This window comes from Natator depressus, chromosome 3, assembly GCF_965152275.1.
Source record: "Natator depressus isolate rNatDep1 chromosome 3, rNatDep2.hap1, whole genome shotgun sequence".
NCBI classification, from domain to species: Eukaryota; Metazoa; Chordata; order Testudines; family Cheloniidae; genus Natator; species Natator depressus.
This window is the reverse complement of record NC_134236.1, coordinates 13,451,030-13,523,118: the sequence shown is the minus strand read 5'-3', so window position 1 is coordinate 13,523,118 and position 72,089 is coordinate 13,451,030. Positions and strand designations below refer to the sequence as shown.

The window sequence follows — 72,089 nt, the reverse complement described above, 5'->3', positions numbered from 1 at the left end:
ATTATGCAGTAGGGTTCACAGTTGAGGTACACTTCTGGGCCCAGTTAAGACAACTGGTTGACCTTGCCAAAGGTACCTTGTGGTCAAAGTATATTGCCTTGTGTTCACAGTGTTTTTCCTTGGGATAGCTCACATGCATTAATTACCCCAAGCTAAAAAAAAAAACAGCTTTTTTAGCAATCAACATGAACCCCTCGGAAAGACATCAGTCACCTGATTTCCAGCTAACACAACCAGGGCCTGAAATTTCTCCTGAGTCCTCACACCATGGACAAGCCCCTGACTCCCACCTCCTAGCTATCAAACCCTCCCTAACCCTAAGAAAGGACTCAAACACTTCCCACTGCCCAACCCCTCTTATCCCCCCCAACCATGCCCTCCTAATGTCCAGTTCGATGTGGGGGTTGAGAAGTTCTGTACATCTGTGGAAGGGAGAGATTAAGGTCTCCTTATTAAGGGAGGGGGAATCTAGATACATTTCTCAAATGCTTTTTACTTAGCCCCTGGCTGTCAGTCCTGTGTGCTAACCACAAGACCGAGGTGGCTAAGGAAAGCTGGTCCTCCATCTTGAATAACAGCCTTGCACTAGGAACCAGCACAGCTCAGCCTGCTGGACTTCAGTGACAGTGCAACAAAGAGAATCATGGAGAGCCATAGCGTCTGCCTAGTTAAGTCTGGGATGAGATTTTCCACATAGAGCCTACCCTGCTAAACTTCTTGTAAATGATCTAACGGCAGTGGTTAATTTTTGACCACTGTTGGGGCAGGATCGGGTAAGGCATTTAAGATTTGAGACTGAACCAGCGCAGACATTTCTCTTTTGTAAACTTATTCTAACCTCTTTGTGTGGAATATCATGGTCCCAATTCTGACCTCTCTTATGCCAGTTTTGCACCAGTACACCTACGATGCAAGCATAATGGGAAGCAGAATTCATAGATTCATGAATTCTAAGGCCAGAAAGGTCCATTGTGATAATCTAGTCTGACTTCCTGTACGATCAGAGCCGTAACTAGGCATTTAGCACCCAGGGGGTGACCAAGCATATTTGCTCCCCTGCCAAACCAGTTCTTTTCATCATTTTTCCGCCCCTGCGGCTTTGAGCCGTGGGCAGCTGCCCCACATACCCTGCCCTGGTTATGGCTCTGAGTATAATGCAGGCCATAGAATTTCCCCCAAAAATTCCTAGAGCTGATCATTTAGAAACCATCCTATCTAGATTTAAAAATTGCCCGTGATGGAGAATCTGCCACGACCCTGGGTAAATTGTTCCAGTGGTTAATTACTCTCAACTTTAAAAACTTTATTTCCAATTTAAATTTGTCTAATTCCAACTTCCTACCATTGGATTCTGTTATAGCTTTGTCTGCGAGATTGAAGATCCAATTATTTGTTCCCCATGTAGGTACTTAGCTATTGTAATCAAGTTACCACTTTGCCCCTTAACTTTAAGGCCTCAGCCCTTAAAGCAACCTGGCCTGATTTCGTTTGTTCTCTTCTGTGTGGACTTGTTTGAGGGAATGTCTCAGTCTCCTTGAGGTCCGACCTGCACAGTGAAATGTTTGGAGGATTTGTGCTGTTATTTTCCTGCAAGAGAACCTGCTGCCCATGGCCATGTCTGGAAGCTCTGCCACAAGTGAAGGGGAACTGGTGATGGGAAGATTTCGGAGCACAGGGAGGGTTGAGGTGCCGAGGTGGACATACACCACACAATCAAACTGTAACTGGACCCAACTCCTCTAACAACAACATAAACCAAATGGATTTGTGAAAGGTGTACGGAATAGGTAAAGATTACCCATGTGAGTTGACTGAAACATAAAAATATGTATGTTCCCCAGTCTCAGAACACCCCTGGTGGATTTAAGATACAATAGTGACCCTTTATTTTATTTATTTCTAATTTCAAGAGGAAAAAAAATAAATGGATTTTTATGGAAAAGAAATAGCTAAAGAGCCCCTGCACACCACTCAGGTTTCAGCAGTACACAGCCACAACAACAAGTTACTTTTATTAAAAGGAGAATAACAAGTCATTATGGGTAATACTAGGGCTCCCTTGTGGGTTTTCTCCAGGTCACAAGATTCTTTACAGCCCAGATGAAAAGGCTCCAATGATTTCAGAAGCAAGGCGTCCTCTGCCAGATTCCCAGAGATCCTGCATTCACAATCTCTGGAGCCATCAATTAATCTTATTGCTGCAAAAATGAAAGAAATTCTTAGATTCTGTGTTTATAGCCATTAAAAAAGGAAAATGTGACATTTACTTTCAAATCAAAGGCACAGCAGGACTGTGTCCATCACTGAATGGTGAGTACAGATATTCCTGGCTAACACAAGAACAGGTGTTTTCTGTATTTTACATTCTGCTACAGAGTTTTAACGAGGATAGTCAGATATATCTAAACATGTGAACTGACTGCCTCTCTGACCTACCTGGTAAATAAACAAGATTTCTGAACATGGATCTCCCCTCCCTTTACCCCTTACTCTCTAGTAAAGAAGGCAGATTCTCAATTTTATTTAAAAAATCCTGACTATTAACACTCTACACAGTCAAAGCAACAACCAGAAAAAATAAATTCATCTGGGACATTTAAAAAACCCATCAAATTAAATATTGGAACAGCTGCAAAGATTTTTTCATTGAATTTTTTATCAAAATTAAAAAGACAAATTTTGTTATATATAGAAAAATAAAACAAAAATACATAAAGTCTCACATCCATGTACAGTATTTCTGACAAATACGCCTTTGTCTATAGCAACATTTAAAGAACAAATACTTATTTACATGATCAATGCTATTCTTCAGAGTGCATAGAAATTCCAGTTCTGCCTCCCAACTCATGTAAGCCTAAAACCTGACCATGCTGGTGGCCGTTCCACGCTGGCAGCTCGGTATAGTGATAGCATGGAGCTCTGAGAATGCTCAGCGAATGAGCCAGGAGAGCAGCACTGCAGTTGCTCACATGTAGCTCCCAGCAAGTTGACTCCCTTGTGTTTTTGTGGCTGGGAAGATCTCACCCCCCACTCTACTGCTTCTGTGGGTCCTGTCCTTCCTGCAACATTAATTTGAGCATGCTGACCTCCTATATAACACAGGCCTTACCGTTTTTCCCAAAATAATATCTAGAGCAGATTTTTTTAGAAAAACATCCAGTCTTGATTTAAACACTGTCAGTGATGGAGAATCCTGCACTATACTTGGTAAATTTTTCCAGAGGTTAATTACCATCACCAACAATGTCCACTTTATTTCCAGTCTGAGTTTCCTAGATTCAACTTCCAGCCTTTGGATTATCTTATACTGTTGTCTACTAGATTGAATAGCCCATTATTAAATACTTCTCCTCATGTAGATACTTATAGACTGTAATCAAGTTACCCCTTAATCTTCTCTTTGATAAGATAAATAGATTGATCTCGTGGAGTCTGTCACTATAAGCTATGCTTCCTAATTTTTAAATCGTTCTTGTGGCTCTTCTCTGAACCCATCATCCTTCTTGAATTTTGGGCACAAGAGGCAGACACAGGACTCCAGCAACAGGCACATCAGTGCCAAATACAGAGGTAAAATAGCCTCTCTACTCCTACTTGAGATTCTCATGTTTATTCATCCAATGATCACATTAGCTCTTTTGGCCACAGCATCACAGTGGAAGCTCATGTTAGGCTGTTTATCCACATGACCCCTAAATCTTTTTCCAAGTCACTGTGTCCCAGAATAGAATACCCCATCCTATAAGTATGGCCTACATTCCTAGATGTATACATTTATATGTAGCTGTATTAAAGCCCATATTATGTCCTTCAGCCCAGCTTACCTGGTGACCCGGATTGCTCTGTATCAGCACTCCTGCTCTTTCCCTCACTCCTACTTACCGGAGAGACTCACAACAAGTCCTACCATTCCCCTCAGACTGAGAAAAACAGGCCTTCTAGAATGCTTTGTTAGGAGCCTACAATTCCCATGATTGCTTGACTACAAGTCAAAGAATCCCTCTGTTTTTGGCAGAGGCCACGTCCCAGGAATGAATAGAACTTGTGTCAAACACATTCAGCACCAGAAATGCCTGAATGAACTGTGCTCAAACACTCAAAAAAAGAGATCCCATTGTTGTTTGTAGGACATTCATTGGTGTTCCCCTAAGAAAGAGGCTGTTCCAGAAATGGACAAGTGAGAGGATGGAGTTATTATAGAAAGATTGGAAACTGCCTTTGTTGTGAGGGCTTACCAATGCTCTGGATACACATGGGGCTCTAAAAGGGTTTGAAGGAGAGTTGCCCCAATGCATGACCAACATGCAGCAGGCATAACTGGCCCTCTGCTGCCCGACTTGCAAGCACTGTCTTAGGGTTAGTGCTGGAGATGGTGCTGGATGTTATCTGATCTCAGCAGAGCAATCTCTACAGCACTGAGCATTACAGATGCTCCAGGCTGTGGACCAGCCATGGCCAGCAGAGTAAGGCAGCTGTAAGTAAGAGAAGTCAACAAGGGTCAAAGAAGCACCCAGACAGTCCAGAATCAGGGTAGTACAGGACCTTCCATTGCCCTCTGCCCCTGGGCTGCGCCTTGTGTGTGAAGCCTGCAAGAGCATTAAACAATAGCTTGGATACATAAAAAAGAGAGACAAATAGTTCTGTTCACAGTGCAATATCTCCCTTGTGAAAATCCTGAACTTACCACCTACAGCAATGCCAGAACAGACCACAGCGTCCAATACGCACTGTATTGAGAGGACAATGGAAAAGGAAGCAGGCACCCTTCTTACTTAGGCATATGGCAGTGCCAATGATTCCACGGTTAGAAACTGCATACACACACAAAAAAAAGAATCATGATTTTCATTCACACAGCAGAGAAACAAGAGCTGTGGCTGTAGCATGATGGGCTTTTCTCCTTTAATGAATTTCCCATTCACTGAGACCTGGATAAAACAACCCAATTATCTTCCTGTGCCCCATTTTACTTGATATTTCATAATACTTAAATGGCTGTAGTTCTCTGCCCATTCAATGGCTGCCCCTAGGAAGAGAACAGAGCAAGTTAATTAAGCAGAAGCACGGGCTCCCTGGCTGCACACTTCAGAACCACAGCACTGAGCATGGATGTCCTTCACAGCCCCACACCTTGCAGGCACAGGAAACAGGTAGCTGCCTGAATCGCCAACTTCCCTTAGTGGCTGCTGCTGCGGTTCTGACTCTTTCTTATTTGTAACAGTGATGTTCCAGGCAATATCACAAATGCTGGTTGGCTGAGCAGGGTTGAACCGGCTCAGCACTGGGATGGATGGTTGCAACATTTAGGAACAGAAGGGTTTGACCGAGTCCCTTCACGTCTGAATGCCTTACGGTCTGGGAGACTCTGCACAAACATTCTGTGACAACTCAGGAATAGTTTCTTCCTGCCCAGTTGCCAGGTATAGTCATATCAGAGAGGCTGGACTTTTGGAAAATGTAGCCCAAATGGCCATCACCTCACCCTTTGGGATATTTAGATTAGACTATTTTAAACTGGATTTTAGCTGTGCTTTCATTAAAGTATCCAATCCCCACAGGCATAAACTCAAGACCTAAAAAGTAATGTCTCATTGCTTCCTTGAGCTCCCCCTATTTGTATGTAATTTCTCTCATCTTATACATGTTTGGTGTAGGGAATATGTCTTAGCTGTACTTTGTACAGCACCTGACACAATGGGGTCCAAATCCATGACCAGGGGCTCCTAGGTGCTAATTCATTAATAACATAATAATAATGTATACGGATGCAATGTCATTTCTTGAGAAACTGCTACAACTCAACACAATGGCATTTGCAGTAATCTAGCCCAGAACACAGATATAGTAGATTATTTCTGGGAGACAGTGTTGCTAAGATACTGAGAAAATGATTTGCCACATTAAAGATTGGGGTTTTAGTCCCAGATTGTGTATTCTCTCCTGGGGGTGAGACAACACTTAATAATAAGGACATCAAAGCCCTGAATAATTAACACTTGTGAGCAGAAGTTAGACTCGAATTCATGTTCTCCTGGTTCCCAACTTAGTTCACCCTCCACTAGAACAAACTGTATTTTCATGGGATCAGGCCAAAGGAAGAGGATATATCTTGTGTCCACACAGATATTCAGGTCAGTCTTTCCTCAGGGCTATCTGGGGTAGGGAAGAATGACAGAGGCAGTTTGCGGAGGTCCCCCAAAATGATGGAGGGGCAGCTGGGCCAAATTTGATTGACAAGCATTCTGCCCAATGTATCCTTTAAACCATGCACGGGTGCAACGGTCTTGATTTGTGGACACCAGAGCAAGACCCAGTTTTCCAGCAGCAATCGCTCCTGTGCCAAATTCAGAGGTAAAATAACCTCTCTAGTCCTACTCGAGATTCCCCTGTTTATGCAACCAAAGACTGAACTGGCCCTTTTGGCCACAGCTTCACACTGGGAGCTCGTATTCAACTGATTATCCTCCACTTACTCCCAAATCTTTTTCAGAGTCACTGCTTCCCAGGACAGAGTGGCCCCTTCTGTAACTATGTCTACATTCTTTTTTCTTAGACGTATGCATTTATATTTAGCCTTATTTTAATGTGTATTGTTTGCTTGCCCCCTGCTTACCATGCGATCCACATCACTCTGTATCAGAGTTGTGTCCTCTTCAATTTTTACCACTCCCCAAATTTCTTTTCATCTGCAAACTTTATCAGTGAGTTTATATTTTCTTCCAGGTCACTGATAAAAAAATTGAATAGGACAGGACCAAGAACCAATCCTAGAAGCACCCCACTAGATAGAATTTAGCTAAAGTTTTTACAGGTTATAGTTCACCCACATCTGTACAGATTTTCATAGGCATATCAAAGGGACCTTCCTGACCCCAGGATTATTCCCCAGCTAAATTTCAAGTATCTGCTACAAACCCTGTAAGTACTAGAGCTCTTTAGAAGAAGAGTTGGAAAAAACTATGATACAAAGATTTAGGCAACCTCAGTACAGGCTCACACATGTCCTATATTCTCCCTTCATTTCATGAAAATCTTACCTTCAGTGCTTTGCGCCACCAGGAAGAAGACAGCAAAAAGAAGGTAAAGAATCTTCATGGCTAACGTTTGGCCAGGAACTCAATGTCACTGAGGAGAAGAAACTGCAAGTTAGACAGGAGACTGGGAGTTTCTCTATTTATAGGGCACTGGAGATTGTGACATGCTGATCTGTGGAAATCTTGTTTTGATACAAGTGACATTTATTAAGTGTGTGCTGCAACCTCTTAATTATAATGATTATCTGTACAGCAGCATAAAAATTCCCAAGGCACAACAAGGAAATATAATTGACAGATCCCTGCCTTCATGCAGTTAAAGGGACAGGTCCCTCCCAATGCCTCATTTCCCTGTTTTCCCTGCCCATGCAGTTGCAATATGAATATTTACACCTAGCAAACATCTATTGCCTGGTCCAAAGCCCTTTGAAGTCAATGGAAATCCTCCCATTGACTTCAGATGAGGGCCCTACTGTAGAGGGGAATTCTAGAACACACCCAAGAAGCGATGGACAGAAGGATGTGTGTGTTTGTATATTTTTGTACATTTCCCCCCCAGTATTTTATATATATTTCAGGAATTTTCCAAACTTCATGCATTAAAACCCATTACAAAGTGGTTAAAAATCCTTTTGAAAGTAAGAAATAAAGTGACTCACATTGAAAATACTGTGCCAGGAATGTATTGTTATGTTTTTGGTTTGTTTCCCTGTGAATCTAAACTAAGGAATTGTACAGGTATTGATGGGAGAAAACCATGACTTTACCTTATTTCCCCCACCTAACAAACATCAGCCTTAATGAGAACAATCTAAAGTAGAGACATAAAATGTTGATGAATCAAACATGTGGAAGCCAAAGGCAGTCGCAGGTGCTAAGCTCCTTTTAAGATTTGTCTCTTTCTCTCAGGGAGGAGAGAACAAGAAGTGATTGGGCTGAAATTGTGGCCAGGAAAATTTCTAAGGGTTCTATAGAGGAGTTTGACACCTCAGTGTTCCCTGGGGAATTCATTGTTACCAAGCCTCAGAGCTGACAAACAATGAATCACCACAAAGTTTAACAACCTGCTTTGGAATTTCTTTCCCAGTCGTCACCTTCTGTTTTCCTCCATTTCCACCCTTTTGTAGGCAGAAAATACGAAAACAAAAACAAAAATCGAGGGGAGAGGGGAGAGGACTAAGTATCAGAATCCACTAGTCCTACAGCCACACAGAGTGGGACAAAAACAGGGAAATGAGGCATTGGGAGGGACCTGTCCCTTTAATCCCCTCATCTTTGCCCTGTATTTCAAATGTCTCTGTGTAAATGTAGGGTGCTGGTCTTCTCACCTGTCACTTTCTCCACAGAGACAGAACAGGGACCCTAAATGCTACCCAGAGGGGATGCAAAAAGTGGGCATGTCACTCTGTCTGGTCACCTCATTCTTCTTTCCCTGTTACTTTCACACCGTACCCACAGAGAATTTAGATAAAAACAAAAACACTCTTCCTGAAAGCAGGTTTCGGAGTCGTAGCCATGTTAGTCTGTATCGGCAAAAACAACAAGGTGTCCTTGTGGCACCTTAGAGACTAATACATTTATTTGGGCATAAGCTTTTGTGGGCTAAAACCCACTTCATCAGATGCATGGAGAGGAACATAAGGTAGGGAGGTATAAATACACAGCATATGAAAAGATGGGAGTTGCCTTACCAAGTGGGGGGGTCAGTGCTAACGAGGCAATTCAATGAAAGTGGAAGTGGGCTATTCTCAACAGTTGACAAGAAGGGGTTGAAATCACTTTTGTAGTGCTAATGAGGCCAATGTAAAACAAGGTGGCCCATTTCAAACAGTTGACAAGAAGGTGTGAGTATCAGCAGGGGGAAATTAGTTTTTGTAGTGACCCATCCCTCCCAGTCTTAATACTAATTCCAGTTCTGCTGTTTCTCATTGGAGTCTGTTTTTGAAGTTTTTTTGTTGTTGAAGAATTGCCACTTTTAAGTCTGTTATTGAGTGTCCACGGAGATTGAAGTGTTCTCCTACTAGTTTTTGAATGTAATAATTCCTGATGTCAGATTTGTGTCCATTTATTCTTTTGCATAGAGACTGTCTGGTTTGGCCAATGTACATGGCAGAGGAGCATTGCTGGCACATGATGGCATATATCACATTGGTAGATGTGCAGGTGAACGAGCCTCTGATAGTGTGGCTGATGTGATTAGGTCCTATGATGGTTCCCTTGAATAGATATGTGGACAGAGTTGGCACCAGGGTTTGTTGCAGGGTTTGGTTCCTGGGTTAGTGTTTTTGTTGTGTGGTGTGTAGTTACTGGTGAGTATTTGCTTCAGGTTGGGGGGCTGTCTGTAAACGAGGACTGGCCTGTCTCCCAAGATCTGTTAGAGTGAGGGATTGTCCTTCAGGATAGTTTGTAGATCCTTGATGATGCGGTGGAGAGGTTTTAGTTGGGGGCTGAAGGTGATGGCTAGTGGCATTCTGTTACTTTCCTTGTTGGGCCTGTCCTGAAGTAGGTGACTTCTGGGTACCCTTCTGGCTCTGTCAATCTGTTTCTTCACTTCACCAGGTGAGTATTGTAGTTTTAAGAACGCTTGATGGAGATCCTGTAGGTGTTTGTCTCTGAGGGATTGGAGCAAATGCAGTTGTATCTTAGAGCTTGGCTGTAGACCGGGGTGGTGAACCTGAGCCAGAGAAGGAGCCAGAATTTACCAATGTACATTGCCAAAAAGCCACAGTAGTACGTCAGCAGCCCCACATCAGCTCCCAGCACCTCCAACCCACCAGCAGCCCCACCCATCAGCACCTCCGCCTCTCTTCCCGCACATCCCGATCTGCTGTTTCATGGTGTGCAGGAGGCTCTGGGTGGGGAGGGAGAGGAGCGAGGGCAGGGCAGGCTCAGGGGAGGGGGCAGGAATGGGTGAAGTGGAAGCAGGGCTTGTGGCAGAGCCAGGGGTGGAGCAGTGAGCACACCCCAGCCCATTGAAAAGTTGGGACCTGTAGCTCCAGCCCTGGAGTCTGTTCCTATACAAGGAGCCGCATATTAACTTCTGAAGAGCCACATGTGGCTCCCGAGCCATAGGTTGGCCAACTCTGCTGTAGACAATGGATCGTGTGGTGTGGTGTGGTCTGAATGAAAGCTGGAGGCATGTAGGTAAGTATTGCGGTCAGTTGGTTTCCGGTATAGGGTGGTTTTTATGTGACCATTGCTTATTAGCACCGTGGTGTCTAGGAAGTGGATCTCTTGTGTTGACTGGTCCAGGCTGAGGTTGATGGTGGGGTGGAAATTGTTGAAATCCTGCTAGAATTCCTCAAGGGCCTCCTTCCCATGGGTTCAGATGATGAAGATGTCATCAGTGTAGCACAAGTAGAGTAGGGGCATTAGGGGACGAGAGCTGAGAAACTGTTGTTCTAAGTCATCCATAAAAATGTGGGCATGCTGTGGGGCCATGCGGGTACCCATAGCAGTCCCGCTGACTTGAAGGTATAAATTGTCCCCACATCTGAAATTGTTGTGGGTGAGGACAAAGTCACAAAGGTTTGCCATGATACAAAGCTACCAGGTTTGCCTTGACATTATTGGGGATACTGTTCCTGAAGGCTTGTACTCCATCTTAGTGCGGAATGTTGGTGTAGAGGGCTTCTACATCCAGAGTTACTAGCATGGTGTTTTCTGGAAGATCACCAAAGGATTTCAGTTTCCTCAGGAAGTCAGTGGTGTCTCGAAGATAGCTGGGAGTGCTGGTAGCATAGGGCCTGAGGAGACAGCCCTGCTGTCAGGGTGCCAATGCCTGAGACGATGGGGGGTCCAGGATTTCCAGGTTTATGGATCTTGGGTAGCAGATAGAATACCCCTGGTTGGGGGTCTTGGGGTTTGTCTGTATAGATTTGTTCCTGTGCTTCTTCAGGGAGTTTCTTGAGCAGATGGTTTAGTTTCTTTTGGTAACCCTCAGTGGGATCAAAGGGTAATGGACTGCAGAATGTGGTGTCAGAGAGTTGCCTAGCAGCCTCTCATTCATATTCCGACCTATTCATGTTGACTACAGCACCTCCTTTGTCAACCCAGGAACCAAACCCTGCAACAAACCCCGGTGCCAACTCTGTCCACGTATCTATTCAAGGGACACCATCATAGGGAGAGGCTGTAGACTGTGTCACAGGTTGGGATGGACAAACTGCTCCGGATAACATAGGAAATACCCCTCTGAACAAAAACAAACAAACAAACAAAAAGCCTCCTCTTCCCCTTCTGCTGCCAATTAACCCCCCTCTATTCCTTAGGAAGATAGGGGAGTTAAATATTCTTCTTACATCCCCTCAAATCTCCTCTCCTGGAGGCCCCTCATCATGGAACAATCCTCTTAATGGCCCTGTGCTTCCCCCTTGCTTTGTGCTCTGTTCCTGCGGGGAGGTCTGTCTACCTCCTACATCTTCTCAGCATTTTGAGGAGATGGCCCATCGCCCGCCTGACTTTCCAGGGGATGGTTGGTGGCCCACTCCCTCTCCCATCATCTTAGAGGTCCACCTCACAGATTGAATCTACTGATACTCTTGTTTATGCACCAAATCAGGCATGTCTTAATACTCTAATGCACTGTCAATATTTGACCCAGGTTATTGTAGGGCACTTGCAAAGAAGAAAATAGTGTGGAAGTGTGAAAGGGAAAAGAGGATATGCGTGCAGTTATTTTAGTTTGGTTAAGAGACAGAGCAAGAAACAGGCCAACCTTAAGCCTAATAATGCAAGATTTGTAGAAGTAGGGTTTGTGCGAGGTGGATGGGAAAACTATTAAGGGACCTTGCTTTAAGATAAGAATGGAATGCAATGCTGACTAAGATAATGGGAAGAAAAATGTATAAACAGGACACAGCTATATGTAACCAAAGGGTATAAATATTGTTTTATATTATTTGTACTTTGAAGATTTGCCTAAGGGAAGACACTCTGTCCAATTGCTGTCTTCCCTGCAATTGCACGAATAAATTGTCTCTGACTTTTTGCAAATAACCTAAGAGTGAAGACTGAGTTTTCTTCCACAATAGTAATGGATCTGTGCTCTTCCCCCCCTCTTTATAAGGTATTAGGATACCTGAAAGGGTTTTTGGTTTTTAAAGTGTTTTTTTTCCCCTTCTGCTTGTTATTTAGCTTACAAATATCAAGAAAGCCAAGTCCGGTTTTCCATCTGTTGCTGGAATTCTCTTTGGTCCTCAAGGAAATGTTTATGATGTTCATTTACCCTGAGCTTAAGAGGTGGACTTCTTGAATCTATAAAAATATGTTTTGCTACTAAGTGCTTAATAAGCATTTGAATGAAATATTTGCTAATCTTAAAAAAATAAACACAGAGTTTTAAATTCTTCCTTAGTAGATGTCGTGTCTTGTTCTTACCAGTTCTCTCTCTCTCTCTGTATGTATCTATCAGTCTGGTCCCATTGTATAAGAATGTCTGTTTACCTGAGCATATCGGAAGTGAAAAGAGCCCACTGGCCAATTGCACTGCACCAGGTAGCTTCACTACAGTTTCATATAATAATTAGGTGGGCTGTGGAGAATCTGAATTTGGCGGCTAACAGCACATACTCTGCTTAGGAGAGACTGGGATTTGCTAGGATTGTGTCCACGGCCCCAACGGCAGCACAAGAAATGCACAATGCACAATAACTAGATATGAGGAGTCTGCCACCCTCCCTCACAACGAGCTGTGCTTGCTGTGTGAACTGTGACATCAATATCAATGCGGCTGTTTCTGGACAATGGAAAGATGCAATGTAAGGACTGATCTGCACCTAAAATGCAGGTCGACCCGGCTACATCACTGAACGTTGTGAAAAACTCACACCCCTGAGAGACATAGATAAGCTAACATAAGCCCTGGTGTAGACACCACTAGGTTGACAGGAGAATTTTTTCATCGACCTACCTACTGCCTCTTGAGGGGGTGGATTAAGTGCAGTGACAGACAAGCCCCTTTTGTAGCTGTAAGCAACTCTAACACTTGTAGTGTCAATTTGTGTGTGGCAGAATCGAGCCCTTCAAAACTAGCAGGTTTGCTTCACTAGGTGAAAAACTAACTGTTATCAAGGGCACAGCTGCTCGACCATTTTCATCCTACTTGGGTGCCCAGTGAGCCGTGAGTTCCTAGTTGCATTGATAGGCCCATTTCCACTACAGAAGCCTTAGCAATTTTCTTCAGTTTTCCTGGCTGCTGCTGTAGCCCAGTCACTTCTCATTCTCTCTTCTCTGAATAGCGTAGATGAGATAAATCCTTAACAGGTACTTAGTATCCGCAGGGGCCATTGACTCTCACATGTTCAACGCACCAAAAGCGTCTGTCCTTTTCACTGCTATTGTGAAGGCTGCCGGTCGTTCCAGCAACAAAACAGAACCACGAGAAAAAGGGAGAGATGGCACGTGTTTCTCCCTCATTTTAAGAATTATGGAAATATTGCGGGGGGCTCTGCCCCCATATTATCCCACACATATATATGGGGGTTGAAGGATACGGAGACTACAGCAGGACAGTGGGGTGGGGGGAGGGGAGCAGTTGCGGAGGCACCCAAGATCAGATTAGGGAGCAGACAGGAATTTCTGGGACCCTATTTCCCACCCTGGAGTTGGCTGACCATTCCCTTGCTGAATCTCAGTAACTACCCTTGCTCCCCCTGCTATCCCGCCACCCCCTACCCCCACCCCCCGGCACACACGTTTGCAGCAAAGTTTGATCTCCCTGGGTTTGGAATCATAAAAATGGGAAAATACCCTAAATTCACATAGGATATTGGTACAATTTGTTCAGAACAAACACACAGACACACTCCTTACTGCCATACCTCTCCCCAGATAGACCGGTTTCTTGGCATTCCTCTCACAATCGGGCCCTCATCCAAACCCTAATGACGTCAGTGGGAGTCTTACCTTTGATTTCAAATGGTACTGGAGCAGGCAGTAGAATTTATCAGGTGCAGCTTCCTCAAGGCAGGGATTTGTCATGCGGAATTTCCTGAAATGTGCAGATGTGAAAGATGCAGGATTTGTTGTGTCTAAATCATCCAAGACCGATGGCTATCCAGCCTCCACTTGAAAACCTCCATTGAAAGAGCTTCCACAACCTCCCTAGGGAGTCTGTTCCATTTTCCTACTGTTCTTTCAATGAGGACATTTTTCCTGAGATTTAATCTAAATCTGCTCTGCTGTAGTTTGAACCCATTGACTCTTCTCCTGCCCTCTGTGGGAAAAGACAACAACTTTTCTCCATCTTTTTTATGGCAGCCTTTCACGTATTTGAAGACTGCTATCATATTCCCCCTTAATTTCCTCATTTCCAAACTAAACATACCCAGTTCCTTCAGCCTTTGCTCATATGGCTTGCATTCCATCCCTCTGATCATCTTTGTCGCTCACTTCTAGTTTCCATTCCAGATTCTCTACATCCTTTCTTACATTGGTGACCAAAACTGGACACAATACTCCAGCTGAGGCCTAACCAGTGCCAAATAGAGTGGTACAATCACATCCTGTGACTTGCATGCCTCTATTAATTGAGTAACTTAAAATTGCATTTGTTTTTTTTTTTGTTTTTTTTTTTTTTGCAACAGCACCACATTGTTGACTCATGTTGAGGTTGTGATCCACCACAACTCCCAGAACCTGCTCAGCAGTGCTGCTGCCAAACCAGTTTCCCCCCATTCTGTTTTTGTGCATTTGGTTTTTCTTCCATATGGTTAGCACCTTACATTTGTCTTTATTTAATTTTATTTTGTTGTCTATAGCCCAGTTCTCCAATTTACCAAGAACCCTCTGAATTTTAACTCTATCCTCCAAAGTGTTGGTAAGCCCCCCCCCCCCCAGCTTTGTGTCATCTGCAAACTTGATAAGTATGCTCTTTATTCCTATATTCAGGTAATTAATAAAGATGTTAACAACACCAGACCCAGAACAGATCCCTGTTTAACCCCACTTGAGACCTCCCCCGAATCTGACCTCTTGTGTTTACCGGGCATGATCTTAACACAGTCGTTGAGTTGTATCAGGAAGCCTTTTTGGTTGAACTAATTCAGTCTCTGTCTCCCTTTTGCAGCTTTTCCCATCAACATTTATTGTTATAGGTTATTGTGACACTATAAACTTTCCCTCACTTTATGCAACTGAGCTCACAATTATGGTACAATTGTAGGCCCAATTGAGAAAACCAACTGATCTAGCCAAAGGTACCTTGTGGTCAGACTATATTGCCGAGTGTTCACATTGTTTAATCTTGGGATAGCTCATGTGTTCATTAGCCCAAGCTACAGCTTTTTTAGTAATGAACATAAGCTCCTAGGAAAGACATCAGTTACCTGATTTACAGCGGACACACCCCAGGGCCTGAAATCTCTCCTGATACCTTAACACATGGACAAGCCCTTGACTCCACCTCCCCAGCTATCAAACTCTCCCTGCCTCCTAAGACAGCACTCAAAATACTCCTCACTATCCAGGCCAGCCCCTTCTATCCCCCGACCATTTCCTCCTCTTGCCAAGTGTGCCCAGTTCGATGTGGGAGTCGAGAAGTTCTCTACATCTGGGGAAGGGAGAGATTCAGGTCTCCTTATTAAGGGAGGGGGAATCTAGCTACACTTTTAATTGCCTTTTACTTAACCCCTAGCAGTCAGCCTTGTGTGCTAAGCACAAGACCGAGGTGGCTAAGGAAAGCTGCTCCTCCGTCTGGAATAACAGCCTTGCAACAGGATCCAGCACAGCTCAGCCTGCTGGACTTCAGTGACAGTGCAAGAAAGAGAATCATGGAGAGCCATAGCGTCTGCCTAGTTAAGTCTGGGGTGAGATTTTCCATTTGGAGCCCACACTGCTAAACTTCTTGTAAATGATCTAACGGCAGAGGTTAATTTCTGACCACTGTTGGGGCAGGATCGGGTAAGGCGTTTAGGAAAGTTGAGGCTGAAACAGCGCAGACATTTCCCTTTAGGAAACTTGTTCTAAATTCTTTGTGGAAAATCATGGGCCCAATTCCAATCTCTTTTATGCCAATTTTGCACCAGTAAACCTAAGCTGTAAGTGTAACAGGGAGCAGAATTCCTAGATTCATAGATTAATACATTCTAAAGCATGAAAAGTTCATTGTGATCATCTAGTCTCACTTCCTACTCACGCCATAGAATTTCCCCAAAATTATTCCTAGAGCAGATCTTTTAGAAAAATATCCAATTTTGATTTACAAATTGCCCATGATGGAGAATCCACCACGACCCTGGGTAAATTGTTCCAGTGGTTAATTACTCTCAACATAAACATTTACGCTTGGTTTCCAATGTGAATTTGTCTAACTTCAACTTCCTGCCATTGGACTGTGTTATGTTTTTGACTGTGAAACTGAAGATCCCATTACTAACTATTGTTCCCCATGTAGGTACTTATACATTGTAATTAAGTCACCACTTTGCCCCTTAGCTTTAAGGCCCCAGCCCTTAAAGCAGCCTGGCCTGATTTCCTCTGTTCTCCTCTGTGTGGATTTGTTTTGGGGGAATGTCTCAGTCTCCTCCAGATCCCACCTACACAATTATATGTTTGGAGGATTTGTGCTGTCATTTTCATTCCTGCAAGAGAACCTGCTGCCCATGGCCATGTCTGGAAGTTCTGCCACAAGTGAAGGGGAACTGGTGATGGGAAGGTTTCAGAACAGAAGAGAGCAGAGGAGGGTCGAGGTGCCATGGAGTACTGAGGTGGGCGTTACACGCCACATAATCACTTCAAAAGGTTTTCTCTCCCCCCACCCCATTCTCCTGCTGGTAATAGCTCATCTTAAGTGATCACTCTCCTTACAATGTATATTTTTTCATGGTCTGTGTGTATATATAAAATCTCCTCAGAGTACTTTCCACTTTATGCATCCAATGAAGTGAGCTCTAGCTCACAAAAGCTTATGCTCAAATAAATTGGTTAGTCTCTAAGGTGCCACAAGTACTCCTTTTCTTTTTGCAAATACAGACTAACATGGCTGCTACTCCGAAACACACCACATAATCAAACTGTGACTGGACCCACTCCTCGAACAACAACACAAATGAAATGGATTTGTAAAAAGTGTAAGGAATAGGTAAAGATTTATCCATGTGAGCTCACTGAAACATAAAAAAATATGAATATTCCCTAGTCTAGGAACACAACTGGGTGGATTTAGCATGCAATAGTGACCCTTTATATTTTTTTTATTTCTAATTTCAAGAGGAAAAAAATGGACTTTAATAGAAAAGAAATAACTAGACAGCCCCTGTGCACCAATCTAAACACTCACACATGTTTCAACAATACACAGCCACAAGGAGTTACTTTTATTAAAAGGAGAATAACAAGTCATTATGGGTAATACTAGGGCTCCCTTGTGGGTTTTCTTCAGCTCACAAGATTCTTTGCAGTCCAGATAAAAAGGCTTCAATAATTTTAGAAGCTAGGTGTCCTCTGCCAGATTCCCAGAGATCCTGCATTGACAATCTCTGGTGCCATCACTCAGCCCTAAAAAAGGAAAACAGGAAAGAGACTCTCAGATTCTGTGATTAAATCCATTAAAACAAGGAAACTATGATACTTACTTTCAAATCACTGAACAGTGAGTGCAGATGTCCCTGGTTAACACCGGAGCAGGAGATTCATTTTCTGTATTCAACATACTGCTACAGAGTTTCAATGAAGATAGTCAGATATAGCTAAACATGTGAACTGGCTGCCTATCTGGCTTACCAGGTAAATACACTAGATTTCTGAACATGGATTTCCCCTCCCTTTACCCCTTACTGTCTAGTAAAGAAGGCAGATTCTCAATTTTATTTTTTAAAAAAATCCTTCCTATTTAACATTCTACACAGGTAAAGCAACCACCAGAAAAATAAATTAGTCTGGGACATTAAAAAAAAAACCCAAAATATTAGACCTGCTGTAAATACGATGAACATTTTAGTGAAAAATGTGTATCAAAATTAAAAAGACAGGCGGAATTCCTTTGCGGGATTTAATCAAATCTGTGACCTTTAAAAATCTTGACTATTTCTTTTTCATATAGAAAAATAAAATCAAAATACATAAAGTGTACCACAATGTGTCTCACATCCACATACAGTTTTTCTTACACACGCACGTTTGCCTATGGGAAAAATTAAATAATGACTTATTTACATGATCAATGATTTGTTCCTCAAGAATGCATGGCAATTCCTATTCTGCCTCCCAGCTCATGTAAGCCCAAAGCCTGACCATATGCTTGTGGCAGTTCCATGCTAGTAGCCTGGCCTGGTGAAAGCATGGAGCTCTGAAAATGCCCAGTGAACCAGCCAGGTGAGCAGCGCTGAAGTCGCTCTCATGAAGCTCCAAGCTTCACAACCCCTGCCCTGAAGCTGACCCTCTTGTGTTTTTGTGGTTGGAAAAAATCTCTGACCCCTCCCTACTGCTTCTCTGGGACCTGTCCCTGCTGCAACATGAATGGACATCCTGGACAGGTTTTTATGGTACATCCAGCAGCTCACAAGAAGAACGGGGATAAGAAGGGCTGCAGATCTACAATGCTGCCAAGTTAACTTTACTGTGGGAACCGTCATGTTTAAAGCATTAAAAAGACATTCTGAACAATTGTAATGCTAAGATTACCAAGATTTGTAATCGCTCTGGAATTCTGAAACGAGAACTGCAAAGGCTCAGAGTATGTACTAAGATGCATTAAGGAATGAAAGTAGCATTAATCCTTAAAATGGACTAGTGATTACTGAATTGCATTGAAGAATGAAGGCATCTTCTGATACGCATCTGTCACCCACTGGTCAGTGCATGCCACACATCCCCCTTTGTGCAAACTGTAAGTGTTGTGCCTCCAACTAGAGGCTAGCTCTTTAGTTCAAGCTGTTGACACCTGTACTTTTAACTCTGGAGGGCTCTGCATAAACCACAGACTGCAGACAAAGAAGGTATGGCACCCATCACACATGGGTGCTTGACAGTGCCTCCATCCTGCTGTCATGTGGGAGCAACTTTATGCTCAACACGGCTCCTCACGTTTGCAGGATCTGGACTCAGATGTTCTGTAACACAGCTCTGAGAATGCCGCCCTGCACCTACTGGAGCTACAATTTTCCCACCTTCATAATTACATTATTTTCCAGTTTTTCACATTGAGTAGTTCTGGATGGACCCTGGAGTGAGGACTAGGCCATGCACTGAGTTTCCATGTGCTGCCATTTTTGGGTGATTTGGTTTGAAAATACTTTTTTACTCTGGGAAAATCATCATGATTTCCATGTGTGAGGGGTGCAGTTTATCTTCTCATCAGTGCTGAACCAAAATCTCCCAAATCTGGGGCCAACAAAGTCATCAAAAAGAAAATATAAAAGTTTCTGGGCTAGAGGCGCTTCCTCAGGGGCTGATTGGACTTCTCTTCCCTTCAGCTGTACTCATGCACAATAGTTTTCATACATTCCAAAGCCAGAAGAGCCCATTATGATTATCTAGTCTGACCTCCTGTATCAAACAGGCCAGAGAGTTCCCCTAAAATATTATCTTGAAAATATTTTTTTAAAGAAACATCCAGTCTTGATTTAAACATTGTCAGTGATAGTGAATCCTGCACTATACTCGATAATTTTTTCCAATGGTAAATTACCGTCACTCTTAACTATGCCCGCCTTATTTCCAGGCTGAGTTTCCTAGCTTCTATTTCTAGCCTTTGGAGCATACTATACCTCTGTCTGCTAAACTGAAGACCCCATTATTAAATATTTATTCCCATGTAGATACTTATAGACTGTAATCAAGTTACCCCTTAATCTTCTTTTTCCTAAGCTAAATATATTGATCGCCTACGGCTATCACTATAAGCTATGCTTGCTAATTCTTTATTCATTCTTGTGGCTCTTCTCTGAACCCTCTCCAATTTATCAACATCCTTCTTGAATTTTGGGTGCCAGAAGCAGACAAAGGACTCCACACCAATGCCAAACACAGAGTTAAAATAGTCTCTCTACTCCTACTTGAGATTCCCATGTTTATTCATCCAATGATCACATTAGCTCTTTTGACTGCAGGGGGCTCATGTTCAGCTGATTATCCACCATGACCCCCAAATCTTTTTCAGAGCCACCATTTCCCAGGATAGAGTACCCCATCATGTAAATATGGCCTACATTCCTAGATGTATACATATATATTTAGCTGTATTAAAACCCATATTGTGTGCTTCAGCCCAGCTTACCAGGTGATCCAGATCACTCTGTATCATCCCTACTGCTCTTCCACACTTTCCTGCTTGCCAGAGAGACTTACAGCAGGTCTTACCAATTCCCTTCAGACTGAGGACAACAGGCCTTTCATATTTAGAATTCTTCATTAGGAGCCAACAGTTCCCACAATTCCTTGACTACAAGTCAAAGAATCCCTCTGTTTTTGGCAGGGATCATGTCTCAGGAGTGAACAGAACTTGTGTCAAACACATTCAACACCAGAAGTGCCTGAATGAATTTTGCTGAATCAATCAAGAAATATTCCACTCTTGGTTGTAGAGCAAGCATGGATGTACGCCGTAAGGAGGAGGTGTTTCCAAAAGTGGACAAGCATGTGAGAGGATGGACTTATTATGGAAAGAGATTGGAAATTGCCTTTATTGTGAGTGCTTAACGATGTTCTGGCTACATGAAGGGGATATAAAAAGATTGATGGAGAGTTACCCCAATGTACGAGCAACAAAGAGCTGACATAACTGGCCCTCTGCCACCCTACTTACAAGCACTGTTTTAGGGATAGTGCTGGAGATGGTGCTGGATGTTATCAGGTCTCAGTAGGGCAACCTCTGTAGCACTGAGCATTACAGATGCTCCAGACTGCAGACCAGCCATGGCCAGCAGGGTAAGGTAGCTGTAAGTAAGAGAAGTCAACAAGGGTCAAAGCAGCCCCCAGACAGTCCAGAATCAGGGTAGTACAGGAGCCTCCTTTGCCTTCTGCCCCTGGGCTGTGCCTTGTGTGTGAAGCCTGCAAGAGCATTAAACAATAGCTTGGATACATAAAAAAGAGAGACAAATAGTTCTGTTCACAGTGCAATATCTCCCTTGTGAAAATCCTGAACTTACCACCTACAGCAATGCCAAAACAGACCACAGCGTCCAATATGCATTGTATTGAGAGGACAATGGAAAAGGAAGCAGGCACCCTTCTTACTTAGGCATATGGCAGTGCCAATGATTCCACGGTTAGAAACTGCACACACACACACACAAAAAGAATCATGATTTTCATTCACACAGCAGAGAAACAAGAGCTGTGGCTGTAGCATGATGGGCTTTTCTCCTTTAATGAATTTCCCATTCACTGAGACCCGGATAAAACAACCCAATTATCTTCCTGTGCCCCATTTTACTTGATATTTCATAATACTTAAATGGCTGTAGTTCTCTGCCCATTCAATGGCTGCCCCTAGGAAGAGAACAGAGCAAGTTAATTAAGCAGAAGCACAGGCTCCCTGGCTGCACACTTCAGAACCACAGCATTGAGCATGGATGTCCTTCACAGCCCCACATCTTGCAGGCACAGGAAACAGGTAGCTGCCTGAATCGCCAACTTCCTTTAGTGGCTGCTGCTGCAGTTCTGACTCTTTCTTATTGAAACAGTGATGTTCCAGGCAATATCACAAATGCTGGTTGGCTGAGCAGGGTTGAACCGGCTCAGCACTGGGATGGATGGTTGCAACATTTAGGAACAGAAGGGTTTGACCGAGTCCCTTCACGTCTGAATGCCTTACGGTCTGGGAGACTCTGCACAAACATTCTGTGACAACTCAGGAATAGTTTCTTCCTGCCCAGTTGCCAGGTATAGTCATATCAGAGAGGCTGGACTTTTGGAAAATGTAGCCCAAATGGCCATCACCTCACCCTTTGGGATATTTAGATTAGACTATTTTAAACTGGATTTTAGCTGTGCTTTCATTAAAGTATCCAATCCCCACAGGCATAAACTCAAGACCTAAAAAGTAATGTCTCATTGCTTCCTTGAGCTCCCCCTATTTGTATGTAATTTCTCTCATCTTATACATGTTTGGTGTAGGGAATATGTCTTAGCTGTACTTTGTACAGCACCTGACACAATGGGGTCCAAATCCATGACCAGGGGCTCCTAGGTGCTAATTCATTAATAACATAATAATAATGTATACGGATGCAATGTCATTTCTTGAGAAACTGCTACAACTCAACACAATGGCATTTGCAGTAATCTAGCCCAGAACACAGATATAGTAGATTATTTCTGGGAGACAGTGTTGCTAAGATACTGAGAAAATGATTTGCCACATTAAAGATTGGGGTTTTAGTCCCAGATTGTGTATTCTCTCCTGGGGGTGAGACAACACTTAATAATAAGGACATCAAAGCCCTGAATAATTAACACTTGTGAGCAGAAGTTAGACTCGAATTCATGTTCTCCTGGTTCCCAACTTAGTTCACCCTCCACTAGAACAAACTGTATTTTCATGGGATCAGGCCAAAGGAAGAGGATATATCTTGTGTCCACACAGATATTCAGGTCAGTCTTTCCTCAGGGCTATCTGGGGTGGGGAAGAATGAAAGAGGCAGTTTGCGGTGGCCCCCCAAAATGATGGAGGGGCAGCTGGGCCAAATTTGATTGACAAGCATTCCGCCCAATGTATCCTTTAAACCATGCACGGGTGCAACAGTCTTGATTTGTGGACACCAGAGCAAGACCCAGTTTTCCAGCAGCAATCGCTCCTGTGCCAAATTCAGAGGTAAAATAACCTCTCTAGTCTTACTTGATATTCCCCTGTTTATGCAACCAAAGACGGAATTGGCCCTTTTGGCCACAGCTTCACACTGGGAGCTCGTATTCAACTGATTATCCTCCACTTACTCCCAAATCTTTTTCAGAGTCACTGCTTCCCAGGACAGAGTGGCCCCTTCTGTAACTATGTCTACATTCTTTTTTCTTAGACGTATGCATTTATATTTAGCCTTATTTTAATGTGTATTGTTTGCTTGCCCCCTGCTTACCATGCGATCCACATCACTCTGTATCAGAGTTGTGTCCTCTTCAATTTTTACCACTCCCCAAATTTCTTTTCATCTGCAAACTTTATCAGTGAGTTTATATTTTCTTCCAGGTCACTGATAAAAAAAATGAATAAGACAGGATCAAGAACCAATCCTAGAAGCACCCCACTAGATAGGATTTAGGTGAAGTTTTTACAGGTTATAGTTCAACCACATCTGTACAGATTTTCATAGGCACATCAAAGGGACCTTCCTGACCCCAGGATTATTCCCCAGCTAAATTTCAAGTATCTGCTTCAAACCCTGTAAGTACTAGAACTCTTTAGAAGAAGAGTTGGAAAAAACTATGATACAAAGATTTAGGCAACCTTAGTACAGGCTCACACATGTCCTTCTATATTTTCCCTTCATTCATGAAAATCTTACCTTCAGTTCTTTGTGCCACCAGGAAGAAGACAGCAAAAAGAAGGTAAAGAATCTTCATGGCTAACGTTTGGCCAGGAACTCAATGTCACTGAGGAGAAAAAACTACAAGTTAGACAGCAGACTGGGAGTTTCTCTATTTATAGGACACTGAGGATTATGATATGCTGATCTGTGGAAATCTTGTTTTGATACAAGTGACATTTATTAAGTGTGTGCTGCAACCTCTTAATTATAATGATTATTATATATACAGCAGCATAAACATTCACAGAGCATCTCAGGGAAATACAATTGACAAATCCCTGCATTGAGGAAGTTGCAATATGAATATTTACACCTAGCAAACATCTATTGTCTGGTCCAAAGCCCTTTGAAGTCAATGGAAATCCTCCCACTGACTTCAGATGAGGGCCCTACTGTAGAGGGGAATTCTAGAACACACCCAAAAAGCGATGGACAGAAGGATGTGCGTGTTTGTATATTTTTGTACATTTTCCCCCCCAGTATTTTACATGTATTTCAGGAATTTTCTAAACTTCATGCATTAAAACCCATTACAAAGAGGTTAAAAATCCTTCTGAAGGTAAGAAATAAAGTGAATCACACTGAAAATACTGTGTGCCAGGAATGTATTGTTATGTTTTTGGTTTGTTTCCCTGTGAATCTAAACTAAGGAATTGTACAGGTATTGATGGGAGAAAACCATGACTTTACCCTATTTCCCCCACCTAACAAACATCAGCCTTAATGAGAACAATCTAAAGTAGAGACATAAAATGTTGATGAATCAAACATGTGGAAGCCAAAGGCAGTCGCAGGTGCTAAGCTCCTTTTAAGATTTGTCTCTTTCTCTCAGGGAGGAGAGAACAAGAAGTGATTGGGCTGAAATTGTGGCCAGGAAAATTTCTAAGGGTTCTATAGAGGAGTTTGACACCTCAGTGTTCCCTGGAGAATTCATTGTTACTAAGCCTCAGAGCTGACAAACAATGAATCACCACAAAGTTTAACAACCTGCTTTGGAATCTCCTTCCCAGTCATCACCTTCTGTTTTCCTCCATTTCCACCCTTTTGTAGGCAGAAAATAAAAAAAAGTTGAGGGGAGAAGGGAGAGGACCAAGTATCAGAATCCACTAGTCCTACAGCCACACAGAGTGGGACAAAAACAGGGAAACGAGAGATTGGAAGGGACTTGTCCCTCATTCCATTGTCTTTGCCCTGTATTTCAATTGTTTCTGTTAGGGTGCTGGTCTTCTCACCTGCCACTTTCTCCACAGAGACAGGACAGGGACCCGAGATGCTGTCCCACCCAGTGGGGACACAAGGAGTGGGCACGTCACTCTGGCTGGTCACCTCACTCTTCTTTCCCTGTTATGTTCACACCATACCCACAGAGAAGTTAGATAAAAACAAAAACACTCTTGGTGGAAGGTTACATCCTAACATTCCTTTGTTTCTTAGAATTCAGAACAATACACAACACCTGTAAAACAAAGAGAGAAAGAAGCTTCTCCCTAAAACAGAGCAGCACAACTCACTCCACCTTATTTCAGGCTGTCTAGCTGCTGACTCTGCTAAGCCCTGAGCACACACTTCCCTAGCCTTCAAGCTGGACCAAGACAATACCTTGAGCATTTAAAGTGATAACTTACACTTTTAATACAGGCGCCAGTGCACCACACTTTCCCCACACGCGGCAATGGTCCAGCTTGGTTCCCTCCAGCTGTTGCCTAGAACCCGAGGACCTGCATTTAATTGGTGCTGGCTGTCACACTGATGACAACACCTGTGTTTGGGAGAGGCTGTCGAATGTCAACAGGTAGGGATGGGAAACCTGCTCCAGAAAAGATAGGAAACACCCCACCGCGCAAAAAATAATAAATGCCTCCTCTTCCCCTTCTGCTGCCAATGAACCCCACTTTGGCCTCTTCTCAGAGCCAAACACAAGTTGGAGGGAAACTTGGCCGATGTTTGAGGAAGATTCACTTACTCAGAGGCACTCGCACATCAAAAACCCAAATCTCTATTCCTTAGGGAGATAGGGGAGTTAAATATTCTTATTACATCCCATCAAACCTCCTCTCCTGGAGGCCCCTCATCATGGAACCATCCCTCCTAACAGCCCTATACTTCCCCTTTGCTTTGTGCTCTGTTTCTGAGGGGTGGTCTGTCCACCTCCTACATCTTCCCCTCAGTGTTTTGAGGAGATGTCCCATCGCCCGCCTGACTTTCCAGGGGATGGTTGGTGGTCCATTCCCTTCATCTTAGAGGCCTGTACAGTCCCACTCAGAGATTGAATCTACTGATACCCTTGTTTATGCACAATGTCAGGCATGTCTTAATACTCTAATTCACTGTCGATATTTGACCCAGGTTATTGTAGGGCACTTGCAAAGAGAAAAATAGCAATGGGTCTGTGCTCTTTTTTTGTCCCTTTATAAAGTATTAGGATACCTGAAAGGGTTTTTGTTTTTTAAAGTGTATTTTTTTCCTTCTGCTTGTTATTTAGCTTACAAATATCAAGAAAATCAAGTCTGGTCTTCCTTCTTTTGCTGGAATTCTCTTTGGTCCTCAGGGAAATGTCTGTGGGGTTCATTAACTCTGAACTGAAGAGGTGGAGTTCTTGAATGTTTTCAAAAAACCTACTAAGTGCTTAAAAAGCATTAGAATGAAATATTTGCTAATTTAAAAAACAACACCACCACAGAGTTTTAAACTCTTCCTTAGTAGATGTTGTGTCTTGACCTTACCAGTTCTATCTCTCTCTGTATCTCTCTCTACCTGGTCCCATTGTATAAGAATGTCCTTTCTCCTGAGGATATTGGAAGGGAAAAGATCCCACTGGCCAATATCACTGCACCAGGTAGCTTCACTGCATATTATAATAATATAATATAATAATTAGGTGGGCTGTGGAGAATATGACTTTGGTGGCTAACAGCACATACTCTGCTTAGGAAAGACTGGGATTTGCTAAGATTGTGTCCACAGCACCAACAGCAGCACAAAAAATGCACTATGACTAGATATGAGGAGTCAGCCACCCTCCCTCACAATGAGTAGTGCTTGCTCTGTGAACTGTGACATCGATTCCAATGGGGCTGATTCTGGATGATGGAACAATGCAATGTGAGGCCTGATCTACACCTAAAACATAGAATCATAGAAGATTAGGGTTGGAAGAGATGCCAGGAGGTCATCTAGTCCAACTCCCTGCTCAAAGCAGGACCAACACCAACTAAATCAGGGATCGGCAACCTTTGGCACGCGGCCCATCAGGGAAATCCGCTGGCGGGCTGGGACGGTTTGTTTACCTGCAGCGTTCAGCTGATCGCAGCTCCCACTGGCTGCAGTTCGCCGTTCCAGGCCAATGGGGGCTGCAGGAAGTGGAGGCCAGCACATCCCTCGGCCTGCGCCGCTTCCCGCAGTCCCCATTGGCCTGGAACGGCGAATCATGGCCAGTGGGGGCTGCGATCGGCTGAACTTGTGGACACTGCAGGTAAACAAACCGTCCCATACCGCCAGAGGATTTCCATGACGAACCGCATGCCAAAGGTTGCCGATCCCTGATTTAGTTGGTGTTGGTCCTGCTTTGAGCAGGGAGTTGGACTAGATGACCTCCTGGCATCTCTTCCAACCCTAATCTTCTATGATTCTATGAACTAAAACCAGGGCTTTGTCAAGCCGGGCCTTAAAAACCTCTAAGGATGGAGATTCCACCATCTCCCTAGGTAGCCCATTCCAGTGCTTCACCACCCTCCTAGTGAAATAGTGTTTCCTAATATCCAACTTAGACCTCCCCCACTGCAACTTGAGACCATTGCTCCTTGTTCTGTCATCTGCCACCACTGAGAACAGCCTAGCTCCATCTCTTTGGAACCCCCCTTCAGGAAGTTGACGGTTGCTATTAAATCCACCCTCACTCTTCTCTTCTGCAAACTAAATAAGCCCAGTTCCCTCAACCTGTCCTCATAAGTCATGTGCCCCAGTCCCATAATCATTTTCATTGCCCACCACTGGATTCTCTCCAATTTGTCCACATCCTTTCTGTAGTGGGGGGCCCAAAACTGGATGCAATACTTCAGATGCGGCCTCACCAGTGCCAAATAGAGGGGAATAATCACTTCCCTGAATCTGCTGGCAATGATTCTACTAATGCAGCCCAATATGCCATTAGCCTTCTTGGCAACAAGGGCACACTGCTGACTCATATCCAGCTTCTCATCCACTGTAACCCCCAAGTCCTTTTCTGCAGAGCTGCTGCTTAGCCAGTCAGTCCCCAGCCGGGATTCTTCTGTCCTAAGTGCAGGACTCTGCACTTGTCCTTGTTGAGCCTCAGATTTCTTTTGGCCCAATCCTCCAATTTGTCTAGGTCACTCTGGACCCTATCTCTACCCTCCAACGTATCTACCTCTCCCCCTACCTTAGTGTCATCCACGAACTTGCTGAGGGTGCAATCTATCCCATCATCCAGATCATTAATAAAGATGTGGAACAAAATCGGCCACAGGACCGACCCCTGGGGCACTCCGCTTGATACCAGCTGCCAACTAGACATTGAACCATTGATCACTACCCGTTGAGCCCGATGATCTAGCCAGCTTTCTATCCACCTTATAGTCCATTCATCCAATCCATACTTTTTTAACTTACTGGCAAGAATACTGTGGGAGACTGTATTGAAAGCTTTGCTAAAGTCAAGATAGATCCCATTCACTGCTTTCTCCATATCCATGGAGCCAGTTATCTCATTATAGAAGACAATCAGGTTGGTCAGCCATGACTTGCTCTTGGTGAATCCATGTTTACTGTTCCTGATCACCTTCCTCTCCTCCAACTGCTCCAAAGTGGGTTTCCTTGAGGACCTGCTCTGTGATTTTTCTAGGGACAGAGGTGAGGCTGACCAGTCTGTAGTTCTCCGGGTTCTCCTTCTTCTCTTTTTTAAAGATGGGCACTATATTTGCCTTTTTCCAATCATACGGGACCTCCCCCGATCGCCACGAGTTTTCAAAGATTCAAAATATTTCAAAGATAGATTGTCCCAGCTACATCACTCAAGGTTGGGAATAACTCACACCCCTGAGAGATATAGTTATGCCGACCTGGTGTAGTTAAGCCCTGGTGTAGACTCCGGTAGGTTGACTGAAGAATTCTTCCATTGACCTAGCTATGCCTCTTCGGGGGGTGGATTTAGTGCAGTGACAGAAAACCCCCTTTTGTTGCTGTAATAAGTGTTCACGCTACAGTGGCAGACCTTCAGAATTGCCACTGTGCAACTCTGACACTTGTAGCATTGATATCAGTGTGGCAGCATCTAGGCCTTCAAAACTAGCAGGTTTGCTGCACTAGGTGAAAAACTAACCGTTATCAAGGCCTCAGCTGCTCGACTGCTTTCATCCTACTTGGGCACCCAGTGAACCGTGAGTACCTAGTTGCATTGATAGGCCCAATTCCACTACAGAAGCCTTAGCAATTTTCTTCGGTTTTCCTCACTGCTGTTGTAGCCCAGTCACTTCTCATTCTCTCCTCTCTGAATAGCATGGATGAGACAAATCCTTAACAGGTTCTTAGTATCTGCAGGGACCATTGACTCTCACATGTTCAACGCATGAAGAGTGTCTGACCTTTTCACTGCTATTGTGAAGGCTACTGGTTGTTACAGCAACAAAACAAAACCACAAGAAAAAGGGAGAGATTTAATTTGTTAATTTTAAGAATTTTGGAATTATGGAAATATTGCGGGGGCTCTTCCCCCATGTTAACCCACACATGTTTGCGGGGGTTGCAGGATACGGAGCTTATAGCAGGACCTGGCGGGAGGGAGCAGTTGCAGAGGCACCTAGGATCAGACTAGGGAGCAGGCAGGAATTGCTGGGACCCCATTTCCCACACTTGAGCTGGCTGGCCATCCCCTTACTGAATTTCAGTAGCTGCGCTTTCTCTCCCTGCTATCCCGCCACCCCCCACCCTGGCCATGCACACACACACATTTTCAGCAAGGCATTATCTCATTGGGTTTGGATGCATACAATAGGAAAATACCCTACATTCACATAGTATATTGGTACAATTTGTTCAGAACAAACACACAGACACACCTTGCTGCCATATCTCTCCCCAGATAGACTGGTTTCCTGGAACTCCTCTCGCAATCGGGCCCTCGTCCAAACCCTAATCATGTCAGTGGGAGTCTTACCTTTGATTTCAAATGGCACTGGAGCAGACAGTAGAATTTATCAGGTGCAGATTGCTCAAGGCAGGGATTTTTTCCACCCATAATTCCCTGATATGTGCCAGGAATTTTGACGGTGCTGTACAAATAAAAATAATTAACAGATTGCAGCCCACATCTGATAAATATCACTTGCATCAAACAAAATTTCTGCAGTTCTGTATATCACAGTGCCCAGCACTCTATGAATTCAATGGCACAAAGCTATGTTAATGCAGCATTAAAGTTGATTGGTGGTATGTCATCCCCTTGCAGAACACTGAGTTGAACAAAACTCAAAGTTCTGAAAGCCAGGTCCCAAGCCCCAGACCCTGGCACACATGGGAAGGGAGAATGTGGGGCTGATAGGTGCCCCTGTTCCTCTTGTCTTCCAGTCCCCAGATAATACTTAGTCCTACCACGAGTGTAGGGGACTGGACTAGACCTCTAGAGGTCCCTTCCAGTTCTTTCAGATTCACCCCCATATCCCCTTTCCAAGTGTCCCAGTCCTTCACTCCCTCTAAGCCCCAAGCATACCTCACCTGAGCTCCCACCTCTCACCCCTCACTTTCCATACAGACCAATATATCCCCCTCCCCATAAATCTTCTCTCTCCCCTCACTGCAACCCTCTTCCACATCACTCACTCGTCTGCTGCCTAATACATCTCCCCTCCCATCTGGCATTCAAAGGTCTCAGTTTCCCTCCCATAGACTATGATTACATTCTGCCAATACGAAATTGCTCTCCATGACTCGCAAACTTGCAGCAATGCCCAGTCATTCTATCCAAAAGTCCTTTTTTCTTAGGCCAGAGCTTGTCATTAACTTGTCACTAGTTGTGTTAATTGAAGGGTGAATTCCCAGCTACTAATCTTAATGAGATGTATGATTCATTCAGTCATTAGTACAAGGGTGGCCAAACTTACTGACCCTCTAAGCCACATACAACAATCACCAGAAGTTTGAGAGCTGGGGCATGCCTGACGGGGCTCAGGGCTTCAGCCCTGTGGCTGAGTGGTGTGGCTAGGGGCTTCTGCCCTGTGGGGTTGGGGGGGGGTGTCAAGGTTCTTCCCCACTCTGAACTCTAGGGTACAGATGTGGGGACCTGCATGAAAACCTCCTAAGCTTACTTTTACCAGCTTAGGTTAAAACTTCCCCAAGGAACAAACTATTTTACCTTTTGCCCTTGGACTTTCGCTGCCACCACCAAACATCTAACCGGTATTATTAGGAAAGAGTCCGTTTGGAAACGTCTTTCCCCAAAAAATGCTCCTAAACGTTACACCCCCCTTTCCTGGGGAAGGCTTGATAAAAATCCTCACCAATTTTCATAGCTGACCACAGACCCAAACCCTTGGATCTTAAGAACAATGAAAAAGCATTCAGTTTCTTAAAAGAAGAATTTTAATAGAAGAAAATAAGTAAAAGAATCAGCTCTGTAAAATCAGGATGGTAAATACCTTACAGGGTAATTAGATTCAAAACATAGAGAATCCCTCTAGGCAAAACCTTATGTTACAAAAAGACACAAAAACAGAAATCTACATTCCATTCAGCACAGCTTATTTTCTCAGCCGTTTAAACAAACAGAATCTAACGCATACCTAGCTAGATTACTTACTAAGTTCTAAGACTCCATTCCTTTCTGTTCCTGGCAAAAGCATCACACACACAGACAGAGAGAGACCTTGTTTCTCCCTCCCTCCAGCTTTTGAAAGTATCTTGTCTCCTCATTGGTCATTTTGGTCAGGTGCCAGCGAGGTTATCCTAGCTTCTTAACCCTTTACAGGTGAAAGGGTTTTTCCTCTGGCCAGGAGGGATTTTAAAGGGGTTTACCCTTCCCTTTATATTTATGACAGGGGGCCTTGGAGCTTCAGCCCCCCCAGGGTATGCCTGTCGGGGCTTGGGCTGAAGCCTCATATCCACTGAAACCCCGAGCCCCAGCAGGTGTCTCCCATGGGGCTGAAGCCCCAATACCCCCCTCCTGCTGGGCAGAAGTCCCTAGCCACATAGCCTTGCCACAGGGCAGAAGCCCTGAGCTTCCCCCCAACAGTCTGGTAGGTGGAGAATACAGGGGAGGGGCTCCGCAAGCCACACGTTAACTGTAAAAGGGCCACATGCAGCTCACGAGCCACAGTTTGTCCACCCCTGCATTAGTACCTCTCAGTTTTAACACTATAAGGCAGTGATACGCAATTAGATCTACCTGCGGGACCATTTGAGAATTTTATGAGAAGAGGTGGGCCATTTGTGCAGAAGGCTGACCAAAAAACAAACAAACCAACAACCCTTCAGCTACCAATAAAACAAGACTTTGATTGGAACATATGTATTAGTGTTTCTATCTATTAACACAGTTCTATATCAATAGTTTCCATGAAGCCTATTATATCAATATCATCATTAACACCAGGAACTCGAATTCACCCATTTTAGTATTTAGAAGGATAGTATTTGTATAGAAGCACTTGTACATTTTGTCAAAATTCAGTTGGTTGCCTTCATGTGTTATATTTAAATGGGACTCTTTTATGTTTAACTGTTCCTCACTAACTCCTACCTCTACTTTACCAACTTCTTTTCTATCCTCTTTATTAGGATATAGAGTAAACTCACCCCCGAGGGATATCTCCACCCAAACCACGTGCTCCTCTGTACCTATCAGCTTTCCCTCAGCCCTTAGCTTAAAAAAATCCTCTACAACATTTTTAATTTCACATGCCAGCAGTCCGGTTCCTTTTTGATTTAGGAGGAGCCCAGTCTTTCTGTACAGGCTCCTCCTTTCCCAAAAGGTTCTTCAATTCCTAATAAACCTAAAACCTTCATCCCTACACCATTGTCTCATCTACACATTGAAATCCTGCTGTTCCCCCTGTCTAACTGGCCTGGCGCGTGGAACTCGAAGTATTTCAGAGAATGTTACCATGGAGCATTAATCTCTTTCTTAGCAGCCTAAATTGAGCCTCCAGGACCTCTCTCCTACCATTATCTCTGTCATTGGTACCTACACATACCATGAACCATGACCACCAGCTCCACCCCAGCACTAAATGTAAGTCTGTCTAGCAATTTACCATGCAGTTTTCCTGGTCATCACAAACCCAACTATCTATATTTCTAAAAATTGAATCCCCCATTACTATTACCTGGCAGTTCCTAGTAACTGGGGTTCCCTCCCCAGGATGGGTATCTCCAGTGTGAGAGGATACCATACCATCATCTGGAAGGTGGGTCCCAACTATGGGATGGTTATCCTCCACTCCAGCTTGATGTTCTCCTTCTCTGAGACTTTCATATTCTTCAACAGCACAGAGGCTGTCAGGTTGGGGGTGGGACCATTCTACTGTGTCCCGGAAAGTCTCCTCTCATTCTACTGTCTCCCTTTGCTCCTCCAGTTCCACCATTCTGGACTTAGGACTCATGAGCCTGTACTGTGTGTCTGAGGGCCATGAGTTGCTTGCACACATAGACCACCGGCCCACAAGGCAGGTAATCCTACATGCTGCATTCAGTACAATAAACTAGAGAGACCCCACCCTGCTGCTGGACTTCTGCTTGCATTATATTTACTCTTGCAGGATTTTTTGTGGGATGGAATGGGCAGTTTGTCTAAGTTTAGAGTATGTTAGGTGTATCTGCCTATCACACTCCCTCTTTAAATTCCCCTGTTCTCAAGTTCCTTTGATCACTTAGGAGCTGGCTTTAAAAAACCCTGTTCTCTCTGAGTTAGCTTCCCCCACCCTCCCATCAAGGGATGCCAGAGAGGTTAAGAGTCAAGGGATAGCAGGCTAGTGCCTTGCTAGTGAGCTCTCAGCCTACCCTAGCAGGCTGCTTGACTCTGCACACAGCCCCCAAAACAGACCACACTACAATCTTCAATCAGGCAAGCACATGACATGCAAGCAAGCACACTACAAACCAACCAACAGACAAAAATCGAACAGATAAAACCACTAACAGACAAACTAAAATATCAGTTTTAGGGGAATTAAAAACATTGACCTTTAAATAGAATTCATGATTCAACCTTAACTATAATGGTGCTGCTGTGTCATTATCATACAGGGGCTCTTCATCTCCTGTCTGTCTTGGTGCCTCTTCTCTCGCCAAAAAAGGACCATCTTGATCACCTGGCCGACCTTGAGTCATGAAGATATTTTACATTCTTATTGTGATTTTTGTGTTCATATTCCCGATTGCCCTAGTTAAGATGTAAAATAGGATATAAAATAGGATAACAGAGAGAGATTTGTCAACCTATATTAAAATTTCCAGTTAATACATTACATTATAATAATTAATTCTCCTTTTTTTAAAAAGAACTCTGAAATGCCTCCACAGCATGTGACAGACCTTAAACTTTGGCAGGAGAATAGTTCTGGGATGAGAGAGGTGTCTTTGTTACCCACCCTGAAAGTCCATTCAGACATGACAGAATTTTGGCTGGTGGAAAAAAAAATCCCCATTTCTCTCTGGGGTTTTACTTGGTAGAGCTTGCTAGAGGCTTGCTACTAACCCCCTAGCAACACCCTGTTTGCACTGAGCATGCTCTTGCTTCCCCATGGCACACAGAACTGAATATCTGGATGGGACACAGACAAAATGAATTCTCCGTCTCTAGCCTTGCTTCTTCAAAAAATATTTTTTCCTTTGGAAAGATGGGGATCAGGAGACCATGAATTCAAGTCTAACATCTTCTGCTGAATTCTGTGCCTGTCACACCCCATAATATAAATTATTATTAATTAATATGGAGATATACCTATCTCATAGAACTGGAAGGGATCTTGAAAGGTCATCGAGTCCCTTCCCCTGCCTTCACAGCAGGACGAAATACTGTTCCTTATTTTTGCCCCAGATCCCTAAATGGCCCCCTCAAGGATTGAACTCACAATCCTGGGTTTAGCAGGCCAATGCTCAAACCATTGACGGGTCACAGGCCCAATACCCTGGTACAAAGAGCACTGTATAAGGCATAGCTTAGGCAAGCAGAATAAAGGATGAATATTGTTGGATGTGTACTTGGCTACATACCCTACACGGCTCTCTAGTTGCCCAAGCTGTTCCTCTCCATAAGCACTGCTATTTTTAGCGGTGTAGTCTCCTGCTGCATCCCTGCCTCTGAAGCTTTCTCATCACAGGGAAAGACTCCAATAGCGGGGGACAGGCCTAGGCAGCTCCCCACCACTGCGGCCCATCCCTGTGACAGAGAAAGACTCCAGGGAGCTGCCCAAGACTTTCCCCCCTGGCAGAGACATTCCCTGCCAGAGGGAAAGACTGTGGCAGCAGAGAGTGGGGAAGGCTCTAGCAGCTCTTGGCTGCCAGAGCCTTCCCTCACCCCAGGGAAAGACTCTGGCAGAACCTTTCCTCTCTGGGATGAAAGGCTTCAGCAACCCAGCTACCATGAGTCTGTCTATACAACCTGGCAGGCTCACTCCCATTTGCAGTGGAGATATACCCCAGATGTCTTCAGAGAGACGTGTTTTAAGAAGACAAGACTAAGAGGGGGGTCTATATAGCTTTACCCGATTTATTTGGGCATAAGCTTTTGTGGGTAAAAATCCACTTCTTCAGATGCATGGAGTGTTTTTGTGGATACAGACTAACACAGCCACACCTCTGATAGCTTTACCAGTGTTGCTATACGGACATAGCTTAATTGGTGCAGCTTATGTAACCCTGGGGGTGGGAGGTGAGCCACTGTGGCATTGGTGTAGTTACTTTGGTACAAATATCCCTACACAGAGCTGGTCGGACAACTGATATTTTTCTGGGAAAGTTTCCCTTTTGCAGTGTTGTGGTTTTCTGTGAGACATTTCTAAATGAAAGTTGTGTTTCAAAACAACATGTCAATGTGTTGACATTTCATTTAATTTTGGGTTTTGGAAACTGAAACAATCTAGTTTTCCATTTTCATTTTTTGGAATTTTTTTCTTCCTTCTGCTCTCTTTTTACAATTTTCTCTTTTTTCCACTGGAAGAAGGGAGGGGTAGAAGGGGTGGAATACTGAGGGGGAATTCTACATATTTTTACTGTTGGGAAACCATAACAAAGGGTGAAAACGTAACCCCCCCCCACACACACATTTTCAGAAGATAATAAATGTTTGTCTGGAGTGGCTTGTTCATAATATTGAAACCATAGAAAAGGCACTTGGTTCTGTACAGAGAAGTTCATGTTGAATTACTGAAGCTGTAACATTTCAACAAAAGAAAAGGATGCCATTCTGATATAAATGCTGTCTTGTTTTTTGACCAATGCTAAAACTGGTCTGAAATTTTTTGAAACTCAAAATGTTGATGGAACTTTTCACTAACACATCAGTCTCTGATGAAAAAATGTCTGTTTCTAATTCAGTGATTAAAAAGGTATGTAAAGGTCATGCAAATGTTTACAAAATTTTTGCCCCATTTTTGATAAGATGCTTCAATATTTATTTTGCTGCGTTTCTGTTTTGTATCATGTCACATCTGGATTTATTTTTGTCATTATCATTTTATCTTTTGCAAAATGATAATAGGAAGAACATCTTTCCATACTATAGAGTTAGGGGAAATCCATGTTCAGAAGTTTATTATTTATGTCATAAGCCAGGGAGACATCCAGTTCACCTCTTTAGATACATATGGCTATTCTAATTAAAACGCTTTAGCAGAATATTGCAATGGTCAATAAGAATTCCACATTCTGGATTTAATAATGAATATCTATCTATCTATCTATCTATCTATCTATCTATCTATCTATCTATCTATCTATTGTATTTTTGTAGTCCCCATTATTGAAATTCATCCTGTGCCTTTTGATCTGAAATCAAACATCATATAGATTCATTTTTATGAATATAAACAAGCAATCTGAGAGTCTCTTTCCTTTTTGCAGAAGGTGTCACTGATGGCTCTGCTCATTGTCTAGGCAAGGTCTCTGGGAATGTGGGAGATGTCCTATCACTTCTAAAATCATTGGATCCTGCTTCAATGTAAGTGTTAATTCTGTTCATTTGGGCTGTACACAACCACGTGGGTTGGAACAATCCAAAAAGAAAAGTATATGCCACAGATGAAAGACTGCATCTCCCCTTTTAATAAAAGCAAGTTGTGAAATAACTTTGATGAATGGGGACTGTGTGTGTTCTGATGGAGATGGGACTGTTTCTATCTCTTTTGAGCTTACACAGAGCTCGCCTTCAGGTTTGGAAAACATACTTAGTGTCACAGCTAAATACAGGGTGGAAGATATTGTTTAGTGGTTGAGTGGTTAACACATATTTCAAGGGACCATTCAAGGTAAAGTAGATCTTTAACACCTCTCCAGTCATGGAGGGAAAGAAAAGGAGGGAAAGCATCTGGGGGCATTGTTAGTGGGTTATAGAGACATAATCTATAACCCACTAATAACCCATACCATTTGCCTTTCCTCCCCCTGCTTCCACATGTTATTTAGCTATCACACTCTGATTATGTTTCCCAGACCTGAAGAAGAGCTCTGTGTAAGCTCGAAAACTTGTTTCTCTCATCAGCAGAAGTTGGTCCAATAAAAGATATTACCTCACTCACCTTCTCTCAAAAATATGTTGATAATTCTGTAACAGAATCCAGTAGTTTGAGGACATTTCATTAGCAAGACAACTTACCATAAGAACATAAGAACAGCCACACCACGTCATACCAAAGGTCCATCAAACCCAATATCCTGTCTTCCGACAGTGGCCAATGCCAGGCGCCCCAGAGGGAATTAACAGAACAGGTCATCATCAAGTGATCCATCCCGTTGCCCATTCCCAGCTTCTGGCAAACAGAGGCTAGGAACACCATCCCTGCCCATCCTGGCTAATAGCCATTGATGGACTTATCCTCCATGAACTTATCTAGTTCTTTTTTGAACCCTGTTCTAGTCTTGGCCTTCATAACATCCTCTGGCAAAGAGTTCCACAGACTGACTGTGCTTTGTGTGAAGAAATACTTCCTTTTATTTGTTTTAAACCTGCTGCCTATTAATTTCATTTGGTGAGCCCTAGTTCTTGTGTTATGAGAAGGAGTAAATAACACTTTCTTATTTACTTTCTCCACACCAGTCATGATTTTATAGACCTCAATCATATCCCCCCCTTTGTCGTCTCTTTTCCAAGCTGAAAAATCCCAGTCTTATTAATTTCTCCTCATATGGCAGCTGTTCCATACCCCTAATCATTTTTGTTGTCCTTTTCTGAACCTTTTCCAATTCTAATATATTGATAGATTCATAGATATTAAGGTCAGAAGGGACCATTATGATCATCTAGTCCGACCTCCTGCACAACGCAGGCCACAGAATCTCACCCACTCACTCCTACGAAAAACCTCTCACCTATGCGTTACCTAGGGAGGTGGTAGAATCTCCTTCCTTGGAAGTTTTTAAGGTCAGGCTTGACAAAGCCCTGGCTGGGATGATTTGATTGGGGATTGGTCCTGCTTTGAGCAGGGGGTTGGACTAGATGACCTCCTGAGGTCCCTTCCAACCCTGATATTCTATGATTCTATGATTCTATGATTCTATGTCTGAGCTATTGAAGTCCTCAAATCGTGGTTTAAAGACTTCAAGGAGCAGAGAATCCTCCAGCAAGTGACCCAGGCCCCATGCTACAGAGGAAGGCGAGAAACCTCCAGGGCCTCTTCCAATCTGCCCTGGAGGAAAATTCCTTCCCAACCCCAAATATGGCGATCAGCTAAACCCTGAGCATATGGGCAAGATTCACCAGCCAGATACCCAGGAAAGAATTCTCTGTAGTAACTCAGATCCCACCCCATCTAACATCTCATCACAGGCCATTGGGCCTATTTACCATGAATATTTAAAGATCAATTAATTACCAAAATCATGTTATCCCATCATACCATCTCCTCCATAAACTTATTGAGTTTAATCTTAAAACCAGATAGGTCTTTTAACCCCACTGCTTCCCTTGGAAGGCTATTCCAAAAGTTCACTCCTCTGATGGTTAGCAACCTTCATCTAATTTCAAGTCTAAACTTCCCAATGACCAGTTTATATCCATTTGTTCTTGCGTCCACATTGGTACTGAGCTTAAATAATTCCTCTCCCTCTCTGGTATTTATCTCTCTGATATATTTATAGAGAGCAATCATATCTCCCCTCAACCTTCTTTTGGTTAGGCTAAACAAGCCAAGCTCCTTGAGTCTCCTTTCATAAGACAGGTTTTTCCATTCCTCAGATCATCCTAGTAGCCCTTCTCTGTACCTGTTCCAGTTTGAATTCATCCTTCTTAAACGTGGGAGACCAGAACTGCACACAGTATTCCAGGTGAGGTCTCACCAGTGCCTTGTATAACGGTACTAAAACCTCCTTATCTCTACTGGAAATACCTCTCCTGATGCATCCCAAGACCTCATTAGCTTTTTTCACGGCCATATCACATTGGCAGCTCATAGTCATCCTATGATCAACCAATACTCCAAGGTCCTTCTCCTCCTCCGTTACTTCTAATAGATGCGTCCCCAGTTTATAACTAAAATTCTTGTTATTAATCCCTAAATGCATAACCTTACACTTCTCACTATTAAATTTCATCCTATATCTTTGAGATGGGGCAACTACATCTGTACGCAGTATTCAAGATGTGGAAGTACCATGGATTTATACAGAGGGAATATGATATATTCTGTCTTATTATCTATCCCTTTCTTAATGATTCCCAACATTCTGTTCACTTTTTTGACTGCTGCTGCACATTGAGTGGATGTTTTCAGAGAACTATCCATAATGACTCTAAGATCTCTTTCTTGAGTGGGAACAGCTAATTTAGACCTCCATCATTCCATATATATAGTTGGGATTATGTTTTCCAATGTGAATTACTTTGCATTTATCAACATTGAATTTCATCTGCCATTTTGTTGCCTAGTCACCCAGTTTTGTGAAATCCTTTTGAAGCTCTCTGCAGTCTGCTTGGGACTTAACTATCTTGTGTAGTTTTGTATCATCTGAAAAGTTTGCCACCTCACTGTTTACCCCTTTTTCCAGATCATTTATGAATATGTTGAATAGGACTGGTCCCATTACAGACCCCTGGGGGACAACACTATTTACCTCTCTCCATTCTGAAAACTGACCAATTATTCCTACCCTTTGTTTCCTATCTTTTAACCAGTTATCAATCCGTGAGAGGACCATCCCTCTTAACCCATGACAGCTTACTTTGCTTAAGAGCCTTTAAATAGAAATGTGATCAATAAATATATATATTTTAACTAGTCCATATTAAAGGTATAACAAGATGGTTGTTTAATGCTAGAGAAGGTGGTACATTCAACTAGTATATTGAGAAACCAATGTGAAATGAAAAGCTGTAAGGTGAAATCCAATAAAATGTTATAAAGCCGAAATGAATAAAAGATTGATCAACAATTTGCCAATTATACAGACATAGAACAGCATTTCACATGATCCTATTAACTTACCTCAGAAGTGTACAAAATTACCAGTTACTGATAGAGAGGTTTATACAGCTGTTTTCTTAATACTCCATTATTTGTTACCAACATTATTAATGATGAATGAAGTAACTGAGTCAAATGGGTTATGTTGCTACCTGATGAGGTATGAAAGAAGTGGAAAATTATCAAGGAATGTGAAAAGACCATACATAAAAATCTCTACTCTCTTCAAAATGGACATTTATGTAGACAGCTCAATGTGCTGACAGAGAAATTGTGACTCGGAGAAGGATCTAGAGTGGTGCCAAGTTGGGCAAGGACTGCACCCCAAGGAAGCCTCTGGGAAGAGACCTGGGGAAGTAGGATGCTGGTCAGAGCTAAACTAGCAGGCATTCATTTTATGTCCTTAGAAGTTTTGCATGAGTTACTTGGGCCTAGCATGTCTGACATGGACAAGGATGGCACCGAATTTTTTTGCATTAATATTATGGCATCTTCCAGAGACAAAATTGCAAGAATTCATAAGAGACAAATCTTTTCTTCCCTGAGTGATAAGGGACAACTCCCATTCTGGTTGGACATTTCCAGACTTCACCAAAAGCACTGGCCACTTTCTGATCATCCCACAGAAGCTTTGCCAAAAGGAGAAAGCAGGCCTCCATAAACTATATAAAACAAGTTGTTTTGGTTAAAGTGTTAGTCCCTGAAGCTGAAACATCTGGAAGACAGTGTCAGAGTGGGACCATCAATGCCTGGTCACCAAGAGCACCATTGTCTGATAACTAATAATGCCTGAAATTCACTACAGTGAGGCTAAGATGGGGAAGATGCTTGCATGCTGGTTTCAGTTTATAAGTACCAAAAATACATGTATTTTGTTTAACCAAATGCCTGATTGGTTATCGTAAAACTAAATATTTCTTATACCTTACTGAAACCCCATAAATAACTAAAATATATAAAGTAAATTATAATATTCCACTAACATCTTTAAGCTTAGTTGTGTAGAAATTAATTTAAGCCAATAGTGTTGATGCTTGCTGATAAATTGTATAGTCAATTGCTTAACCATACGTTGATTCATTATTTCATTATGAAATATACTCAAGAGACCAAATAGCCAATATCAGTCAGGTTTATTAATATCATACCGGTAAAAGCTTTTATATGGTACCAGTTTCCAAAGAGCAGTCCCATGCAGCAATGTTACATTCACCTTACACACAAGATGTGCTACCCAAAGTTACACCCCTAAAGCCATCTTTTTGCCCTATTTGTTTACCAGTAAAAGGTATCTACACCATCTGAAACTGGATTCAGTTAATCAGCTTTTTACCTTGCTTGTTTCTGGTACTGTGATGTACCCCTTTATCTTTGTTCTGAGCACATACATTCTAGGTCATGATGAGCCCTTATCTATGTTCTGAGCCCATACATTCCAGGTACTGGCTGAACAAGAAGTAGGACTGAGTGGACTTGTAGGCAGGCTCTAAAGTTTTACTTTGTTTTATTTTTGAATGCAGTTATTTTTTGTACAAAATTCTACATTTGTAAGTTCAACTTTCATGATAAAGAGATTACACTACAGTTCTCATATTAGTTCAATTGAAAAATACTATTTCTTTTGTTTTTTACATATTTGTAATAAAAATAAATATAAAGTGAGTACTGTACACTTTGTATTCTGTGTTGTAATTGAAATTAATATATTTGAAAATGTAGAAATCATCCAAAAATATTTAAAGAAATGGTATTCTATTATTGTTTAACAGCGTGATTAATTCTTTCACTCGTGCAATTAATCACAATTAAATTGTTAATTGCTTGACAGCCGTAATTATGATGGTCGTAACCCAACCAGATTAAATTAGTGTGGTGCCACTTCTATTAAAATACTTTTTAATAATTATGAGTGTAAAATTGCCTTTGTTGCAACAAAATAAAAACAAAAATTAATCACATGACACACAACATACAAGGCATATATAGCAAACTTACAACTAAAGATGAATGGTGCCAAAATCATATTTATAACTATACAAGATAAGATCTTAAAGTTATTAAGGCAATGCATTGTGGAAAACAGACATACTAAATAAACAAATTAAGCATTTAATTAAGCAAGTTATTACCTTTTTATTTAAAACTTTTAGTAATGGGAAAAAAATCCCTATTAAGTTATTTGCCCACTTTGTTGTGTTAATTTAGTTAACTTAGGACAGTTTCCATTACTTTATAATACTTTTATCTTAAGAATACTACTATATGGAAATAAGGAAAACCCATGTTTCACATATTCATTAGTGACTAAAGTAAGAAGCAAAGTTAGCATTTCGGTTGCTTAGCAACCATATTTTCAAGAAAGCTAAGCGTGTCTTCAGCAGTTGCATTTCTGAAGGTTTAAAATCATTAACTTACTGGACTTATTTAAAGCCAAGTTTTTACCTTAAGCATGTTGATGATTTCTTTTTTTTCCCAGGTGCTTCATCTCTTTCTGTGGGGGTTTTTGTAATAACTCTTAACTTTTAATGTTTAAAACAAAGAAAATGGCAGAAGTGAGGAGACAGCAATGAAGGAATGAGAGGAGACGTGAGCCAAGCGAGACCAATTAACTCTATGAGGTCATTTTAAAGTACAGGCAGCAGCAACAAATGAGAAAGGACATAAGGAAAAACTTGACCAGTACGGAAAAAATATCTGAAAAAGAAGGTTATATGATTAGCTCTGAGAGGGGAGTGGGGTTCTGTGGGTTAGAGCAGGGGGACTAGAAACCAGAATAAAAACATCCTGGCTGTGGAAGGAGAGTGCAAGTTGCTACATCTTCCCGCAAAACCTGCATTTGTTCCCCTAGACCGGTTGCTTTTGTCTGTATGGTAAATGGGATTGCAGGAGTTCCTGTTTCTGGGCAACTCCATACATATTTTTAAGATTGCTATACTGTGGTTACCAAAAAAAAATCCACCCCCCCCCCTTCTGACTGAATCTCTCCCGTCAATCTCTAGTCTTCCCTTTATTTCTTGTATACTGTAAGTATCAGGGATATTGTCTTTGCTTATACCTTCCACTTGTTGTTTTACTTTCCTATTTCGATTTTATTCTTGTTTTAAGTTCTTAGTTAGCTTTCTTACTTTATTTTTTAATACTAAACAAATGAGGAAATGCATTGCAATACCGTTTTGCTCCTCATATTTACCGTTTTTTTAAAAACTGTTTTCCCCTCCATTTCCAGTTTAAACAAGCTATACACATGACCCCAAGGGTTAAGATTATTTGCAGTATCGAGCCTGAATGATGGACCAACATGACTATTCACAAATTATACAACAAAGGATTCTGATATCTCCAGTTTCTCACTTTTATTTGCCATGGCTTTAAGTTTGTTATATAGCATTTGGCAAAAAAGAATATTTTCCCTCTCTTTTTTACTTGGTGTATGACATTTAGTCAAGAAAAGAGCTTTAATCTTTGTTTATACACAATTAAAATTTGGCTTTTCACCCAGGAAGTTCTAGTGTATTGGTGTTTTGCCAAAAGCACTTTATCATGCACTATTTATAAAATTGGTTACTTTTAAAAAGGCATTTTGCCATAGTAGCACTTATTAAAAATCATAGTAGCATTTCCTGTGCATACAGGAAATGGCTGAGTGCCTATAGTACCCTTTGGCCTGGCTGGCTGCATAAGTGTACCAAAGATACAAAACCACTACCATCCTACCACATACTGAGCATGATTCCCCCTCCAAGCAGTCAGGTCGTGACTCCAGACTGCTCTGTTTCGCTGACATTTTGGCTAGATAGCTTCTGGCTGACTGTAACAATTATTACAATTGTTTGACCACACTTTGGCTCATTATTTTGTTATTAAATACACCCGAGAGACCAAATCGCTAATGTCAGTCAGGTTTATTAATATCGTACAGGGGAAAGGTTCTATATGATACCAGTTTCATATTGCACAGCCCTTGAATAGCTGATGCTGTTTGTTGCATCCCAGGCCTTCACTCACAGTTCATGGGTACCCAATTCGTGGATCCTGGAGTCCCAGGAAAATCAGGGTCCCTGTTTCTCAAGCAGTTCTGGGGCTCTAAAACCTGTCCTGCTATAATGATTTACCAGCTATGATTAAGGTGACCAGAGAGCAAGTGTGAAAAATTGGGACACTTTTTTCAAGGTGAGGGGGATAGTATCTATATAAGACACAGCCCCTAATATTGGGATGGTCCCGATACTATCAGGTCATCTGGTCACCCTACCGACAATACTGAAGCCTCACCAGAGTCATTTAAGCCAATGTAGACTGATGGTGCCAGCTCCTCTGCTCCAACCATAGTCCACATAGCTATTCTCAGTTTGCTGCTCTCCTGCTGGAAACTTTTGGTAGACCCAGCTGCAGCTTTGCTCCACCTGCTGCTGACCAAATGACCAGAAATGCTGCTCGGTTCGGTCCTCTCTTGTTGCTGGCAGAATGATGGAAAACACTGCTGAACTCTGTTCATCTAAGGCAAATACAACTCTCAGCTCAGCCCAGCTGAGGGACCCACACAGAGTCCCTACCACTTAAAGAGGTAGGCCTAACAGCCATCCAGGAACATGTAATCTGCCTCCCTTTATCCTTTTGCTTTGTCCAGGACCCCTTAACCAAATTGGGAAAAACTTCCATTTCGTTATGGGTGACCCCAAGCCAGTCATTGACCAGGCCCTGCCACGGAAGGCCCCAGCAGGATTGCCTCCAAAACATCAGGTCCCAGATACGAAAAACCAGCCAAACCACACCCAAACATGAGGGGGAAAGGAGTCCAGGAGAGCTGGCTGTATTTTAAAGAATCCTTATTGAGGTTACAGGGACAAACCATCCCAATGTGTAAAAAGAATAGTAAATATGGCAGGCGACCAGCTTGGCTTAATAGTGAAATCCTTGTTGATCTTAAACACAAAAAAGAAGCTATAAGAAGTGGAAGATTGGACAAATGGCCAGAGAGGAGTATAAAAATATTGCTCGGGCATGGAGGAGTGAAATCAGGAAGGCCAAATCACACTTGGAGTGGCAGCTAGCAAGAGATGTTAAGAGTAACAAGAAGGGTTTTGTTAGGATATAGATATTCAGGCCTGTCTGCAAAAGCCTGTAGTTTAAGAATTTAGGGGTATTCTTATCACTTGGCTAGTTCTAGAGGTATAAAAGAAAGAATCAAAATCACTGTCTGCTGGTGTAAGGGCCTTCTCTTACTGTGACTGTTTGAGGCCCTGTTCTTAGGCTAAGGCCTTTGGCTAAGCAGCAGAGGCAGCCATAAGCCAGGAAGCGAACAGTCACATCCTCACATTCCAAACTAGTCACATTGAAAGAAGGTGCTATTGGGCTGTTAGGAATACAATCCTGTCCTGAATACAATCCTGTCCTGATAATTCCTATCACCTCCAGAGAAAGGGAAGTGCCTAGAAAATGTAAAAGGAAACTTAGTTTGATAGCATCCTGTCTGGCAAGAACTCACTTATCAATAGCTGGGATGTGAAATCCTCACTTCTGTATTGTTTTGTCATTAGAGTTCCAACTTTGCTATTGTTTGTCTGTATAATCTCTGTCTGGTTCTGTGATTGTTTCTGTCTGCTGTATAATTAATTTTGCTGGGTGTAATCTAATTAAGGTGGTGGGATATAATTGGTTAGCTAATCATGTTACAATATGTTAGGATTGGTTAGTTAAATTTCAGTAGAATGATTGGTTAAGGTATAGCTAAGAATATTACTATATAAATTAGGGGCAAACAGGGAGTAAGTTGGGATTCGAAAATAAGGAAAAGGAACTTGTATTTAAGCTTGCTGGAAGTTCACCCCAATAAACATCGAATTGTTTGCACCTTCGGACTTCGGATATTGTTGCTCTCTGTTCATGCGAGAAGGACCAGGGAAGTGGCAGAGTGAAGGAATAAGCTCTCTAACATCTTGGTGCCGTGACTCGGATACATCGCATTGGATAGGTGAGTGGCAGCCTGTAAGTCCCCCTCCCCAACAGTCCGCGCAGCTGCTTGGAGGGGGTATGGCGAACTCTCGTGATGGTAGTTGCGGGTTCTGGCAAGCTGGGGTAACGGATTTTTTGAACAAATGGATAAGGAAGAATCAGGGCCCATACCAGGTGCAGGGGTTCACCTGGGATGAGATTGAGAAGGAGATGGGAGAGGTTTTGGGAGACCCCAAGGGAAAGGAGTGTAGGAAAAAGGGAATGGTATTACAAGGTTTGTGTGCTGGGATGGCTTACTGGGTAAAAAGGAAAGCTGATCTCCTCCAACACATTAAGGATTTGGAGGGGATTGTGGATCAGCAACGCATTTTAACAGAAAAATCTGTGTTAGCAGTAGAGGTAGCAGATTTGAAGGCACGGGATGCTGCACGGACAGAGGAGTCTTGTGAGGCAATCCGGAGAGAGAGGGACGAACTGCTGGGGAGAGTAGGAGACTTAGAGGAGGAATTGTATCATTGTAAACATGGGGGCAATGGACTTGGGGACCCCAAACCATCCGCCCCACTAATGGAACTGAAGGAGACACCTCCACCACCCTACCCTGAAAAAACACTGTACCCACCACTGCCAGTGGATGTTGTAAGCCGGCGATCCACAGTTACAGCCCCTGCGAGAGAGGCTACCCGGGAGGAACTGCAGGTGGCAGGAATAGTGGCCCCGGTTGCGGGGTGGGGGGACCAGGCCCCACAAGTAGTAGAACAGGCAGAAATCCGCCCCTTGTCCCTGAAGGACCGGGAGGCAGTACTGGGCCGTTTGGGAAAGGTACCCCGCGATGATTGGGATCAGTTTGTGCTGTGGCTAGTGGAGGTGGGCAGGGAGATGGAGGCTCTAACTCGTGAGGACCAGGTGATCTTATGGCGTAGTCTTTTGGGACGAGGTACCTTGGGAATCGATGTGGCAGGAGTGGCACACCCATTTCTAATCCCCGGACAGGTGGCAAAACACTTGTTTGGGGTGTACTCTCGTACTGCGGGGATGAATAAGATGAAGCGAATCCCTGGGGAAACAGGGCGGGATACACTTAATCGCATACAGGCATGGGCACGGTGCTGGGTGAATCCCCTGGATGGTCCATGGGTGTTGCCACAGGCAGGGGCACCGGGACCTGGTGGGGGTGTGGAGCAGGGTAGGGGTGTGGAATTGCTGGAGAAATGGTTGGAGCTGAGCAATCCGCAGTTCGTGGGGCATTTAAGGTTGCATCACCCTGAACTTGCTCCCAATCAGCTACCCCAGTTTCTGGAACAGGCAGACGTGTGGAGGCAGATGCATCAGGGGGAAGAGCGAGTCCATGCTATTACTGCGGGGGATCAATACAAGGTGGAAAGGAGTGGGTCAGCCTGGAGAGGAGGAGGTAGAGGGAGAGTTCGTGGCTTTGGGAGGGTAGTCAGGGATGAACGGGCAACTATAGAGCAACAGATCCAGAGACTGCAGGCTAAACTGACTACCCATGATCTTACCAGATCAGGGGGAAAGTGGTCCCGGAGACCAAGGGACTGGGACTGCCTGAAATGCCAGACACACAATTTTGCATGGAGACAGGAATGTGTTCGGTGCCAGGACCCACGGTCCCCCCATGAACCAGTGGGAGGGATAGAGGTGGGTGCTGCAACTTAGGGGTGCCCTGGGAGGCGTCCTGTCCATGTTCTCAGTTTAGGACGGGACGCATCTGGTCGCCCCACGCTCCAGGGGGCAATCGAAGGGAGTCCCATGAGGGATTTTTTGATAGACACTGGAGCAGCCATCAGTTTAACCACATGCGGGCAGGGGAGACCCTCAGAAGGGACTGTGACAATTGTAGGGGCAACAGGAGGGGAGACACAGTTAACCCTGAGACGGGGACAAATCAAAGGAATCTGGGGGTAAGGGGAGATTATGTGGGGTTGTAATGAAATGCTTAATCTGTTGGGGGCAGGAGATTTACACAAACTGGGACTTGTACTGGATTTAGCCAATTGGGTGTGTTTACTGGGGCAAACGCAGGACGGTCAGGGCTATACCATTCCCATGGGGATAGCCACTATGACCATTAAAGCGGCACATGCCCTCCCACCACCCCCGGCTGGGTGGGAACACATCCCTGTGTGGGCGAAGGATAACCTGGATTGTGGTAGGGGCAGCATGGAGGTACTGATGGAGGGAGGGGACCCTCCCCCACAGAAACAGTACCCTATTCCTCGGGAGGCATTGGCAGAGGTGGGGGCAACTATTGGGGAGTTGGAACAGAGGGGACTGATTCGGGCAGTTGCATCCCCTTGTAATGCTGCTGTGTGGCCCGTGAGGAAGCCAAATGGTACCTGGCGCCTCACTGTGGATTACAGGGCACTAAATGCTCTGGCCAATTCGCCAGCCTCAGTGGTGGCAGCGTACCCTGAAATGTTGGCCCGTATTGGACCCCAATTCTGAATTTTCACTGTTTTGGACATAGCTAATGGGTTTTGGTCTCTGCCACTAGCTACCTCGTGTCAGTATAAAACTGCATTCACATGGGAGGGCAGACAATTCTGCTGGACAGTCCTACCCCAGGGATATAGGGACTCCCCTGCAATTTTTCACAGATACATGAAACAGGCTCTGGAGGGGGTGGATTCAGCAAGGTGCATACAATATGTAGATGACCTGTTGCTAATGTCAGGGACAGAGGAAGAAGACAGGGAACTAACTGAGTAGGTCCTGCAAGCTTTGGCAAGAGCAGGATTGAAGGTCAATGGGAAAAAGGCTCAGATGGGACAGACAAGAGTGACCTACTTAGGAGTGGAAGTGTCTCAGATGGGAAGGGAAATCGATAAGAGACGGGTGCAACTGATCCAGTCCCTGCCACTGCCTACGGATGTTAAAAGCTTGCAAAGTTTTCTGGGTCTAACTGGATTTTGCAGGGATTTTGTGGCCAATTATGCAGAAATAGCCCAGCCTCTATTTGACCTAACCCGAGCCTCAACTTGGGAATGGTCAGAAGAGTGTACTGAGGCAGTGAGAGTGCTAAAGGAAAACCTGGCCAGTGCTCCAGTGCTGGCCTCCCCGGATGGGGAGAAATTCTTTTATCTGTATCCTTTGGTATCGGACACTACCATTGGTTGTGCATTAACACAGGAGTATGGAGCAAAGGACCGACCTGTGGCCTTTGCCTCTCGACTTTTGAGTGCTGTGGAATTGAAGTATGGATGGTGTGAAAAGGTGCTGTTGTGCACCTACTGGGGGGTAGGGAAATTTAAATACCTTATGGGAATGCAGAAAGTAATAATCCGATCTCATCATGACCCCCTGCGGCTGTTAAACATGCACACTATCTTACAGGGACAAGTGAGTGGGCAGCGTATTGCTAAATGGTTGCTGGCTCTACAGGCAGAAAACGTTAAAGCAGAGGTGTTAAAGGAACCCACAGTCTGGGTAGCTGGATTACATCTGGCTGGCACCCCACACCAATGTGAAGCCAGCCCAGGTAAAACCCAACATCAGGTGTTTCGGGCGGCTAACCCCAATCAGGTAAAAGAGGGGACACTGGTATGGTTTTTGGATGGAAGTTGTAGGTATCAAGGGGGACGGAAAACTGCAGGCTTAGCTGTTGTGGGAATCAGAGGAAATGAGACAGTCAGCACCATTGGTTTCTCACTAGAAGCAAGGTCAGCTCAGGAGGCAGAACTGGCAGCCTTGCTAACAGCTTTAAATGAAGTGGATCCCAAATTTGAGCCAGAATGTTGGGTGGTGGTAGATTCAGATTATGTATTTCGTGGTGCCACATTAATGCTGAGATGGTGGGCAGATAATCATTTCAGGGCAACAGACGGCTCCACAATCAAGCATGCTACCTGGTGGAAGCGAGTGGAGGAGCTGAGTCACTGTTTTACACGGATCAATGTGGTAAAGGTAAAGGCACACAAGAAAACAGGACCCCTAAGCAAAGGCAATAATCTGGCTGATGTAGAGGCCAGGCGGGCTGCAACAGAGGCACCCCCATGGCCCTGGGAGCCAGAAGAGAGAGTGCCTGTAGCAGTGATAACAAGAAGCGGGGTGGATACAGATCGGGGAGGGCGAATTCGAGAGTTGCAGGAATCTGACCCAGGACTGGAAGGCATCATGAAACTTGGGGACAGGCATGTGCCAAAGGTGGAACTAATGGAAGGGATTTGGTGTGTCTTAACAATTGAGGGACCGGTAATGTTGTGCCCTCAGGGAAGTCGGACGGCTTTCTTAAGCTGGGTGCATGGAAGCTTGGCAGGGGGACACCCCGGGTTTGAGGAGGCACTGGGAACTTTAAAAAGGTTGTGCTGGTGGCCAGGAATGGCAGCTAATTTAAAATCACATCTGGAACGTTGTTTGGACTGTGCCAGGCACAGCCCACCTCACAAGGTGCTAAGGGGAGAATTAATGAGACAAACCCCAAGGGGACCATGGGAAAGAATACAGATTGATTACACAGGACCCTTACCACCAGATCACAGGAAAAACCGATTCATGTTGGTGGTAGTGGATGCTTTCAGCCGGTGGGTGGAAGCTTTCCCCACAAAGTATCAAACTGCCCGGGTAACTGCTGCAATACTGGTAAATGAGGTATTCACTCGCTGGGGGGTCCCAAAGGTGATTGACTCAGACCAAGGAGCTGCTTTTCGGTCAGATCTGTTAGGGGAGCTATCAGCCCTCACTGGAATCACACAGTTGTTCCATATTGCTTATCACCCCCAGGCTGCGGGGCAGGTGGAACGCATGAACCGCACCATTAAAAGTGAGCTAAGAAAGGGAGTGGAAATCGGAGGAAAAAACTGGTCACTGTTACTGCCCTTTGTCTTAATGAGAATAAGGGCCCGAGAATCAAAGGGCACAGGATTTTCTCCATATGAAGCTCTCATGGGAAGGCCTATGGAACGGAGGGAAAATCTACTTACCCCAGTACCTGGGGAAGTCACTACACACGGCTTAACACAAGAATGGATTTTAACTTTAATCGAACATGTAAAACAGGTACAGCAGGCGGTGGCCTGGCGAGACGAGCAAGGAGCAGCAAGAGTCAAAGCATGGTATGACCTGCCTGGGGAGCGTAATCTACCCATGGTGGGAGATCTAGTGATGTACAAGATTCCAGGTCAACACCATCCATTCCCAGCTCCTAAGTGGAAGGGCCCCTATCTTGTCCTTGACCAATTAGGGCCCAGTCTGCTATTACTGGGTACAGAGAATGGAGGACGGGAGTGGGTTCACTGCACGCAAATAAAAAGGTACAAACAGGGGATTGGGAAAGGGGACGTGTAAATTTTGTTATGTGTGTATTACAGGTTAATTCAAAAAGGAGAAAAGGATGAAAATTCCCTGGCCCTGGATGGAACAATTACTAGTGCTAATCACAATTGTCACATTTACAAATTCTATTCAGATCCCACGATGTGAAGTGTCAAAAGGAGGAAACACATGGACGGCTACACATGCAACCTGTGGTAATAAAGCTAATGAAGACTATGAGAATCTCCCCATAGTAAGATGTACCACTAATACTCCAACAGGAATTTGGCAGTGTCGGTATATGGTTTATGGATTAGATGGGGGAATCCCAACCAGGTGGAGAATATCAAATTTATCAGGAAATATCGCATGGTACTCCCTGGGTGCTGCCATGATTAACGATAGTGGAAAACACAGTTACCCAGCTATGTGGTTTGTTACAGAGGGTCCAAAGAATATAACCCTCTGGTCCCCTGGAGCAAATGAACCCTCTTGGGAAAATAGGGCCCCACATTTAGGGTGTGATGTTACCATATGTAACCACAATGGTACTTCCATAGAAGATAATCCCCGAGGGTGTGATTGTTATGTACATATTACATTAGGTGTAAAATCCCCTTTGGGACGCTGGGTGTACGATGAGTTAACCATTTTACAGAATGTAACCCTACAGGTGATATGGATGCCAAGTTGGAAGAATCCAAATTTAAAGTGGCCACAGCCTGGAGCCAAGAATATTCCCCGAAGAGCAAATGTCTGGGAGCCATTGTGGGAGCAGGTGCAGCCAGCACTTTTTAACGCGTCCTTTCACTCTATTACATGGGTGGTACGCCCCAAGGAATGGTGGGTGGACCAAATCCATCCTAATTGTAGTATGTACATAAGAGGATTGAAACAACAATTCAATGCATGGGTGAGGGGACACACCTGGAATCGTCGTCGGAAAAGGGGATTGTGGGCAGCTGGGAACACTATGCTGGGTACATGGAATCTGGGGGACGAGTGGGTAACCAAACAATTAGTAAGCCAAAATGTGAAATTTCAACAACAAATTAATGAATTAATGGCACAGCATCTATCAGCAGTTGCCACAGGGTGGAGGACAGCAGTAGAGGTAAACTTGCAGTTAACTCATTGGGCAGGGGACCTGGTGACATGGGTAGAGGATGGCTTCAGAAGACTAACAGGGGGAGAAGCGTGCGTAGGTATTCAAAATGCTCAGTTAATAATGTTAATGGATATTATGAGAGATGCTTGGTCAGAACAATGGCCTTCAGTATTAAATCGGGAGGCTAGCCCATATCTATCCACAATTGCAAAAACATACCCATCTACCTGGAAAATAACATCCCCGACCTGTGGGGACAGTTCTTGTGTAATTGTTACTATGATACCATGGGAAGGAAATGCAAATAAGGTGGTTCCCTTGAACCCTATGGGAGTAAGTAGGGAAGGGGGAGCACGTTGGGAGCCACTAGGGAATAGGTGGGGGGGATGGAATGGGGTAAACTGGACTGTCATCACATTAAGCAGTTGTATATCCAGAGGAGGAATATGGATGTGCCCCTCTCCTATGACTATGGAGGAGCAGGATCAATGGCCTATTGCAAAGGGGGGGCATTTAGGGGTAATGTATATGGGGTACGGTGTATTCTGTTGGGAATGTATCCAATCCTGCAATATAACACTAGGAGGCAAAATCCTTCCAGTGTATGACAAAATTATGAGCTTCTATACACTGCCACCTGGACTATGGTGCACCAATGGATCAGTGGACTTAATTGTTGTAAACAATCGAACCAGCACCTACTACCCCATACCGTACCAAGTAGTTGAATTGGTTTGGACAATACCAAATTTCACTGTGGATATTCAATGGACACACAATATGGACAAAAGTACACAAAGATTACAAGAGCAACTTGCTGCAAGCGCCAACAGTTGGACACACTTACAATCCACACTACAGGATGGCGCTGACAAAATTTTAACCTTATCAAAGGAGGAGAAGCAGTGTTTTTGGTGGTGGCCAGGATGTTGGACCATACTGCAGTGGTCAGGACTCTCGGTGTTGCTGTGGATTATCATAGCAGCTAGTGTATTGTTAACTATATGTGTGTTACATTGCATATGGAAACGATCAAGGGGGGCACAACCCCCTAGAGAACAGCCACTAATTATAACCTATAAGTAATGTAGTAAGCCCCCCCAAGTGTACTAGACAACCCGGACCCAACCTTCTCGGGCCCACTATACTGGGAAGTCTGGAACACTAATTGGAATAGGTGTAGTATGCCCGTACGAGAGAAGGTGCAGGGCATGGTACTACACAAGGGGCAGTGGGACAGATGGAGCATCGACACCTTCCACCTTGATGCCTGGCCCTATCAGGAAATGTGTCGCCATATGTCCTATGCTTTTCCAGGGATACCTGGGCAGGAGGATCCCAAAAGAAAAAGAAAAAAAAAGGGGTGGAGTGTTAGGATATAGATATTCAGGCCTGTCTGCAAAAGCCTGTAGTTTAAGAATTTAGGGGTATTCTTATCACTTGGCTAGTTCTAGAGGTATAAAAGAAAGAATCAAAATCACTGTCTGCTGGTGTAAGGGCCTTCTCTTACTGTGACTGTTTGAGGCCCTGTTCTTAGGCTAAGGCCTTTGGCTAAGCAGCAGAGGCAGCCATAAGCCAGGAAGCGAACAGTCACATCCTCACATTCCAAACTAGTCACATTGAAAGAAGGTGCTATTGGGCTGTTAGGAATACAATCCTGTCCTGAATACAATCCTGTCCTGATAATTCCTATCACCTCCAGAGAAAGGGAAGTGCCTAGAAAATGTAAAAGGAAACTTAGTTTGATAGCATCCTGTCTGGCAAGAACTCACTTATCAATAGCTGGGATGTGAAATCCTCACTTCTGTATTGTTTTGTCATTAGAGTTCCAACTTTGCTATTGTTTGTCTGTATAATCTCTGTCTGGTTCTGTGATTGTTTCTGTCTGCTGTATAATTAATTTTGCTGGGTGTAATCTAATTAAGGTGGTGGGATATAATTGGTTAGCTAATCATGTTACAATATGTTAGGATTGGTTAGTTAAATTTCAGTAGAATGATTGGTTAAGGTATAGCTAAGAATATTACTATATAAATTAGGGGCAAACAGGAAGTAAGTTGGGATTCGAAAATAAGGAAAAGGAACTTGTATTTAAGCTTGCTGGAAGTTCACCCCAATAAACATCGAATTGTTTGCACCTTCGGACTTCGGGTATTGTTGCTCTCTGTTCATGCGAGAAGGACCAGGGAAGTGGCAGAGTGAAGGAATAAGCTCTCTAACAGGTTTCTTCAGGTATGTTAGCAACAAGAAGAAAGTCAAGGAAAGTGTGGGCCCCTTACGGAATGAGGGAGGCCATCTAGTGACAGAGGATGTGGAAAAAGCTACTGTACTCAATGCTTTTTTTGCCTCTGTCTTCACGAACAAGGTCAGCTCCCAGACTACTGCACTGGGCAGCACAGCATGGGGAGGAGGTGACCAGCCCTCTGTGGAGAAAGAAGTGGTTCGGGACTATTTAGAAAAGCTGGACGTGCACAAGTCCATGGGGCTGGATGCGTTGCATCCGAGAGTGCTAAAGGAGTTGGCGGATGTGATTGCAGAGCCATTGGCTATTATCTTTGAAAACTCATGGCGATTGGGGGAAGTCCCGGACGACTGGAAAAAGGCTAATGTAGTGCCCATCTTTAAAAAAGGGAAGAAGGAGGATCCTGGGAACTATAGGCCAGTCAGCCTCACCTCAGTCCCCGGAAAAATCATGAAGCAGGTCCTCAAGGAATCAATTCTGAAGCACTTAGAGGAGAGGAAAGTGATCAGGAACAGTCAGCATGGATTCACCAAGGCCAAGTCATGCCTGACTAATCTAATTGCCTTCTATGACGAGAGAACTGGCTCTGTGGATGAGGGGAAAGCAGTGGATGTGTTATTCCTTGACTTTAGCAAAGCTTTTGACACGGTCTCACACAGTATTCTTGTGAGCAAGTTAAAGAAGTATGGGCTGGATGAATGGACTATAAGGTGGATAGAAAGTTGGCTAGTTTGTCGGGCTCAAGGGTAGTGATCAATGGCCCCATGTCTAGTTGGCAGCCGGTATCAAGTGGAGTCCCCCAAGGGTCGGTCCTGGGGCCGGTTTTGTTCAATATCTTCATTAATGATCTGGAGGATGGTGTGGATTGCACCCTCAGCGAGTTTGCAGATGACACTTGTCATAAATATAAAGGGAAGGGTAAACCCCTTTAAAATCCCTCCTGGCCAGAGGAAATCTCCTCTCACCTGTAAAGGGTTAAGAAGCTAAAGTAACCTCGCTGGCACCTGACCAAAATGACCAATGAGGAGACAAGATACTTTCAAAAGCTGGGAGGAGGGAGAGAAACAAAGGGTCTGTGTGTCTGTCTATATTCTGTCTTTGCCGGGGATAGACCAGGAATGAAGCCTTAGAACTTTTAGTAAGTAATCTAGCTAGGTACGTGTTAGATTATGATTTCTTTAAATGGCTGAGAAAAGAATTGTGCTGAATAGAATAACTATTTCTGTCTGTGTATCTTTTTTGTAACTTAAGGTTTTTGCCTAGAGGGGTTCTCTATGTTTTGAATCTAATTACCCTGTAAGGTATTTACCATCCTGATTTTACAGGGGGGATTTTTTTTTAATTTCTATTTACTTCTATTTCTATTAAAAGTCTTTTTGTAAGAAAACTGAATGCTTTTTCATTGTTCTCAGATCCAAGGGTTTGGGTCTGTGGTCACCTATGCAAATTGGTGAGGCTTTTTATCCAACATTTCCCTGGAAAGGGGGGGGTGCAAGTGTTGGGAGGATTGTTCATTGTTCTTAAGATCCAAGGGTCTGGGTCTGTAGTCACCTAGGCAAATTGGTGAGGCTTTTTACCAAACCTTGTCCAGGAAGTGGGGTGCAAGGTTTTGGGAAGTATTTTTGGGGGAAAGACGTGTCCAAACAGCTCTTCCCCAGTAACCAGTATTTGTTTGGTGGTGGTAGCGGCCAATCCAAGGACAAAAGGGTGGAATATTTTGTACCTTGGGGAAGTTTTGACCTAAGCTGGTAAAGATAAGCTTAGGAGGTTTTTCATGCAGGTCCCCACATCTGTACCCTAGAGTTCAGAGTGGGGAAGGAACCTTGACAACACTAAACTGGGAGGAGAGGTAGGGATAGGATACAGAGGGCCCTAGACAAATTCGAAGATTGGGCCAAAAGAAATCTGATGAGGTTCAACAAGGACAAGTGCAGAGTCCTGCACTTAGGATGGAAGAATCCCATGCACGGCTACAGACTAGGGACCGAATGGCTCAGCAGCAGTTCTGCATAAAAGGACCTACGGGTTACAGTGGACGAGAAGTTGGATATGAGTCAACAGTGTGCCCTTGTTGCCAAGAAGGCTAATGGCATTTTCGGATGTATAAGTAGGGGCATTGCCAGCAGATCGAGGGACGTGATCGTTCCCCTGTATTCGACATTGGTGAGGCCTCATCTGGAGTACTATGTCCAGTTTTGGGCTCCACACTACAAGAAGGATGTGGAAAAATTGGAAAGAGTCCAGCGGAGGGCAACAAAAATGATTAGGTGACTGGAACACATGACTTATGAGGAGAGGCTGAGGGAACTGGGGATGTGTAGTCTGAGGAAGAGAAGAATGAGGGGGGATTTGATAGCTGCTTTCAACTACCTGAAAGGGGGTTCCAAAGAGGATGGATCTAGACTGTTCTCAGTGGTAGCAGTTGACAGAACAAGGAGTAATGGTCTCAAGTTGCAGTGGGGGAGGTTTAGGTTAGATATTAGGAAAAACTTTTTCAGTAGGAGGGTGGTGAAACACTGGAATGCGTTACCTAGGGAGGTGGTGGAATCTCCTTCCTTAGAAGTTTTGAAGGTCAGGCTTGACAAAGCCCTGGCTGGGATGATTTAGTTGGGGATTGGTCCTGCTTTGAGCAGGGGGTTGGACTAGATGACCTCCTGAGGTCCCTTCCAACCCTGATATTCTATGATTCTACGATGGATCACCCCTCCCTAGCATTCCCTTTTGTGATCTGGGGTGGCGAAATAAGTTGTCTGCACAACTGGGCTGCTTTTTTTTTCTTCCTTTTAGTTCAAATACATTTTTCTGTAGGGCCTTCTTACAGTACCCATTTCAAGTGGGGGCCCTTTGCAGATACCAATGAATGTCTTGGGGCTTGTTTTTTGTTTTTGTTTTAAAAAACGTTTTTTCATGCTTAAAGTTTGGGGTGGGGGTGATTTCTACAAATAGTGACCCATAGCCTTCAACCAACTCCTGGTTCATATTTAAACTGTCCAATAGCATTCCACCAACTCCTGGTGTCGTATGTAAACTGTCCAATAGAGTTCTGCCAACCCCAGGGGTTATATTTAAACTGTCCATTAGCATCTGCAAACTCCTGAGGTTTTATTTCATTTCATATTAATCAGAACTCACCATCCTCACCAACCCACCTCCCTTACGATGGGTGCACGCCCATCAAATTTAACCCGATGGCAAGAAGGGTGAGTAATCACAGTCACCCTGGCTATTCAGTGAGGGCCGGGGGTGTGGCTAAACCCACTCAGTTCAACAGAATAAGTCAGTTCTATTGTACTCAACCACATGTCTGAACCATTCCTGTTTGTTTTATTGTAAACTCATTTTCAGGATATTTTTTCCCCTCCCACAACATACATTTCAGCTTTTTGCTGTCAATGGGTCTCTCTTACACAAAAGACACAAGAGCTAGGTTCTCACAAACAATTCATTTTTTATTTAAAAGACATACAGCTCCTTGAAAACAAACCAAGATGCTCCATTAAAAAACTTTTAGCTCCTTTAAGGGCCAGAGACCTTCTAACAGAAACACAGATAGTTACAAAGCCCTTTTCAGATTTTTTACAAATAGCCTTTTTCTTAAGCAGGGTTCTGTAACTTTCTGTGAGGACCAGACGGTCAATATAATGCTCTAAGCAGGCATCTTCCGGTTTGGTCATTTTCTTTAAAACACGGTCAGGGTCTCCACTGAATTGCACAGCATTTCTCAAGGTCACCCCTTGCGCTAAATGTTCTTGGGTTCAGCACAGACATTGCATAGCATCACCTATGGCAATCGCAGTGTTTAATAAGCTTTCCAAACACAGCTCAGCACACAGGTCCCGGAGCTGGCAGTTTATATCCACTGAAGTCCAAGTCACACAGTCATGGTGCCACTGGCCTGGTGCATCTATGACACAGCCCTCACAATCTTCAGAAAGCTTTTCCCTAAGACAGTGGTTAAGGACAGCATAAACAGCAACACATACAATAGTCCGCATATCTTTTTTACACTCATGATGCGGCACTGGCTCAGTCAGTGCCAAGCCTCCTCCTAAACGCCTCATAGCCGTCATCCTCAGAGTCCTCTTCAACAATTTGTTTAGGCGTTGAGCAAAAACAAGGTGGGCCCGGTTCATCTTCGCTGCCTGATGCAAGGCTGTCCAGAGCCTCCAGGTCCTCTAGAAAGGCATCATCAAGCTGTCAAGAGATTTTCAGACAAGAAACAAGTGTAAGTTCCCATTGCTTGTTTTTAATTTACACAATCCCTGGTTCCTAGCCCCATTACACTCCCCACCCTCGGCTGTCGCTTCTTAATCATTCATTTACCTGAGCGATGTCTTTTCTGTTCACCTTGTGCGCTGGTGACTCCCCTGAGGTGCCCTCCTCACTAGGTTAGCCAGTCTGTAGCCAAATATGCACTTCCACTTCCTCGATAGGTGGACCCCATCTCTGCTTAGCAGTCCTTCTTCGTGGAACAGCATCCCGTGGTCAAGGAAGCTGAAGCCCTCCTGGTGACACCATCTTTGCAGCCAGGCATTCACCTCTGGGATGAATCTATCTCTGCCTGGACCCCTACCCTTGACCAGAAGGATTGAAGAGAACACCACCTGCTCTCCCAACTCCCACACCCTTACTCCCAGAGCCCTGTAGTTACTTCTGATCTGCATGGGGTAGTAGTCAGAAGGCCAGATGATCCTTGACAATCCATCTGTAACGTCTCAGATACGGGCCTCTGGCAGGCAGCATACATCCCAGGATGCCATGTCAGGGCGACACATGGGTGCCGCTGTCTCCCTCAGAAGAGAGTCACCAACCACCACTACCCTTCGTTTCCTCTTGGAGACGTAGTGGTGGCTGCAATTCTCCCAGCCTTGGGGATATATGGCTTCTCCTCCTCCACCTTTGGGGGTTATTCCTCATCGCTTGTCGCCAGGGCAGCATTTCGGTTTTCCATCACTGTGGTGGGTGGGTTGGGAGTAAGGGTGGAGCACTGCCTGCTGCCAGAAGTAACCAGCAGCCAGTGTCCTCCCTGTACTAGAGCCTTATCCTCCTCCTGTGGTGGTGTGACAGCAGTCCTCTGTAGCTGGATAGCATCCTCAACCTTAGATGTGTTCATATGAATACTCTCGAGGAATTCCTCATGTGCACTGATGCTCCTCAGCCTAGCCACCTCCTCCTGTAGCTCTCCCAACTGCTTCCTGAGAGACTCCACCAGCAGGCACCTCTCACACTGGATGGTCCCCCCAGCCTGGCTTTCTGTGAGTGGGAAATGCAGGCCACAGTCTCTGCAAGTCCACACCGGGATCTGGGTAGAGGCATCGATGTCTAGGTTGCCTGTTTAGATACAGGCGCAAGTGGAGGAGACATGAGCAGCATTGGCACTGGCGATGCGGCCCTTCCTAACCATAGCAATTATATTATGACTCCCTCTTACAAACTCCCTCTCAAACGCCCTGTTTGTGGTCCTCTGTTTGCTAGCTTGCCTTGGTCACTTAGTGTCTGGCTTTTAAAGGCCTTCTCTCCTAGGTCAGCTGTACCCCCTCCTTAATCACATGGGGGACAGTGATCACAAGGCTGATTGAGGCTCATCAAAGATGATCAAGGAAACAAAGGCTCAAACAGTCCCCAGACACACAATCCCAACTGACCCAGTAACTGAAATAACTGAAATAACCTGAAAGAGAAGGAAAAACACAAACAGCCAAACAAACTCAGCCCAAAGTTATTACTCGCAGCTTGTTCGTTCAGCAGGGGGATATCCTTCTCCCCCTATCAAACTCCCCTGTTTGTGGTCCCCTGTTCACTAGAGTTACGCATTGGAATAACTCTCCCCAGCCCCTCTATGCTGCCAGAGTATTGTTTAATTTCTGAATGGGGAAAACAACAGGAAAGAACAAATGAAGTGTCCAGGAGACAGTGCATACCTGTGTGTGCCTGCTCTGTGTCAGTCTGCAGTAATTTGGAGACAAACTGACTGCGTTTTGTAGACACACAGCTATTTGTTCACTGAGCAAGCACAGAGATCCATGTAGAGGGCTTCTACATCCATAGGGGCTAGGATGGTGTTTTCAGGAAGATCACCGATGGATTGTAGTTTCCTCAGGAAGTCAGTGGTGTCTCGAAGGTAGCTGGGAGTGCTGGTAGCGTAGGACCTGAGGAGGGAGTTTACATAGCCAGACAATCCTAATGCCCTAATGCCCCTACTCTACTTGCGCTACATTGATGACATCTTCATCATCTGGACCCAAGGAAAAGAAGCCCTTGAGGAATTCCACCAGGATTTCAACAATTTCCATCCCACCATCAACCTCAGCCTGCACCAGTCCACACAAGAGATCCACTTCCTGGACACTATGGTGCTAATAAGCTATGGTCACATAAACACCACCCTATACCGGAAACCTACTGACCACTATGCTTACCTACATGCCTCCAGCTTTCATCCAGACCACACCACACGATCCATTGTCTACAGCCAAGCCCTATGATACAACCGCATTTGCTCCAACCCCTCAGACAGAGACAAACACCTACAAGATCTCTATCAAGCGTTCTTACAACTACAATACCCACCTGCTGAAGTGAAGAAACAGATTGACAGAGCCAGAAGAGTACCCAGAAGTTACCTGCTACAGGACAGGCCCAACAAAGAAAATAACAGAACGCCTCTAGCCATCACCTTCAGCCCCCAAATAAAACCTCTCCAATGCATCATCAAGGATCTACAACCTATCCTGAAGGACAACCCATCACTCTCACAGATCTTGGGAGACAGGCTAGTCCTTGCTTACAGACAGCCCCCCAACCTGAAGCAAATACTCACCAGCAACCACACACCACACCACAGAACCACTAACCCAGGAACCTATCCTTGCAACAAAACCTGTTGCCAACTGTGTTCACATATCTATTCAGGGGACACCATCATAGGGCCTAATCACATCAGCCACACTGTCAGAGGCTCGTTCACCTGCACATCTACCAGTGTGATATATGCCATCATGTGCCAGCAATGCCCCTCTGCCATGTACATTGGCCAAACTGGACAGTCTCTACGTAAAAGAATAAATGGATACAAATCAGACATCAAGAATTATAACATTCAAAAACCAGTCGGAGAACACTTCAATCTCTTTGGTCACTCGATTACAGACCTAAAAGTGGGAATTCTTCAACAAAAAAACTTCAAAAACAGACTCCAACGAGAGACTGCTGAATTGGAATTAATTTGCAAACTGGATACAATTAACTTAGGCTTGAATAAAGACTAGGAGTGGATGTGTCATTACACAAAGTAAAACTATTTCCCTTTGTTTATTTCCCCTCCTACTGTCCTAGTAAACTGCTGGAAATGGTCCACCTTGTTTCTCACTACAAAAGGTTTCCCACCCGCTCTCCTGCTGGTAATAACTCACCTTTCCTGATCACTCTTGTTACAGTCTGTATGGTAACACCCGTTGTCTCATGTTCTCTGTGTATATAAAATCTCCCCACTATATTTTGCACTGTATGCATCCGATGAAGTGAACTGTAGTAGCTCACGAAAGCTTATGCTCAAATAAATTTGTTAGTCTCTAAGGTGCCGCAAGTACTCCTTTTCTTTTTACGGATACAGACTAACACGGCTGCTACTCTGAATGACTCTGGTGAGCCTAGAGGGCAGGCTTCCCTGCAAAGTCCCTTTGGCTGCAACCAGGACCAGGACAAAACCTTGCATTTAAGTTTACAATTTTAATGCAGTTTTCAATACACCACACTTTCCCCGCAGGGGCAGATGCTCCAGATGGGTCCCCTTCATCTGCTGACTGGAAACCACGCATCTGCCCTTAATTGGCACTGGCTGCCACATGGATGACCACACCTGGCTTTGGGAGAGGCTGCAGGATGTGGGTGTCAAAGGCAGGGATGGGCAAGATTGTTCTAGATAAAATAACATTGAGTCCCTGCACAAAAAATAACAAACACCTCCTCCTCTTGCCCTTCCCCTGCCAACAAACTCCACCTCGGCCTCTTTTCACAGCCAACTGGAAACTGGAGCAAAACTTTGCTGAAGTTTGAAGAAGATTCATTTTCTCAGTGGTGCCCATGCACCCTGCACCTAAATCTCCATCCCTCAGGAAGATTTGGGGGATCAATATTCTCCTTGTGCCCCATTACACATCCTCCCCTGTAGACCCTCACAGTGGAACCTACCTTTGAATACCTCCACCCTTTCCCCTTGCTGATGCTCCGTTCCAGAGGGGAGGCCCATGCATCTTTGACCTCTTCCCCTCAGCATCTTGTGGAGATGGCCCATCACCCTACTGATTTTCCAGAGGGTGGTTGGTGGCCCACTCCTCCTCTCCTATCCCCCCTCACAGATTGAAGATACCAATATCTTCTGAGGAAGAGATGTCATCCCTCATCCTTTTGTAGCAGGACATGGTAATTCTTCTTTATGCACCACGTCAGGCATGTCCTAATACTCGAAAGCACTGATGATATTTAGCACAGGTTATTTCAAATTAAGTACAAAGAAGAAATAGCATTGGGTCTGTGCTCTGTTTTGCTTCCTTACAAAGTATTAAGTATCTGAAGGGTTATTGTTGTTGTTTTCCCCTCTGCTTGTTATTTAGCTTAGAAATATCAAGAAAATCAAGTCTGGTCTTCTCTCTTTTGCTGGAGATATCGTTGTAGTCCTCAGGGGTATATCTGTGAAGTTCATTAACCCTGAGCTGAAGAGGTTGGCTTCTTGAATCTTTAAAACACAGTTTTCCTACTAAGTGTTTAAAAAGCATTTGAATGAAACACTTTTTAATTATAAAAAAAAATAAATAGATTTAAACTCTTCCTTTATAGGTATCCTTTCTAAATCTTACCAGTTCTCTCTTTCTTTCTCCCACACCATCCTCTTCCGATCAGGGAGACATAAAATCATAGAATCATAGGACTGGAAGGGACCTTGAGAGTTCATCTAGTCCAGTCCCCTGCACTCATGGCAGGAATAAATATTATCTAGACCATCCCTGACAGGTGTTTGTCTAACTTGCTCTTAAAAGTCTCCAATGAGGGAGATTCCACAACCTCCCTATGCATTTTAGTCCAGTGCTCAATCATCCTGACAGTTAAGAAGTTTTTTCCAAATGTCCAACCTAAACCTCCCTTGCTGCAATTTAAGCCCATTGCTTCTTGTCCTATCCTCAGAGGTTAAGAAAAATAATTAGTCTCGCTCCTCCTTTTAATAACCTTTTATGAACTTGAAACTGTTATCATGTCCCCTCTCAGTCTTCTCTTTTCTGGACTAAACAAAACAATTTTTTCAGAGAAAATGTCTGTGAGGTTTCTCAACCCTGTACCGATGTGTGAGGGACTGTTGAATCTTTAACATGTAAAGTTTTTCTCTGAAATGCCTACAAATCATTTGAACAAAATGTCAATAATAAAAAAAAAACAATAAACAAGAGTTTTAAATTCTTCCTTCATACCCGTGGTGTCCCAACCATCTCTCTCTCTTTCTCTCTTTCTCTCTTTCTTTACAGAAAACAAACAAACTACACTCTTAACAGGATTTTCAATATAATTATTTTCCATGTCTAAGGCTCTGACACCATTCTGTACTGGGTTTGCACACAGGTGACGGTACTTTGGGGGATGGCAGGGGAGTTAACTCCCCCACAATAGAAATCCTGTGTAGGGTCTTTCCCCGTGTAAACTCACACATGTGCAGAAGGTTGGGTACCATGGAGATAATGGCAGGAGTTGGAGGGGTGGAGTGGCCGTGGGAATGCCTGGGATCAAGCCAGAGAGCAGGTAGGAACCACCAAGACCCCATTTTCCACCCTCAAGCTAGCTGACTCTCTCCTAGTCTCAGTAGTTCCCTTCCATACTCCCTTAACTTCCACACCCCTATTTCGAGTGAGTTCCCTCCTTCCCCTGGTTTGGATGCAAAAAAGAGGAAAACAGCAGGAATATACATAACATTTTGATCCAGTTTATTCAAAGCAAGCACACACCTTGTAGCCAAGCTTCTCCCCACATAGACCTGATTCCTGGAATTCCTTTCTGCAACAGGGCCCTGATCCAATGCCTAATAAAGTCAATGGAGTCTTACCATTTGTAGAAGAAAGAAAGCGTGAGATGTAAGTCCCTGTATCAGAAGCCCGGTGCGAGGCCTGAGGCCTGAACTATAGTAGTGGTCAAACTTTGCTGACATAAAGCAAAGAAGCAAAGTTAGCAGAAATCAGGCCCTGCCTGCATTTAAGACCACATAATTGGGCGAGAATGGGGCTGGTGTTGCAAAAAACCCACATTCCTAAGAAGTGTTAGTCACAGGACACTCACAAAAACGCATCACAGAAACGTGGTATAACCCTCCCCCGCCCCGCCACGATATCGAGAACACGCTGACCCCTCTTAATGATAAGGGCAGGATGACAATATGATGGATTGAGGTGTTTTGGTCAAACCAACATCTACGAAGTAATGGGCAGTAACAAACCACATCATGGTGAAGCCACTAACCACGTCAGAGGGGCAATATGTAACTTGTTTGTGTTGGTGTATAAAATGGCCTCTCAAAGGGCGTGTCTTTGGCCAGCCTAGGGGACCGTGGAAAGTCCCGCCAGTGACTGAGCTGCTCCATTGTCACGGGCATACATGTGCTAGTGTAACTGTAGCTATTGATCCGGGAACCTAGGTTCGTGCTTCATTGGCAATAAACCTGACTTAGTGCCTTCGTACCATAACGGAGCTTGTGGTCTTTGGGTGGTTCACTCTAGGTCTGCTGTGCTAGCTGCCTGCGCAGAACTAGGACAGCAGTTCACACCTTATCAGGGCAGGTATGGGACAAACCCAGCCCAGCCTCACAAGAACAAAGGATGCTGGCCTAGGCAGCCAGAAAAGAATCTGTTAGACTCTTGAGGGAATTACCCCCCTTCCTTTGGTCAGTTTGGAACTGCGATGAGGTAACTGTGAAGGGGGGAGGGGGCGGCAAAGCCAAGAGGAAAGAAAGAAGATGATAAAAGGTGACTGAAGTGCTGATCAAAGGGGAGAGCCTGTCTGAAGAGCAAACAGGCAGCCTGTGGTGAGAAGCATCTAAGTTTGTAAGGGCATTGAAAGTGGTAAGATCAGCTTAGAATGTGTTTTGCTATTATTTCGTTTGACCAAATCTGACTTGTTATGTTTTGACATATAATCACTTGAAATCTATCTTTATAGTTAATAAATGTTTGTTTATTCTACCTGAAGCAGTGCATTTGGTTTGAAGTGTGTCAGAGATTCCCCTTGGGATAACAAGCCTGGTACATATCAATTTCTTTCTTAAATTGATGGACTCATATAAGCTTGCAGCATCCAGTGGGCATACCTGGACATTGCAAGATAGAGGTTCCTAGTGTCGTGTCTGGGACTGGAGATATTGGCTAGCGTCATTCAGTTGCAAGTAGCTGGGAGCAGCTTACATGCCAGAAGATGTGCATGAAGAGCCCAGGGGTAGGGTTCTCACAGCAGAGCAGGGTAAGCTGCCATATGCAATAATAAGCAATAATAAACTGGGACATGAGGAATATGAATTTGGTGGCTACTAGCACCCACTCTGTTTGGGAATGGCTGGGATTTGGTAGGATTACTTCAACAGCACCAAGAGCAACACAAGGAATGCTCAGTGAACTGTTGTAGTATAGACTTTCCCTGCTTGTGTATTTCTTACTCAATAAATGATTGTGCATTAAGGATATTGCACCCAAATCTTCACTGGTGCTGGTAATTATCTGCACAGCTGTGGGCCATTCAAGATTTGTTTCAACAAGGTGGGAATGGATGAACTGCTCCAGATAAAATAAGAAATGCACCCCCTTGTTTTGTGCTCTGCTCTTGGGAGGTCCGTCCACCTCCCACCCTTACCCCCCAGCATCTTGAGGAGATGGCCCATTGCTCGGCTGACTTTCCAGAGGGTGGCTGGTTGCCCACTCCTCCTCCCATTATCTTAGAAGTCTGGCCAGTTCCCCTTAGAGACTAAAGCCTCCTATATCTTCTGAAAAAAAGGAATCCCCTTTCTTTAGTAGTAGGACATGTCATTTCTTCTTTACGCACAAGGTCAGACATTTTCTAACACACTGTAGATATTTAACTCAGGTTAGTGCAGGTTAATTGTAGAGGAGAACATAGCATTGCGCCGGTGATCTTGTCTGTCTCCTTACAGTTAGGAGGTGACCAGAAGTGGAGTATTTTTTAAAGTGGGTTTTTTTTGTTTTTTTTTGGTGTGTGGATAGTGGTTGTTTTTCCTTCTGTTCTATGCCTTAGAAATATGAGGAAAGTCAAGTCTCGTCTTTCCTCTTTTGCTGGAAGGCTCTTTGGAGGCCCCAGAGAAATGTCTGTGAGGTTTCTCAACCCTGTACCAATGCATGAGGGACTGTTGAATCTTTAACAAGTAAAGTTTTTCTCTGAACTGCCTGGAAATCATTTGAACAAAATGTTAATAATAAAAAAACCCAATAAACAAGAGTTTTAAATTCTTCCTTAATACCCGTGGTGTCCCAACCATCTCTCTCTCTCTTTCTCTCTCTCTCTTTCTTGACAGAAAACAAACAAACTACACTCTTGACAGGATTTTCAGTATAATTATTTTCCATGTCTAAGGCTCTGACACCATTCTGTACTGGGTTTGCACACAGGTGGCGGTACTTTGGGGGATGGCAGGGGATTTAACTCCCCCACAATAGAAATCCTGTGTAGGGTCTTTCCCCGTGTAAACTCACACATGTGCAGAAGGTTGGGTACCATGGAGATAATGGCAGGAGTTGGAGGGGTGGAGTGGCCATGGGAATGCCTGGGATCAAGCCAGGGAGTAGGTAGGAACCACCAAGACCCCATTTTCCACCCTCGAGCTAGCTGACTCTCCCCTAGTCTCAGTAGTTCCCCTCCATACTCCCTTAACCTCCACACCCCTATTTCCAGTGAGTTCCCTCCTTCCCCTGGTTTGGATGCCAAAAAGAGGAAAACAGCAGGAATACACATAACATTTTGCTCCCGTTTATTCAAAGCAAACACACACCTTGCAGCCAAGCTTCTCCCCACATAGACCTGATTCCTGGAATTCCTTTCTGCAATAGGGCCCTGATCCAAAGCCTAATAAAGTCAATGGAGTCCTACCATCTGTAGAACAAAGAAAGCGTGAGATGTAAGTCCCTGTATCAGAAGCCTGGTGCGAGGCCTGAGGCCTGAACTAAAGTAGTGGTCAAACTTTGCTGATATAAAGCAAAGAAGCAAAGTTAGCAGAAATTAGGCCCTGCCTGCATTTAAGACCACATAACTGTGCGAGAATGGGGCTGGTGTTGCAAAAAACCCACATTCCTAAGAAGTGTTAGTCACAGGACACTCACACAAACACATTGCAGAAAGGTGGTATAACCCTCACCCCCCCCCACCCTGCCACGATATCGAGAAAACACTGACCCCTCTTAATGATAAGGGCAGGATGACAATATGATGGATTGAGGTGTTTTGGTCAAACCAACATCTACGAAGTAATGGGCGGTAACAAACCACATCATGGTGAAGCCACTAACCACGTCAGAGGGGCAATATGTAACTTGTTTGTGTTGGTTTATAAAGTGGCGTCTCAAAAGGAGTGTCTTTGGCCAGCCTAGGGGACCGTGGAGAGTCCCGCCAGTGACTGAGCTGCTCCATTGTCACGGGCATACATGTGCTAGTGTAACTGTAGATATTGATCCGGGAAGCTAGGATCGTGCTTTGTGAGCAATAAACCTGAACTAGTGCCTTCGTACCTTAACTGAGCATGTGGTCTTTGGGCGGTTCACTCGAGGTCTACTGTGCCAGCTGCCTGCGCAGAACTGGGACAGCAGTTCACACCTTATCAGGGCAGGTATGGGACAAACCCAGCCCAGCCTCACAACAACAAAGGACGCTGGCCTAGACAGCAACAAAAGAGTCTCTTAGACTCTTGAGGGAATTACCCCCCTTCTTTTGGTCACTTTCGAACTGCGATGAGGTAACTGTGAAGCGCGGGGGGGCAGCAAAGCCAAGAGGAAAGAAAGAAGATGATAAAAGGGAGAGACATTTCCCATGCTCTCTCTCTCTCACTCTCTCTCTTCCACCTCCATCTACAGACACCAAAGCAAGCGACTGAAGTGCTGATCAAAGGGGAGAGCCTGTCTGAAGAGCAAACAGGCAGCCTGTGGTGAGAAGCATCTAAGTTTGTAAGGGCATTGAAAGTGGTAAGATCAGCTTAGAATGTGTTTTGCTATTATTTCGTTTGACCAAATCTGACTTGTTATGTTTTGACATATAATCACTTGAAATCTATCTTTATAGTTAATAAATGTTTGTTTATTCTACCTGAAGCAGTGCATTTGGTTTGAAGTGTGTCAGAGATTCCCCTTGGGATAACAAGCCTAGTACATATCAATTTCTTTCTTAAATTGATGGACTCATATAAGCTTGCAACGTCCCGCGGGCATAACTGGACACTGCAAGACGGAGGTTCCTAGTGTTGTGTCTGGGACTGGAGATATTGGCTAGCGTCATTCAGTTGCAAGTAGCTGGGAGCAGCTTACATGCCAGAAGATGTGCATGAAGAGCCCAGGGGTAGGGTTCTCACAGCAGAGCAGGGTAAGGCTGGCTCTAAAATCTAAAATCTAAAATATAAAATCTAGCAATAACCTAAGTTCCAGATGTATTTTCTTTCTTTTTGTTTTCTTTTTGTTTTGTCCACCAGAAAGAGTTTCTTTGTATAAAACTCTTCTTTCGACAACAAACCTGGATTGATTAGAAGAGCTGAGAGGCGATGGGTTGTTCCGTGCCGCCGTCCAAGCTCTCTGGAGGCTTTCATCTGTTTCCTGTTTAGTCTGGAACCATTCCCTTGAGGCTGGAGACATCAGCCTCAGTTCCCTTGAGGCTGGAGACATTGTGGACCTATGCTTGATCCCTCTGGAAGCGATGTAGGGGATGGGGCTGTTTCCGTTGATTGTGAACCGCTCTCCGCTGGTGCACTGTTTTGGGGTTCAGGCTCCGGCTGAGCGTCTTGTGTAGGGTTATCTGCTGCTGCCAGTGCAGGTTCGGTGGGGCCCTTTGGTGTTGGGGTTGCAAGTACTGGATTCAGTGATGGCAATGGTTCTGGTGCTGGTTGTTCTGCGGGATCTGGTTCTGGAACTGGCTCTGTCTGGATCTCTGTGACTGGATCCACTACTGCTGTTGCAGACGTTGGCATGGGGTCCGGATCCATCACCTCTGACCGGGTCCTGGTAAAATTTTCCGGAACAGAGCTAGGTGTGACAGCTTGCTTAGCCTGACCGTGGGTGACAATTCCCACCCTCTTGGCTAGCTTTACATGATTGGCCAAGTCTTCCCCCAACATCATGGGTTGGGATAAGCATCACAGACTGCAAAAGTCCACGTTCCTGACCAGCCCTTGTACTGGACCGGCAACTTGGCTGTAAGTATGTCAAAAGAGTTTGACTTGAAGGGTTGAATCATCACTTGGACCTCGGGGTGGATTAAATTGGGGTCCACTAAGGAAGAGTGGATGGCCGACACTTGTGCTCCTGTGTCCCTCCACGCTGTAACCTTCTTCCCGCCCACACTCAGAGTTTCCCTCCTCTCTGAGGGTATCTGGGAGGCATCTGGGCCTGAGGACCTTTGGTGGGACCCCGGTGCAATGAACTGTCATCTGTTGGGGTTCTAGGGGCAGTTGGCCTTTACATGCCCTGGCTCGTTACATTTAAAAGATCACCCAGCTGACTGGTCAGTGGTGTGAGGTGGGTTGCTGGAGAACGGTGTGGTGGGACGATAAGGTGTCTGGAGTGTTCCTTGTGGTGTAGTTGGGGCCCTGGGCTGCTCCCGGTAGTAGGGTGTGGTCTGAGGGTGTCCCGTCTGGTATCCGCTCCAACTGTGACCAGGGTTGTTCCTCTCTCTCTCCTCCCTCCACCTGTTTTCTTCCTGTTTGCCCCTCCTCTCTGGTGGTCTGGGACTGCTCGTATTGATCAGAGTAAGAAGCAAGACTTCCTGCTGAGTCCATTTTCTTATCCCATAAACACTGTTTGATATCATCCTTGGACATATTCAGGAATTGCTCCTGTATCATCAAATCCCGCATTCCTCCAAAGCTAGTTACATCCCATCTTTTGAGCCATTTATCAAACAGATCTGTCATCTGGTTTACATAAACCATATTACTTAATCCAGGTCCTCTCTTAAGGGCTCTACATTTTACTCTGTAATTTTCAGGTGTAACTTGAAATTGTTTTAAAACCAAATCCTTTCAATTTTTTATAGTCAGAAGCCTCCTCAATAGGCATCTTCTTGAATATGTCCAGAGCTCTGCCAGTCAATTTTGCGACCAGTGTGGTCATCTTGTGAGTGTCAGGAATTTTATGGAGTGTGCACAGTCTCTCAAAGGTGAGTAAATATTCAGCAATATCACTGGATTCATCATACTGTGGACATCATCGCTCCCACTTGTGGATTGTGCTTCTTGTTCAAAATCCTGCTTTGCTTCTGGTTCAAAATGATCTCTGGTTCCAAATGATCCCACTGCTCCGCCACCATGTCAAGGTTCCTTCCCCACTCTGAACTCTAGGGTACAGATGTGGGGACCTGCATGAAAGACCCCCCTAAGCTTATTCTTACCAGCTTAGGTTAAAAACTTCCCCAAGGTACAAACTTTGCCTTGTCTTTGAACAGTATGCTGCCACCACCAAGCAATTTAAACAAAGAACAGGGAAAGAGACCACTTGGAGACGTCTTCCCCCAAAATATCCCCCTCCCACAAGCCCAACACCCCCTTTCCTGGGGAAAGCTTGATAAGAATATCCTCACCAATTGGTACAGGTGAACACAGACCCAAACCCTTGGATCTTAAGAAGAATGAAAAAATCAATCAGGTTTTTAAAAGAAGAATTTTATTTAAAGAAAAGGTAAATGAATCACCTCTGTAAAATCAGGATGGTAAATACTTTACAGGGTAATCAGATTCAAAACATAGAGAATCCCTCTAGGCAAAACCTTAAGTTTAAAAAGACACAAAACCAGGAATACACATTCCCTCCAGCACAGCGAATTGTACAAGCCAAAAAAACAAAAGAAAATGTAACGCATTTTCGAGCTAGTTTACTTACTAACTTTACAGGAGTAGGAAGGCTTGCGTCCTTGACCTGTTCCCGGCAAAGGTATCACACAGACAAACAAAAGCCTTTGTCCCCTGTGGCGGTTCAATGACAAGACGGAACACAGCTTTAAGCAAGCAAGCGAGCTGGTCTGCTAACGGGCTTCTGCCTGTCAGCTTTCCACCTTCCCTTTTATTTCTCTCCCCCCTGCGCATTACATACTTCAACCGCAAAAGGACACAACAAAGGAAATAATATGACTTTGATTAATATCCTTCTTTACTAGCCTCTATCTACT

The 72,089-nt window shown here is 44.1% G+C and overlaps 1 long non-coding RNA gene across 4 annotated transcripts; it reads right to left on the bottom strand.

Moving 5' to 3' along the window:
- Positions 1–17,386: 17,386 nt before the first annotated feature.
- LOC141984398 (uncharacterized) lies at positions 17,387–42,829 on the bottom strand. Of its 4 annotated transcripts, XR_012638729.1 has the most exons (7): positions 42,568–42,829; positions 40,147–40,277; positions 33,692–33,890; positions 29,673–29,787; positions 23,480–23,567; positions 23,054–23,167; positions 17,387–21,467 (listed from the first exon to the last, which is right to left on the bottom strand). It is a non-coding gene; the product is annotated as an uncharacterized LOC141984398 (long non-coding RNA). The 4 variants fall into 4 exon arrangements; XR_012638726.1 differs by lacking the exon at positions 40,147–40,277; XR_012638728.1 differs by lacking the exon at positions 40,147–40,277 and having other exon boundaries at positions 17,387–20,912.
- Positions 42,830–72,089: the final 29,260 nt, after the last annotated feature.